At 52.0% G+C, this 66,520-nt stretch overlaps 1 protein-coding gene across 1 annotated transcript; it reads right to left on the minus strand.

Moving 5' to 3' along the window:
- Nucleotides 1-20,825: 20,825 nt before the first annotated feature.
- TEKT5 (tektin 5) lies at nt 20,826-60,062 on the minus strand. The gene is made up of 7 exons (XM_030301655.1): nt 59,487-60,062; nt 56,737-56,820; nt 55,755-55,825; nt 50,985-51,128; nt 46,776-46,998; nt 24,957-25,111; nt 20,826-21,042 (listed from the first exon to the last, which is right to left on the minus strand). Exons 1-7 carry the CDS (start codon nt 60,060-60,062, stop codon nt 20,826-20,828), a joined length of 1,470 nt encoding a protein of 489 aa, XP_030157515.1.
- Nucleotides 60,063-66,520: the final 6,458 nt, after the last annotated feature.

A 66,520-nucleotide genomic window follows, 5' to 3' on the forward strand; every position in this document is an offset into this window, starting at 1 on the left:
AAGTCCCCAGCTCTGTCATCCTACGCCTTCCCCACTCCCCCGCCATGCATCCTCAACCTGAAGTGCTCTTAGGATGGGGAACTCACTACCAACAAAGCATTCGATCCCACTGGCGCAGAGTCCTAAATCAACGTTGTCCGACAGAAATATGTGAGCACACTGATGGTGTTTCCAAAAGTAAAACGAAATAAGTGCAACTCATTGTAAAAATGCATTTTCTTGAACCCAACATATGCAAAATGTGATCAGCGTCTCACCAACATTTAAAAAAAGGTAGTGGCATGTTTTACATTCTATTTTTTGCACTGGTGTTTTATTTTACACTTATGCACTTCTCCGTGGGGTTAGCTCTTCTGGCGTTCCACGGTCACTCGGGGCTGGTGGCTATACTGCCGGACAGCACAGCTCTCCGTCCTGGACTTTTTCCTCATGCTGAATTAAAATCTAACACCCTGCCATTTTTACACGTTGGCTTTCTTTTCATTCACGGTGCTTACAGATGGACCAGCTATTTGATAATCACTAGGAACGACAAATACACTGTTATGCTCTTAACTCTGTGCCAGCCGGTGAGCCCGGATGCCTTATGTGAGTTCCATTTAAAACCCACACAGCCCAATAGCGCCATTTTTCAAAGCATTAAAAAGGTCGCATGGTTAGCCAGTGAGAAAGCCAGGACATGGCCCCAGGTCTGTGATCTATTCACTTAGTCTCTAACACCACAATGTCCAGCATGGTCGCTGCCACCATCTGTTACTGCCGAGCATTCGAAACGTGGCTGGCCTGAATCGAGGCATGCCATAAGTGTAAAATACACACCAGATTTCCAAGACATGGTATCAAAAACCAATAAATAATTTTTGTGTTGACAACATGCTGAAATATTAAGGAAAATGTGGTCTTAAAATTGATTTCACCTGTTGCTGTTTTTTTTTTTTTTAGAGTGGCTATTGGAAAATTTAAAGTTTCCTATGCATCTGGCATTGTATTTCATTGGATAGCACTGCTCTAACCTGTTTCCTTCAGAGCTAAATATTTTCCTTTCCTTTAATGGTTCATGCATGATATCATTTCTGATCCCTTCCCTGAGGTGCTCCTTTGGATCAGTGCTTCTTGCAGTGAACAATGGTTCAGCTGACTATTCTCCTGTGATCTGCCTGTTCATATCTTTTGCCCAGTTTGGGTTTGAGTGGTCTTTCCTTTTTTTTTTTTTCCTGTTGATGATCAGACTTCTTTGTAATTAGAGGCGTTTACGTGTATGTGTCCATTGCCATGTTGCAAATATTTCCCCCCAATCATTATCAGGCTTTCAATTTTTTCTGTGGTATCTTTGGCTATGTACGTTTCTGTCTTTATGCAGCCAATTTTCAAATAGTTTCCTTTGGGGGCTTCTGGATTTCGTGTCATGCAAATCCAGGGCAATCTAAGATTTTGCCCACCCCCAAATTATCAAAAAGTATTATCTGCATTTCCCTCTGCTACATTCACTTTTTAATCCTTTTTGCTTTCATCCAACTGGAACCATTTCTGTTTGTGATATGAGGAAGGGATCTGACTTAATTTTCCACCAAATGTGTAGCCAATTGTCCTATTTAGTGAATAATTCATTCTTTTCTTTATGAAATGCCATTTTAAAAAATCATCTTTAGGCTCTGTTTTCCCTCTGTTGGCAGGCAAGTCAGCCACCAGCAGCTCCAAATTTACATTTCACCAGCTCAACAAGCTCAGCAAATAAAAGTTTTCTCTAGGTAGTCCCAGCATAAGTCCCAGGGCTGACTCTCAGCAGACATCTTGCACCAACATGATGGCTGTGGATGGATGTTGCTGACTGGCCAAGTCTGACCTATCTGTCTCCTGGAGTAGAAGGGTGAGGACACTTGAAAAAATGGAGAGGGTGGTTCCCCAAAGGGAAATTGGGATGCTGGTGAGACAAAAACATGCCCAGCACAGTGTGCATTCTCCTAACTGGTCACTGGGTGCCCCAGAGCCCCAGCTCCATAGACATTTTGAGAGGAGGTCCTTAGATCCCCAGTGTTCTGGCCAGGCTTCCCCTTCAAACATCAGCGAGGGTGGTGTCTGCCCCAGGAATTCAGATCTGACTCCAGATGCTCTCTTTGCAGGGGGATCCCTGTCAGTCTGGAAAATCAGCCCAGTGGGGTTGGGGTGGACTGTCTTGCCCACTCCTGCCCCAGGACCCTTGGTCAGGTTCCTTCTCCCTGCCAAAAGGGGTGGGGCTCCGGGAGGGCTGGAAGAAGGAAGGGTGACAGCAGGGCACGGTCAGTGTCTACAAACAGAAAGTGGCTCTTTCCTGCCTGTCCCTGAAAATGGTACTGTCTGGGCTGGCTCAGGAAGTTGAGCTTCTGCAGGGAAGGTCCCCAGAATGCCTCTCTGGCCTCCGTCCAAGGGCAATCCCGGGGCCACTAGGGAAGAGCCTGAGGATCCAGAGATCAGGCTCTTCTGCAGAGACGTTTTACAACACAGGCCAGAGTGTTGATCTTGGGGAGCAGAAGCCTGTGTTTCTACATAGGATGACCCAGCCCTCAGAGCATCATGCCACTGAGGTGGGCATGGCAAGCCCCACCCTCTAAGCCTACACGGGAGCAGGGCGTCAGTGGGTGAGGCCAAAACCAAAATTCTTTTGGTAGCTCCCTGTCTCCACTGAGCTCTCCAAAGCACCCCCCCTAAATAATAATCATACACTAAGCAGAACAACAGTAGCTGAAAACACTATATAAAATGAGAATAAAAGTCTCTTTAGAAAACTTTGCTCCATCGGGTGACATAAAACACATCAATTAAACAAAAGCAGGCTGCTTGAGATGCAGGGTGAGGACACCCAGGTTCAAAGCTCAGCATTGCCACTTGCTGGCTGTGGCCTGGGCAGCTTGTTAAACACTTCATGCTTTTGCTGGTTGCTCTTCAAAATGAGGCTGAGGACAGCCCTGTCTCATAAGATTGTTTGAGGGGGCGCCTGAGTGGCTCAGTTGATTAAGCATCCGACTTGGGCTCAGGTCATGATCTCACGGTCCTTGGGTTCGAGCCCTGCGTCGGGCTCTGTGCTGGCAGCTCAGAGCCTGGAGCCTGCTTTGGATTCTGTGTGTCTCCCTCTCTCTCTGCCCCTACCCTGCTTGTGCTCTGTCTCTCTCTGTCTCTCAAAAATAAATAAAGATTTTTAAAAAAAGATCGTTTGAGGGGCGCCTGGGTGGCGCAGTCGGTTAAGCGTCCGACTTCAGCCAGGTCACGATCTCGCGGTCCGTGAGTTCGAACCCCGCGTCGGGCTCTGGGCTGATGGCTCAGAGCCTGGAGCCTGTTTCCGATTCTGTGTCTCCCTCTCTCTCTGCCCCTCCCCCGTTCATGCTCTGTCTCTCTCTGTCCCAAAAATAAATAAATGTTGAAAAAAAAATTAAAAAAAAAAAAAAAAAAGATCGTTTGAGGATCCACAAAACGAATGACTGCAATACATGACCAACACCAGCAGCAATGTGTTGGGTGACTGTAGCACATGGGAAGGGAGATGGATGGTAGCCATGTTGTAAGGGAGGGAAGGGAGAGTGTGGGAAGACTCTGGGAAGCCATGGGAAGTGGATTTCGATTAGATGTAAATGTATCTTGCAAAACCTCTAGGACAGCCACTAAGCAATTTTTTAAAGAAGAATAACTGATAGGCAAGGAGAGGAAGAAAAAATAGAATCATATAAAACAATTAAAAATGCTCAGCACAGGGGCGCCTGGGTGGCGCAGTCGGTTAAGCGTCCGACTTCAGCCAGGTCATGATCTCGTGCTCCGTGAGTTCGAGCCCCGCGTCAGGCTCTGGGCTGATGGCTCAGAGCCTGGAGCCTGTTTCCGATTCTGTGTCTCCCTCTCTCTCTGCCCCTCCCCCGTTCATGCTCTGTCTCTCCCTGTCCCAAAAATAAATAAACATTCAAAAAAAAGAAAATAAAAAAAAAATGCTCAGCACAGAGCTTGATGCAGGACTCAATCCCATGACCCTGGAATCATGACTCGAGTTGATATCAAGTAGCTCAAATGACTAAGCCACCAAGTGCCCCAGGATGGGAAGCTTTTTTTTTTTTAAAGGAAGAAAAAGGGCACTGAGCATTGATTTTAATCCAACTGCACCATTATATTAAATGTAAATGGGCTAAATACACCAATGAGGAAACAGAGACTGGCAGAGCAGATAAAAAATAAGACTTGTCAACCAGGGGCACCTGGGTGGCTCAGTTGGTTAAGAATCCGACTTTGGCTCAGATCATGATCTCATGGTTTGTGAGTTTGAGCCCTGCATTGGGCTCTGTGCTGACAGTTTGGAGCCTGGAGCCTGCTTCAGATTCTGTGTCTTCCCCTCTATCTCTGCCCCTCTGCCACCCATGTTCTGTCTTTCTCTCTCTCAAAAATAAACATTAAAAAAAAACCACCCAAGACTCAACCATATGTTGTTTACAAGAAACCCACTCTAAACACCAATAAATGGGAATGGAAGGCAAAGGACTACAGAGCCAAATTGCCCAGGACTGACCCAGCTACCTCCTCAACCTCACTGAGACTGTTTCCTCTGTTGTAAAACGGGGATAGTAGTTCTGATCTCATAGAGGTGTCATGAGGATTAAATGGGCTAATTCATAGGAAGCATTTAGAATGAGGACTGGCACACAGTAAGCACTGTAAGACGATAAGGTTTTCAGCATCACCATTCTTATTATCCACGAGCAGGTTCACGACTTGTCCAGCTCTCACTTCCAACCAGCCTTTCACCGAAAAGCTTCCCCTAAATAGAAACTCTAGAGCTACCATTGTTTCCTTGAGTTTTAAGACCAGGATCAGCTACATAATTTTCAGGGCCCAGTGGAAAATGAAAATGCAGGGTCCCTGGCTCTAAATTACTAAGAATTACAAGATCGTGCGCAGGCAGAACATTAAATCAAGTGCAGGGCCCTTGTGAACTTAGGGCCTAGTGAGATTGCACAAACCAAAAGGACAAAGTCAGAATCTAGGATGCCAAACACCCCCCCCTTCCCCCTCCCCTGGCCCAGCCTGCTCCTCCCCATCCAGATCAGGAATACGGTGACCTCCTGACTCTGAACACACCTCGCCCCTTCAGACCTATGGACCCTCAGCCCAGATGTAACCCCTGCACCCATTCTGAAGCAATGCTTTGCTGCCTCCTTTCTTTTCATATCCTGGATCGACCCACGATTTCCAGGGGGCTTCCTTTCTGGACCCACCCAAGCTGGGGGGCCAGGTTTGGTAAGGGGAAGGACAGAGAACTAAGAGTTTTTCTGGGATCCTTACTTAGTGCTTGGCTGAGAATCCCTGGTCCATACAGTGCCCACCCTCAGTCACCCAGTTGGCCACTCACAGCCCCTACTCCAAGGAGTTAGGGCTGGCCGGAGACTCCCAAGGTTTTGGGTTGTGTTGTTTTGTTTTGACCTCTGGGAGCCTTGTTTACCAGGCCTGGCAAAGTCCAGGGGCTCAGCTCACTCTGGTCCCTCCCTGCCCTGTCCCAAAGGTCACCACCCAGGGGCCCTTGGCCTTCGCGGCACTCTCAGGGCTGCCCTCGGGGATGCGGGATGCAGGCGTGGAAGAGGGGTGCCTACTGGCACAGGCACTGGCATAGGCAGCCCCGAGTGCCCAGCCTAAGGCGAGTCCCAGCAAGTGTGGGCAGGAAGCAAACAAGCCTTTAGTGTCAGGCGGCCCGCCAGGCTCTGAACGCGCCCCCTCGGTCCTGGGCGGTGGGGTCTGATAGCAACCCCTCGGGGGACTGCAGGGCAACCCGCCCCCACAGCCTGTCCCCCTCCGAGCCTGACCCCCTACACCCGCCCCTGTTTTGCACACCCATCCCTCCCAGGCTGCGTCACGGGGGAGGGACTCCCTGCAGGCCTGGGTGCCGGCCAGCTGGGTTTTGATCTGGAAGATACCACCCATCCCAGCCTGGGCAGGGCACTGGGAAAGCCTCTTGCTCCTCCGCCTCTTTCCATTCTCTGCCCCCTCAGAAATGAACCTCCCAGGCGTCCTGCCAAGCTCAAAATCCTGAAATGCAGGCAGCTGCCTTGTGGGGGCTGGCTGCAGGGTGGGAAGCCAGGAAGGGGGAGAGCTGGGGTGGGGCGGGCTCCCTCTGATGCACCGTGATCCCTCCCCCTTACCCCTCCACTGCTGCATAGATAGAGGGGCCCCCGTTCCGGGGCGGTGGCGATGTTTTCAGAACCCCAAATCCAGAGCTCGGTGCTTGCAGGAACACTGGTGGGCAGAGAGGGCTGTTTGAAATCCGGGACCCAGCAGGGTGGAAGGCAGGAAAGAGCTGTTCGGATAGGGAGCTTGACACTTGGCAGAGGTAAGGAGGGAGGGAAGGGAGAGGAAGCGAGTGCAGGGCACCAAATCAAGGGACTGTCTCTGCCCAGCAGCTACTGGATTGCAAGAGCGGACTTGTGTAATCCCAGAACAGGGCCTAGCATCATAGGGGTGCCAAAAATGCGGACCTTAATGATTGTTACTATTCTAATTGTTGTTACCCTGGCCTCGTTCCTCGGTTCCCCACAGGTGTGAACGGTTCGTTGGCCTCCACCTGCGTTGGGGGTACGATGCCTTCCCAGGGAAGGGGGAGGGTTTAGCCTCAGGATGGTCTCGAGGACACTTCTGTCCTCTACCGGGGCCTCAACGGCAGAGGCCGGCTCCCGCTGCCTCTATCTCAGACTCCAGCGTGGGTGTGTCAATGTCCACTCTCTCTCAGCTCACGTCCCCAGGGGTCTGTCAATCTCTGTGGGCTTCTCCGGGTGAGCTAGTCTTGTGTAGACAGGGCAACAAGTACACTTGGAATTGAATTAAAGTTGGTCACCGGAACTAATTCCATTCATTCTGCAGTCATCCATTCATCTGACAAATATTTCCCAAGGCCTGTCACCTGCCAGACGTAGCACAGGAGGTACGGTGGTTAAGAATTGGAGAAAAACATGGTGCCCATCTCCTGGCACAGAGTCGACCAGGGGTGCAGGCAGCGACCTCCCACGGTGATGGACCAAACCACCCGAGGGGCGCAAAAAACAGCACCCTGTTGGGTTCTGATGCCAGGGCTGGGGATGGGCCCAGGAAGCTGCATTTTTAAAAGTACTTCACGATTCTCCTTATTGAGATAGTTTGGAAACACTGCCCCAAAAGAACAGGGATTCTTTTTTTATTTTCCTTAGGGAGAGAGAGGATGCGCGCTGGGGAGCAGGGCAGAGAGAGAGAGAGAGAGAGAGAGAGAGAGAGAATCCTAAGCAGGCTCCACTCTCCGCAAGGAGCCTGATGACACAAAGCTCGATCCCACGACCCGGGATCATGATCTGAGCCAAAATCAAGAGTCAGGCACTCTACTGACAGACACCCAGTCGCCCCGAAACAAGAATTCTCAACAGAGCTAAGCACTGGGAAGGAAGGGAAGCTGAGAGAGCCCTGCGGGGGGCTCCTGCTGTCCTGGTGAGCTGACAGAGCTGGCCACTGAGGCAAAAGGCTGGTATCTGGCTGAAGGAGGGAACAGGATGTGCAAAGGCCCTGGGGGGAAAGCGGGAGGCCAGTGTGGCTTGAGCTCAGGAGGAAGGCGGAGCTGGAGAGGTGGAGCAGAGTGAGGGTTGGGGTTGGGGGCACCCTAGGCGCACTGGGGAGCCCTGAAAGGTTTTGGGCAAGAGATGCCAACATGATTGGTGTTCGAAGGATTTTTCCTTCAGCTGATATGCACGCTGAGCCTTACAGGCAGATTGGCCAAATCAGGCTTCTCTCGAAATTCCCTTCTCCTGTGGGGCGCTCTAGAGGGAGGAGGGGGAGCCCAGGTAGCCTGGAGGCCAGCCTTGGCAGACAGGAAGCTTTGGACTTGGTTTTTGCTCCCACCTTCGGAACCCACCCCCAGGGGGGAGGCTCTGGAGGGAGGAGTTTGTTTTCCAGTCCCACTGCCAAGATCCACCCCCTGGCTCCCTAGGCCCTCAGAAGCCGGTGCCAGGACCAGCCAGCACCCCATTCCACCCACCTCCTCTGCCCCCCCCCCCGGGATCTCCTGCCAAGATGCTAACAGAGCACAAGGGGAACACAGAAAACCAGACCCTCAGCCCCGCAGGACACGCTTTTCCTCATCCACGTACCTACCTGACTGAGCCCCTTCTCCCACCGCCTCGGGGCCTGCGGTGTGGCTGGCAGCCAGGAGCTGGGGGGTCCCAGCCCCTCCTCAGCCCTGCAGAAGCCAGTGGGTAGGGAGGAGGCACTCGGGGAAGGTGGGCAGTGCCCACGAGGAGTGGGCTGCCAAGGGTGGTTGGCACTGAGCTGGCCTGCACCCTGTGTCCATTCAGGGACTCCGCGGAGGGGGGCGTGGCGTGGCTCATGGGGCGGGGCTACAGGCTGGGCCTTATTTGCATACAACCATGAGGGGTGGGGCCAAGGCTCAATTGTCTTCATCTGCGATCTCCCTACCTGCACAGTAGCCACACCCACGTCTCCACTGTCTGTCCAGCATCTTTGCTTCTCTGGACCAGTTAAACGTGGTGGGAGAGCAGGAATGACCCCCCCCATCCAGTGAACTGATGGAAACGCTCCGGGGCCATTTGTGGGCAAAGCCAAGTCCCCTGAGATTTGTGAGAAACCAGGATGTGGAGGCAAGGTGGGGACGCACCAGCGTTTTCTGCTCCTTCCATCCCAAGGGTGATTCACCCCCTCCAATCCCTTCCTGGGGGCTTCAAACCCGCTCCCTCTCCTCTTGTCCCAGGGGCAGCAATGAGGACCCCCTCACCAAACTTACTGTGTCCCGTATGCTAGCTAGCAAGTCCTTTGAAGGTCCCATCCCCCCGGCCCCTCCCCCCTTTCCAGCCCCAGAGCTCTCTGGGTGGTGGCAGGAGGTCCCTGACCGACAGTGGACAAGCAGGGCCAGCTAGCCAGCCCCTGCTGTGTGCCAGTCTCTGCGGCCTGCAATTCATGTACCTTATCTCACATAACCCTGGCTGAGCCCCTTGTGAGTAGAAACCATGAGAACATTGTCCCCATTTTACAGATGAGGAAATCAAGTCCCGGGGCACTGACGACACTTGCCCACAGTCACCCAGACAGTGAGCTGGAGAGCGCAGATTTAAACCCAGGCAAAGGGGCTTTGGACCCCTTGCAGGGAGTGCTTTTAACCCTCATGCTGACTCCACCTGGCCTGTGGGGAAAGGGGAAGAGGGTGACAGGAGACAGAAGCCCAGAGCACCTGGCGAGGTGACTGGGGGCAGGGCGAGGGCCAGGTAAGGCAAGCCAGGAGCAAAGGGTCAGGAGGCCCTTGGTTCCGGCACGCGTGGACCTCGTCCTGGCAGGCCCCTGAGCCCAAAGGGCCTCCTTACACTCATGTGCGTGTATCAGTTTATTATGTAAAATGTCAAGATATTTTCCAATTTTTCCATCCACACGTTTTCTTACATCTAATGGAAATGTTCCAGAGTCCACACAGACATTTACTTAGGGAGGAAAATGAGGCTGGAAGGAAGGAAAGGCCACAACTCCTTCTCCTTCTCCGTCTTGGCTAAAACCGAGGTGAAATTCACACACCATAAAATTCACCGCCTCAAAGTGCACCACTCAGGGGTCTCTCCCACCTCCACCGGGTTATGCCGCCACCACCTCTGCGGGCTCCACATGTCACCGGCTCCAAAGGAGGCCTGTGTGCCCATCGAGCCGTCCCCCCCCACCCCACCCCCTTCTCCCCAGATCCCTGAGAGTGAGGCGCACCTGAGAGGGAGCCCCTGCTTGCAGTCCTGCCCTGCTAGGGCGTGAGGGTTCCCTGCCTGCTTCTCAGTGCCCTATCAGGATGACCCCTTATTGGGACAGCAGGCCACACACCCCTTGGGAAGGCCAGTTCTCGGACTCACAACCTCGGCTGATGGGTCTCCTTTATCTTCTGAGACCACCAACAGCCTGCGGCACTCACTCCCGCCCTCCAACCCTACACACCCTGCGGGGCCTAAACCCGCCAGCCATGTGGTGGTGGGGGGGGGGGGGAAGGAGTGGGGGTGCCAGCCTGGATGCCCCCCACTCAGGCTATCCTGGCCTCCGCTCCCCACGGGTGCCCACACCCCTGCCTGCTCCCACAGGAGCGCCAGGAATCCCAAGCAGCTTAGTTGGGTGGGGAGGAGGGAAGGACCAGCTGTCTTTGGGACACAGAATTCCTCCCTGGAGCCTGGCTGCAGTCAGTCACATGGCACCGGAGAAGGTACAGCAAGAGGCTTACAGTCCAGCCCCCAGCCCAATAGAGAGATCAAGAATGTTCTGTGTGTTTTTAGGGGAGGAATAGAAGGACTTCACATAGTTCCTTCGGAATTTTAATTGTGTGCTTTGAACCTGCCTCCCATTCCTTCCCCTCCGCCCTCAGCCTTCGTGAGGGGGACACTTGTCAAGAGTGCCCCGGGAACGACGGGAGCAAACAGCCAGGACTTTGTGTGATGGTGACGCACTGGCATTTCTGGGCAAGACAAACACGCAGCCGCCTCCCTCCCAGCGCCTTGTGGCCTGACGCTGGCTGCTGTGTGTGTGGAGGGGGGAGCGTCAGCGGGGAGCCCCCTGGGGGTTGGGTAGGGCCAGCTCGTCCTGTGTCACTGCAGGCGAGTGACCTAGCCTCTCCGTGCCTCAGTTTCCTTGTCTGCAGGAACTCTAAAAGATGAGAGTGGAATGACTTGGGCCAGAGGGGGAGACACCTGGCATCTCACGAGCATCAAAAGGTGATGTTCGATTATTATTACCGACGTATGTTAGCCAAGGAGGAGAAATGCTGTTCCCCGGGCAGCCGCTGGGTGAGTAAGGCTGTGGGGGCCTCTCTTCCTGCGGGACTGGCCTTTGCCAGTAGCCTTGCCAGACCCCTCCGGGACTCTCGGTCCCCCTCATTAATACCTGGCCTTTACGTGGGAGGCTGTGGTCAGCGGTTCAGACCCTGAAGTCACACAGCAGGGCTGAAGTCCCGTCTCGGCACTTCACTACTGTCTGTGTGACCATGAGCAAGTTTCTTAACGTCTCTGTGCCTCTATTTCCGCTTCCATAAAATGACATAAATAGAACCCATGTTTCAGGGCTGAGCAATGACTAAATGGGACAGCACTTGGAGAAACTGTCTGGGCCAGAGCAGTACTCAATATATGCAAGCTGCCATTTCTTTTCTTTCTTTCTTTCTTTTCTTTCTTCCTTTCCTTTCCCTTTCTTTCTTCCCTCCTTCCTTCCTCCTTTTCTTTCTTTCTTCCTTTCCTTTCCCTTTCTTCCCTCCTTCCTTCCTCCTTTTCTTTCTTTCTTCCTTTCCTTTCCCTTTCTTCCCTCCTTCCTTCCTCCTTTTCTTTCTTTCTTCCTTTCCTTTCCCTTTCTTTCTTCCCTCCTTCCTTCTTCCTTTTCTTTCTTCCTTCCTACCTTCCTTCCTTTCCTTTCCTTTTCTTTTCCTTCCTCCTTCCTCCTTTTCTCTTTCTTTCTTTCTTTCTTTCTAAGAGGAGTGCTTAGTGGGAAATTTATATTTATATTTATTTTTAAATGTTTATTTATTTTGAGAGAGAGAGAGCGAGCACCAGAGGGGAAGAAAGAGAGAGAGGGAGAGAGAGAGAATCTGAAGCAGGCTCCATGATGTCAGCGGTCAGCCCAGAGCCCGACACAGGGCTTGAATGCACGAACCCTGAGATCACGGCCTGAGCCGAAACCAAGAGTCAGACACTTCACCAACTGAGCCACCCAGAGGCCCTATCTGAAGTACTAGTTTAAACACTGTTTGAGATGTATGATGTATGTTTTCTGCCCATGTCTTGATGCTCGTGTGGGCTCAAGGAACTCCTCCTGGCAATGCTGAGGCTTCCCTGGGGTCCTCACAGAGGGCAGGCTTATTTTTGCTGGGGGCACTGAGGAACGGAGAGGTTGGAATGGCCTGGGCTTGGTGTGAGGAGAGAGGAGGGGCCGAGGCTGTGGAGGGAGGTGGGGGCGATCACGCAGGCGTGTGGAGCGCAGTCGGAGGCCTGGGTTTCACTAAAACCGCAGGGGGAGGGACAGCAGACTACTCAGCAATGACAAGCAACCAGCTATGGATGTGCACAAACGGACGAATCTCAAAAGAGTGATGCTGAGCGCAAGAAAGCAAAAAAGAGGGAGAGTACACAGCATACGATTCCACTTGCATAAAATCCTAGAAACCACAAGCTAGTCTACAGTGATAGAAAGCAAATCTGTGCCCCGCCGGTTGAGGGGGAAGGATGACGGTGGGGGGCGGGGGGGCAGCACTTGTCAGGGTGACGGGTTCATTCACTATCTTGGCCGTGGCTGTGGTTTCTTGGGTAAATACGTGTGTTAAAACTGATCGCGTCGAATTCCCTAAATACAGGCAGGCTGCAACTGCTCACACCCTTCCCTGAGGCTGGGGGAGGCCTCTGGGGGGGACTCAGGGGAGAAGGGAAGAGGTATGGGATGGCTGAACGGACCTGGGGAGGGGTCTGGGTTGGAGCAGCACTTGGAGGAGCTGCCCAGGCCGAGCTAAGGGCGGCTGATCCCCGTAGAGCAGGCGGAGCTCAGCTTGAGGGAACAGGAGTGAGAGAAAACCCCGCAAATTCACTTTTTCAAGAGACGGGTGCACACTTGAAGCCCATTTTTTAAAAAAATCTCACTGGACTCCTCAGGGAGACAGTATGGTCTCCCCCTGGGATGCTGACAGCCAGCTGAGGATCTGAGTCCCATGAAGGCAGGACTTGGCCTGGTGTGGTCCCTACTGGGGCTGCAAGGCCCCGGACAAGTGTTGGCATGACCCAGGTGCTCGGGGAGTAGGTCAAATGAAGATGTGAATGAATGAGTGAATGAATGAATGAATGAATGAAGACAACCTCCTATGGAGTAAGGCAGCTTCCAAGGGTGGCCCTCCTGTGCATCCTAACTCCCAGCCAACTTCATTCCCAGACCAGATGGTGGTGCAACTCTTGGAGCCTTCAAGGTCACCCTCGGCAAAGACAGACACAGTCTGACCCCTCCACTGTCCTACGGGGGCAAGAGACACCCTGTGGTTCTAAAGCCTTTGGGATCACCTTTGTTAACCAGAAAATGAAAAATCCCCAGGACTCTTGCATTGCTACTGAGGTTTTACTATACTTTTCCCGGACTCGGCTTTGCCGAAATAGTGAAACAGGACTGGGAAAGAGAATACGCGAGAGCGTTCAAGTTCGTAAGCGTCTGGCCTCCTGCAGCTCTAGCCTTTGTGTCTTAGACCCCATGCTCCTTTTAATGCACCCTGAGTGGGAAGCAGACCGCAAGGCTAGTCGCTTTGGGTGTCTGGCCCAATGATAAATGATAAAACGAGGCACACAGGGGCAAGCGAGGTGTCGCAGGAAGTCAACAGGACAGGAGCCAAGCCCCGTGGTCCCCACTCCAAATTGGCTTCCTCTGCAGTCGTGTGACCCTACGTGAGGTCCCTTTTCTTCTCTAGCCCCTGGGTCTCGGTTTTGTAGGTTGGATCAAAGGGTTTTTCAGGGAGCGTCAACAACCAAGAAGTAGCAAATCAGCTCCCTAAGTGGTCAGCAGGCAAGATATGGGGTGGGGGTCGGGTGGGGAGCAGGACCAGTATGTGGCAATAGGGAGCAGTGGAGATTGTGTGCTCCCAGCTCGGAATATCAGCCACACAGGGGAATGTGGGTGTGGGGTAGTCAGATAAGCCTGCCTTTAAGTGAAGCCCCCAAAATACATTTTAATGCAGAATTTATTATTTAAATGTTCGTAATGAGTTCAATACAGTTTTGAAGGCTTCCTACAAATCGAGACTTAGGTCCACGCCCATCAGCCTTGTCATCCCCTACATCTGCAATCCTGTCTCCTCTCTTGTGGCCTCTCGCTTTGTCTCCAAAGTCTGCTGAATTTCTAGCACAAGCCTGGTCTTCTGAAAGATGCTAAAATGCTGGATTAGTCCACAGGGGCAGGAGAAGGCCTCGATGGTGGGCACACACATGTGCACACACACACACACACACACACACACACACACACCCCGTTCAGGGAGTGGTATGTCCCCTGGAGCCAGGAGGGATGGGGAAAACAAGTCGATCGGGAACCCCCCCCCCCCCGATCTCCCAATTTGTCCCCAGGCCTGGCAGGGAGCCAGCACTGGGGGTTGTCTCTGGGATTTCCCACCCGGGCTCCCGTGGGGAGACACCCTGCGAGGCTGCGGTCGGCGTGCCAGCTTCTGAGGGCCACACCGGGACCTCACGTCACGGGGCTCTGGTGCTGCAAACAGAAGATGGGCTGGAAGGCTTACCTCCCCCCCCACCCCCGGTCCAAACGCAACTACCCTTTCTCCTAAAACTCAGCCACAGGCCACAGTCCAAGACGGATATATATACATTTGCATGTGCTTTTTGGCCATCTACGACTCTCTCAAGAAAGCGTTTATGGGACACACGCTATGTGTGGGGACTGAGGGTACAGAGGTGGCTAAAATCTCAGGGTGTCGCTGTTCCTCCAGTACACCTCACGCCCTGTCACTCTGCCAAAACCAATTCTGACAGTTCATCCAAAGCCTCCTGGCACCAAGTCTGACAGTCTGTCTTTTTTTCTTATTAAAATTTTTTTTTAGTAGAATCCGAAGCAGGCTCCAGGCTCCGAGCTGTCAGCACAGAGCCCGATGTGGGGCTCGAACCCATGAGCCGTGAGATCATGACCTGAGCTCAAGATGGACGTCTAATGGACTGAGCCACCCAGGCACCCCAAAATGTTCTTTTTAAAAAAAATGTTTATATATTTATTTTAACAGAGAGAGAGGGAGAGGCAGTGAGCAAGCACACAAGCAGGGAAGGGGCAGAGAGAGAGAGAGAGAGAGAGGATCCCAAAGAGGTTCTGTGCAGTCAACATGGAGCCAGACTCGGGGCTTGAACTCACGAACCATGACATCAAGACCTGAGCTGAAATCAAGAGAGGATGTTCGATGGACTAAGCCACCCAGGAGCCCCTTATTAAAAAAATTTCATGGGGAGGGTTGATGGGGGGTGGGAGGGAGGGGAGGGTGGGTGATGGGTACTGAGGAGGGCACCTTTTGGGATGAGCACTGGGTGTTGTATGGAAGAAACCAATTTGACAATAAATTTCATATATTGAAAAAAATTTTTAAAAATTAAAAAAATAATAAAATCATACCTTCTTATGACGTTAAAAAAATAAAATAAAAAATAAACGTGTTCTTTGCAAAAAAAAAAAAATTTCATGGGGCGCCTGGTGGCTCAGTCGGTTGAGCGTCCGACTTCGGCTCAGGTCACGATCTCACGGTTCACTGAGTTCGAGCCCCACATCAGACTTTCCACTGGCAACACAGAGCCTGCTTCGGATCCTCTGTCCCCCTCTCTCTTTGCCCTTCCCTTGCTTGTTCTCTCTCTCTCTCTCTCTCTCTCTCTCAAAATAAATAAAGTTAAACAAACAAATACATAAAATTTAAACATTTCTGAACAACGAGCACACCCAACATCACTCATCAGCAGGGAAATCAAAACCACAGGGAGGTACAACCTCACCCCCATGAGGATGGGTACCATCAAAACCCCAGAAAATAACAAGTGTTAACCAGGATGTGGAGACATGTGAACCCTTGGGATGGGATTGGTGGTTCCTCAAAAGACTAAAACTAGAATTACCATATGACCTAGTAATCCCTCTCCTGGGCACATATATACCCCCAAACAAGTGAAAGCAGGGTCTCAAAGAGATAGTAGTACACCCACCCACGTTCATTGCTGCGTTACTTATGGCAGCTAAAACACGGAAGCAACCTGAGCCTTCATCGACAGATGGACGCATAAGCAAAATGCGGTCTATACATACAACGGACTGCCATCCGGCCTTTAAGAAGGAGGAAAGTCGAGGGGCGCCTGGGTGGCGCAGTCGGTTAAGCGTCCGACTTCAGCCAGGTCACGATCTCGCGGTCCGTGAGTTCGAGCCCCGCGTCAGGCTCTGGGCTGATGGCTCAGAGCCTGGAGCCTGTTTCCGATTCTGTGTCTCCCTCTCTCTCTGCCCCTCCCCCGTTCATGCTCTGTCTCTCTCTGTCCCAAAAATAAATAAAAAACGTTGAAAAAAAAAATTAAAAAAAAAAGGAGGAAAGTCTACAATGTGCTTCAACACAGATGAACCTCGAGGATATTATAGTAACTGAAAGAAGCCAGTCACAAAAAGACAAATAATGTACAATTCCGCATGTATGAAGTAGACTCGTCAAAATCATAGAGACAGAGAAGCACTTGGGTGACTGAGTCAGTGAAGCGTCCGACTTTGGCTCGGTCATGATCTCACGGTCCGTGAGTTCAAGCCCCACGTCGGGCTCTGTGCTGATGGCTCAGATTCGGATTCTGGGTCTCCCTCTCTCTCTCTGCTCCTTCCCCATTCGTGCTCTGTCTCTCTCTCTCAAAAATAAACATTAAAAAAAAATCATAAAGACCGAAAGTAAAATGGTGGCTGTTGGGGGCTGGGGGGGTGGCTGGTGAGTTAGTGTTTGACGGCTATGGAGTTTCAGTTTCACAAACACAAAACCAAAGCACGACTCTTCGGAGAACTGGATGATTCTAGGTATAGAGCAGGAAAAAAAAAATCAAGATGAGCCTAAAACATCTTGTAGGGCCAGAAAGTAAGGAAGTGCTCAAAGATCGGAAGGCGGTGGGGGATGACAAAGGCTCACAAGAACCAACCTGAACGAGCTCCCAGTGGCCAAGGCAGGAACAATTGGAGCGGCACAGTAAATGACGTATTATTAGGTCATAAGCCAAAGCATAAAACCAACATCCCTGAGTGCATGGACCCAAATAAACGATAGGATAAATAAGGGTGAAAGGGCATACTGAGGAAAGAATTACGAATGATGCGTGTAGATACTCTCCCTCCAAGATGGCGGCCTTAGTCCCCCTGCCCTCCAGTGTGGGCTGGGCTTAGAGACTTCTAGAGCATGGGAAGGAAAACGCAGTAACACATGGTGGAGACACCTGGCGGGCACCACCTTCTGCGAGGAACGGAGTCACCATCACGGAGTCGTCACCCACCACGTGGATGTCACAAAAGCCCCGATGTGAGGGGACGAGACAGGCACTCAACCTCAGTGGTCTCTCCCCGCCCCCCAAAACCTGTAATGCCAGACTCGTCGTGAGAAAAACATCAGACAAACCCCAATTCAGGGACATTTGACAAACACCTTCAAATCCCCACAAACACGAGTACTCTTCAAAATCGTCAAGGTTACAAGAAACAGGGACCACCTGAGAAACTGTCACAGAGGGAATTTTAACAACTAAGTGCAATGTGCTCGGGGCGCCTGGGTGATTTTGGTTCAGGTCATGATCTCACAGTCCGCGAGTTCAAGCCCTGCGTCGGGCTCTGTGCTGACAGCTCGGAGCCTGGAGCCTGTTTCCGATTCTGTGTCTTCCTCTGTCTCTGCCCCTTCCCACCCCGCCCCCCCCCCTCAAAAATAAACATTAAAAAATTTTTTTTTTCAAATGCAAAGTGGTACCCTGGGTCGGATCTAAGGACAACAAAAGTCTGAACCGCAGAAACAAATTCTGGAGTTTAGTTAACAGTAACACACTAATGTTAATTTTTCTAGTTTGGGCAAACGCACCTTAAGGACAGTTAGGTAAGATGTCGCCATCAGGGCAAGGCAGGTGAGGGGTACACAGGAACTCCCTCGGTCCTCTTAGAGACTTTTCTATAAATCCAAAGCTAGCGCAAAGGAAAGTCTATTTATAAAAGCACTTCCTCCTGATTAATAAAGGAACACATGTTCACTGCGGATAATTGTTCATACAAACAAATAAGAAACCAGCGCTTGCTTAGCATTGACTGCGAACATTCCGGTGCGTTTCAATAGTCTTTTTTCCTGTGCACTTTTGGCACAATTGAGGATAGGTTAACACCACCATCTTGTGCTCTGGGCTTTCAGCCTTAGAAGCACATTCCCTCCGTATTCAAGCGTTTTGCATTTGCCGTTGTTTACGTAGCTACACCATATTCCACGCCTTGGCTGTGCCTGCTTGGCTGCTCTCTCTGCCGCTAGATAGAACAATTTTCAGAGGTCTCTTAGAGCAAATTAGCTGTGACGCGTACATCTGGGTCTGCATTTGGGATAGCTTTCTAAAGAGAGTCTTAACAAAGACGTTCGTGAGTGGAAGGGCGTAGGTATTTTTAAGGCTCTTGACATTTGTTGCCAATTTGCTTTCCAAAAGCATGACACTCAAGGGTATCCGGGCCAGCGGGATACTTAGAACACCTGCTTCTAAAGGGCTTTCTTTACCCCCACGCTTGCCCGTCCATCTGCAAGTCCCTGGACACCGTTTCCCCTGGATGTTGTTTGCCCCTCTCGGTGCTCCCTGTGCCCCTGTGTCCTCTCACCACCGCAGCCTTGAATTCCAGCAGTGCGTCTCTGTCTCACTCTCAGGACCTCCCTACCCCGGCCCGTCTCTTCCGGAGGCTTTGGGTATCTCCCCGGTCCCCGGACGCAGCCTCGGTTAACCTCTCTGTTGAGCTCCGAGACCACATTCCCAACTTCCCTCCCCTCCTGACTCCTCGGCACCAAGGAATTATTTCTAAAACACCAACCTGCTCACTTCACATCCCCACATTAAAGATCCTACGGCCTCCTGCCTGCAGGAGGGCCTCCTTAGATCCATGCATTCAAGGCCTTAAACAGCATCGAAACTCATTAGTAGAAAAAGGGACTCTGTCCTCTTTCAAGCAAGCTTACCTCAAGGACAGTCTCCACAGGATGGTAGGTCGTCTTTAACACCTCTTTAGGACTTGCTGATCTCCTTTCTAGAACAAAAGGAGAGACACCTTGAGACAACATCACCTTGGGCGGACAATACTTCCTGAGCCAACATCATTAGCAATATTTTGTTTTGTTCGACCCTGGGCACAGGCTCCTGTCTGCAGTCATGCCACAAATTTGCCTTTGAAACAAATCTAAGTTGGTTTTTTTCTTTTAAGTGTAACAATCTAAAAGATGGAGTGAATAGGGGCGTCTGGGTGGCTCAGTCGATTGAGCAATCGACTCTTGGTTTTGGCCCGGGTCATGATCTCATGGTCGTGGGATCGAGCCTTGTCGGGCTCCACGCTGAGCAAGGAGCCTGCTTGGGATGCTCTCTCTCCCTCTCCCTCTCCCTCTGCCCCTCTCCCCCACTCCCTCTGTCTCTGAAATTTAAACAAATTAAAAAAAAAATTTTTTAAAAGATGGAGTAACAGTAAGGGTGGTGCTTGGTCACGGCAGACTGAGCAGGTGTTACTTTTACTCCAAGGGTGGTCCTTGGACTATCAACCCCACGCGGCTGTTTGTCAGAACCTCAGGACTCGGGTTCTGCCTCAGACCCACGGCCTCCGAGCCTGCACTTAGCAAGGTCTGCAGGTGATCCGTGCACGCGCACCAAACTCTGGGAAGCACCGACGTGAATAACAAAGCTTGGGAAACACTGGCCCCAGGAAAAAAAGTTGAAACTCTTTCGAGATGATTCCCGCGCCTCTCCAAGGGCTTCTGCGCCTGGGACCATAGCTGCCTGCCTTTATTCAGGCCGTTCGTCTCACCAAAAATCCCACTCTCTAACAGGACTGGTTTTTTTTCCCATTTAATTGAGGTGAATTTCACGTGACATAAAATTAACCACTTAACGCGAGCAATTCTATGGCATTTAGCACATCTGCAATTTGTGCCACCCCGGTATGTAGTCCCCAAACATTGCCATCACTCCCAAATAAAACCCTGTAGCCACGGAGCATCGCTACCCATTCCCCTCTCCCGGGCAACCACCAATTGGCTGTTTTAGGGATTTGCCCATTCTGGACGTCTGCTATCAATGGAATCACACGATACGTGGCCTTTTGTGTCTGGTTTCTTTCACTTACCATGATGTCCCCAAGGCTCATCCGTATTCTAGCAGAGGTCAGCGTTTTATGTGTCTTATTTTATGCAGAACAAAATTCTATTGCTTGGACAGGGTACCTCTTGTCTATTTATGGACATTTGGGTTGCTTTCACTGTTTAGTTATTGCGATTAACCTACTATGAGTATCCGTGTACCAGTGTTTCTTTGAGTACCTGTTTCCAACGATCCTAGATATATACTTAGGAGTACAACAGCTGGGTTATACGCCAGTTCTCCGTTTAACTCTTCAAAGCGATGTGACTTCTGCCTAGAGCTCTCTCTCAACCCTCACCTGCCTCTTCCTGCCCCTCCCCCACCAGAACTGATTTTACCTCCTTTTTCTCCCATAGCGATTTCCAAAACACCCCACATAGCAACGCTGGGATTCACACCCAGGACTTGTGGCTCCAAATCCTGGCTTTTTGCCCGGCCCCACACAGCAGATAGCGGCCTCCACCTTGGACTGACCTCATTTTGTACATGAGGGTGCTCCGGCTGGGAGCCCGTTCAAGGCCACCCAGCTCCTAAGTGACAGCTGGGTTCTGGCCAATCTCGGCTCCGGTATCCAGTCTTCAGATCCTGTGGTCTACACACTGTGCTCCTAAAGGGACAAATGGGTTGGTCTGTTTGTTTTTTAAATGTGGTCTGTTCCATTCCCAGGGGTGCCGAGACCCTCTCAGTGCTCCGTCCCCAAGAAATCAGTCTGTCTCCTCCCGGGATCCGCTACGGGGCCGGTTTCTGCAGCAAACAATGACCTCCAACATCTTTGGTTTGGGCACATTTATTTGGGCTCTTCATACATTTATATATATATATATATATATATATATATAGTTCGGGGTCTTTCCCATGATAGGAGGAAAGGGAGGAAGCGACACTTTATTTTATTTTTCTGCCTTTTCCATTTTCACCCTGCGCAGGGAATGGGCGCAGAGCAGGATGCCAGGGGCCGGGGGCGGCCCCTCAGGTGTAGCCCACCAGGCGCGGGGTGCAGGGGAAGGTCTTGCGCATGCTCATGCACTTTTCCTTGTCGATGCACAGCGTGTTGGCCTTGACGGCCAGCTCGTGCTCCAGCCGGCACTTGGTCATTACCAGCAGCTGCAGCGTGTCCTGGGTCTCCCGCAGCCTCAGCCTCAGGGTCTGCAAGGTGTCGTCGATGGTGAATACCTCGTTCACGAGCCTGGGGCGAGAGCAGAGAAGGCACAGTTGGCACCTGCCAGGGGTCGGGAACTGTGCCAGGTGCGGGGAGGCAGCCCTGAGAGAGACGGACGAGGCTCGGCCGTCAGGGAAGACAAAGGTGGGACAGGGAGACAAGGCGGTTCGTGACAGGCGCTGCTGAGGTCGAAAAGCGCAATGGAAGACACGGAATGTTTGGGGCAACAATCTGGTGGGTCCTCATTGAGTTCAGTGTCGACTTACCACATGACCCAGCAATGCCGCGCCTTGGTATATACCCACGAGAACTGCAAGAGACCCTTGAACAGATATTTGGACGAATACCTGTGTGGCACTAATCGCAAGAGTCAAAAGGTGAAAACAGCCCCACTGTCCTCCGACCGGAGGAATGGCCAACCGAAAGGTGGTCCATCCATATGATGGGATATTATTCAGCCCTAACACGGAGGAACAAAACCCTGCCACCTGCTATGGAGGGAGGACCCTTGAAGGCTCATGCTGAGTGAAAAGAAAGCAGACACAAAAGGTTATGTATTATGTGAATTACATGAAACTTCCAGAACAGGCAAATCCACAGAGACAGAAAGATGAGTGGTTGCCCGGGGCTGGAGGGAGGGTTTGTGGGGTGTCCTTTTGGGTGGAATGAATGAAAATGTTCTGGAGCTAGATAGTGCATGTATCTGCACAACACTTTGAATGTTGTTGGTAGATTTTATGTTGTATGTATTCTGTTCCATTAAAAAAAACCAAAAAACTCTACTAGCTTGGCTAGCCCCATGTGGATAAAAGATGGTCAGGTGGGGTGTCCCTTCTTGGCGCCCTGCTTGGGTCCCCATTACTGGCTGGGGCACCCGTCCTCCCAGCTGCCGTGTGCACTGGCCGTACATATTGACGTTCATAGGTCCACGCTTCTCCAGAGAAGCCAACGGCTCACCCACATAGGGGTACAAAAGCCTGTCCCCTGCCTCCAGGTGGGACCACCTCCATGGTGCAATTCATGATGCAGAGACTCCGATGGGATCAGGACGAAGCCGGGCTCCCCTATCCTGCCTCCCCCCACTCCCTTTCTCCCGAAGCTCTGCTTCTGGGGAAACTTCCAAAGGCATCAGGAAAGGCCCTTCTGGGGAGGGAGCTTGTGACCCGAGAATTAAAGATGAGAACCAGCTGGCTGCATGAAGCCCAAGAGGGAACGTATTCTACAGGACAGGACTTCCCAACGCCGGAGATGTTCTATACCTGCACCGTGCTCTCTGGGCGCCACTGGCCGCGTGGGGTCCGTGGGCACTTGCAATGCAGGCAAAGCAAGGGAGAAACTTGTTTTTGTTAATGGTATTTCATTTTAACTCACTGAAATGTAAATGGAGAAGCCACATGTGCAGCTGGTGGCTACCCAACTGGACAGAGGGCAGGGCTAGAGCATAGAGCACAGCAAAATCCAAAATCGAGGGGCCTGGGTTGTCCTCAGGACCGTGGGAGGCCCCTGGGGGGTTAAATGGTGTGCGAGTGTTGGAGGGGATTTGAGTCGCTGACTCAAATTTTGGGAAAATCTCCGGGCCACCGCCTAAAGATGAGATCGGAAGGGGCAAGAACAGGGGCGGGAGAGGCGTTACGAGGTTGTCACAACATCCACATGGAGTGGGTTGAAGGGTGGACCCCAAAGATGCGTCCAAGTCCAAAACCGCAGGGCCTGTGAAGGTGATACCATTTGGAAATAGGGTCTTTGTAGGTGTAGGGGATCCTGAGGTGAGGTCAACCTGCATTCAGGATGGATCCTAAGCGCAAAGACGGGGCCCCTTATCCCAGGAAGGAGGGGGAGATGCGAGGCACAGAGAGACACGTGGGAAGAAGGCCGTGAAGACAGAGGCAGTGGCGGTGATGTGGCTCACGCCGAGGCCATCACACATGCCCGGCAACACCAGAGGCCAAGAGGAGTCACGGTGCACACTCTCCCTCCCAGCCTCCAGGGGAGCCTGCCCTGCCACCGCGTCGTTTCACACATCTGGCCTCCGGAAGTGTGAGCGAATACAGAAGCGTTGTTCAAGCCACCCGGTGTGCGGTGACTTGTGACAGCAGCTGTAGGGACCTGAGATAGCAGCCCAGTCTCGGGGGCTGTGCCGTGGGTCCCGCCTCTGTGCTCAGGCCCAGAGGACATGCTACCCAAAGGGCTTGAGTTGGATATCAGGGTGGGCTTCCCTGTGGCGGCCCTGGGCTAGGGACAGGTCACATAGAAGCCTGGAAACTCTTGGCTCCCTGGGCCTCTAGCCCAGCGCTGTCCAACAGAACTTTCTGCAGCCGCGGAAATGTTCTGCGCTGTCCAATATGGTAGCCTCTGGCCACCCATTTGGACTGTGGCTCGTGGACTTCAGGAGCTGAGTTTTAGGATTTGTTTCATGTTCATTAATTTAAATGTAAATATAAACGGGTGTCCGTTCTCGGGAATGGGCATGGAAGGGACCTGAGCCAGGAGAGGGGGCCATAGGGGGAGGGGCTACCTATAGAAGAAACAGGAAAGAAGGCCCAGAGGTGGAGAAGGAGGGATGGGGGCAGGCGGCGAGGAGAGTAATGCATAGACGGGGACACTTCAGCTGCAGGAGAAGGCAGACGGCTTGGATCCTATTATCTGCTGAGCTCCCAAAGCCCTCGTGCACACACATACATATGTACACACGGACACACACAGACACACGTGTGAGTGCACGCACGCACACTGCCCGGGGCTCCTGAGCCAAACATGGCCCACCCACGCTCCCCGTCTACCCCCTTCGGGGACACAGCTGGTGGACACAGAGGCAGGGAGCTTGTCCCCGAGTAATGGGCCTTCCAGGACAACATCTGGTCCCTGAAAGCCCTGTTCCGTGAAAGTCCCCTGGGGGTGGGTTATCAGACACCCCTTGGCCCCAGAGGGTGCCGGAACCAACCTGAACATCTAAGAAGCGGGAACTTGTACAAGAGGGATCGGGAGAGCTTCCCCCGAGCCCTCACCCGGGACCTGGACCCCTGCCAGCCCAGCTGCAGGGCGACCCCGGGCACGGCACCCACTCCCAGGGTGAAGAACTTCCAGTCATTTCCAGGCCAGCAGCAGGCTGGGGACAGGCAGCCAGGTCTTCAAGTTCAAAGCCTGGGGCCACTTTCCCTGTCCACTCCCGGCCAACAAACACGCCCAGCTTTTCTGTTTCCTGAACGATTATCTCAGGCTGTGCCCACATCAAACACCGTCACCTGGAGCCACCCAGTGTTTTCTCTCAGAATGTTCTTCCTCCTTCCTCCCCGGCTCTCTTCTCCACATCTCGGCCCATCTAGCTCAGGAGGGGGACAAGCCACAGAGCCCTGGGGCTTTTGTCACGCAGCAGCAGCTAGCTAAGCCAGCGTCCCTAGCACACAGGGCACACACAACCAAGGGGCCTGCCGCTGGTCACACAAATTTCCGTGTCTGACGGCCTGTTCCTGCTTTGCCCGGCCGTCATCCCATTCCAGACCCCAGCCCTGCGCTCCCAAACCCCCGTTTTGGGGCCTGCATGAGCTTTGCAACCCCTCTCCAAGGAGAAGGGCCTCTCCTTCACAAAGCGGGATGGGCGGGATTAAGCTATTCCAGGGTTCGTGGGTGACAACTTTACAAAGAGGGAGACGGAGACGGAGGGAGGTGTGCTGGAGCCCCTCCCAGGGGCTGGCAGGGGCACGGGGATCTCCGGCCTGGGAGGCTCCCTCTGCTGAGCTCTCAGGGGAAAGCTGGAGGGTTCCCAAAGCACAAGGTGGCAGAGACTATCCAGGGGACCACAGAACTCTAGCCCCCCGCCCAGTGTCCTGCTGAGTAGTGGGGCCACACATCCTGACTGGTGGGAGGGGGGTCCATTTTTCAGACCCAGGTTTCCTGGGAGCTCGCGGGACCCACCCCTCTGCGTCCTGGCCTCCCCCACTCACTTGAACTGTGGGATGTCCCTGCACAGCTCCACGTTGGGGCGCCAGGTCCGGCACTCCAGCCTCGTCTGCGCCACCTTCAGTGGGCACTCCTTGGCCATGATGGACCTTTCCAGAAGCATGATGGTATTCTCAGCCTGGAAGATCTCCTGCAGCGTCTGCGGGGAACACGTGGGGTGTCAGGGAAGGAGCAGCCCTGGGCGGCAGAATGCCTCAATGGCTCTTTCCCAACCATGAGGGCTGTGGGGTCAGGGACTGTGCTCCTCGAAGGCAACCTCAGGATAACAGCTGGGGCACTTCTGGTCACTCAGGACGCTGTGGACACTGGGGAGGGGCAGGTGCCAAGGCTGGTTGTGTTTTCAACCTCCAATACCCACTGGAGTTAGCCAATTAGTGTTCAGGCAAAAAAGGGACAGAGAGGGAGAAAAGCCTTTAAGCACAGTAAGGCGCACCAGGGTGGCTCAGTGATTAAGCATCCGACTTCGGCTCAGGTCATGATCTCATAGTCCATGAGTTCGAGCCCCAAGTCGGGCTCTGTGCTGACAGCTCAGAGCCTAGAGCCTGCTTTGGATTCTGTGTCTCCCTCTCTCTCTGCCCCTCCCCTGCTCATGCTCTGTCTCAAAAATAAACAAACATTAAAAAAAATTTTTTTAAAGACTAACACAATAATCCAAAACAATAGCTAATCTCTGAACCGCTTTAATCCGAATTTATCTAGGTTGTTCTAGATCTTTTTATAATCCAAAATTCACCTTTCTAGTAACTAGATCAGTAAATAAACTAGAAAGGAAGAAAAGAAAGGGAGAAGAGGGGAAAGAGGCTCAAAATTTTCTATTTATGTGTAGAAATATTTTCCCCACTCTAATGCCCTGTAGAGAAGACATCAGCTGTAGCTGGTGAAGTACAGATCCCAGGAAGGGACAGGAGAGAGGCTCCTGGGGGCCCGGAATGTTCTATATCTTAACCTGAGTGGAGTTCCATAGCTGTAAACACGGGCGGAAGACCCTTGTCAAAATTAATCAAGCTGTGCACTTTACTGGAAGACTGTCATACTTCAGTAGAAAACAAAGCTAAAATTGGAAAAAGGTCATTTGCAGGAAAAGATTGGCAAGGCGTCGACATTCGTGTTGGGGGACTTTTATAGGATTCTCTCGACGTCTGTGTGTTGGAAATTTTCCATAATAAAAAGTAACAGCATGAGAGGATGAATAAAGAACGGGCACCAGAAGGAACCTGATCCTGCCCTTGGCCGACATAAGCACACCAGAACTGAGAGTACTCAGCAGATGTCACCTCACTGCGGCTGACATGTCCACTCTCCTCCCTATCATCACCGTCAGTGGCTCCCGTTTCCCTGGGGACCCCTCCTTCCAGAAGATTCTTTGTGGGTGGGCTGCACTAACACCCCTTCCAGACTTGGCAGGGCCGGATGGCGCCCCGTTCTGACAAGCCTGCCTTCCGCTGTCTGTTTGTCTGTCTCCCCCGCTAGCACATACGCTCCAAGAGGTTGGGGGCTTGTCCATGCCGTACCCCCATCGCCAGGAACAGTGCTTGGTGCAGAGCGAGGGCTAGCAGATAAAAGCCAGCACACCCAGTTACAGGTGAATTTCAGATCGACAATAAAGCACCTTTTTAGTATATGTGTCAGCTACCACGCCAGATATACCTGCGCTAAAAAAAATGATTTGTTGTTTCTCCAATATTCCTGTTCAACTGGGACAGGCTGCTTTTTATTTGCTAAATCTACAAACTCTCCTCACGGCAGGAACTCAATAAACAGTCACTTAATGAATGAATGAGTGAGTGAGTGACTGAGTGAGTGAGTGAGTTACAGGGAGCACTGGAAGCCTAGATGTTTAGCCAGCTCTCCCCCATCGTCCTTGTCCACCCTGAGGCTTGGGAACAGTGTACCCTAAACTTTATATGGGTCCGGTCCATCTCAGATTTCAGTATCGGAAAACACCACTGGCACATGAGTGTGCCTGCCTCCTGAATGGAGCAGGGATCACAAGCGTGAGACCCAGTCCCCGCCTTCGAGGACATTACATTCATATTGTTTTCCCTCTTTTTGTGAGCTAGGAAACGCTCACAAGTCATAACCTACTGACTATAACCCGATGACATAACCTGATGACTATTGTAGCTGGGCTGAGCCCGTATTCTACGGGCACAAGAAATTAAAAGGCAATTTTTTTCCAAACAATTAAAGTCCTGACTTCCCTATCAGCTTAGGGAAAAAGCCCGGAAAGAGCGTGTTTTGCTATTTCAAGGTAACAAAAGGACGTCCTTTTCCTATTGGGGTGGAGATGGGTGGCAGGGCTATGGGGGGTCAAGGGGGCCACTGACCCTCCTTCAAAGCCCATGAGGAGGAAGGCTGGCCTCTCACCGGGTCCTCACGGAGCCACCCAGAACCAGAGTGCCACTGACCACATGTTGGTTAAACATTATCCCGTATGTTCTGCGCTCGGCACATGAGCACATGTAAACACTCAAGTGCAGAGACAGCTGTTAGAACTTGTGGGGATTTTCCTTAAAAACCTGCCCCTTTGTGTGTGTGTTGGGGGGCGGGGGAGAGGGCTGGCACAGACGTGTAAATCTCCAAAAGCACCACCCCAGCCTGGTACAGAAGAAAATCAAGCCTTCTAGAGCTGAAAAATGCTTCTTGGCATCACGTTACCCCATGCAGAAAACAGCCCCTCCCTCTCAGATCTACGCGTCTGTGGCCTGTTGGCAAGGTGGGGTAAGGAGGACATCACTGAGGGTTTGGCTGCTGGGGTGGCTGCCAGCCGTGCCCCCTGCCTGAGCCCATGAGGACAGCTCCCAGGATGCTTTGCTTCCTCTTTGCTGCTGCTAAGACACCCTTGAGCTGCTCCCAGGCTGTGTTTATGTTGGTTTCTCCCGTTGGGTCTCTTTGTCCCCTGGTCCCCAGCTCAGGGCTCGGCCAGCCTCCCTGGGGGCCTGCAACTTTACAAGAGGCCTGACTCTTGAGTCGAAGGGTGGTGCTCACACTCATTCATGTGCTCAATCATTTCTTCATTCACTCATTCTTCTACAGTCTCGCCGATCCACTCGTCGACTTACCAAATGTTCACTGAGCACCTATTAGGTGCAAAGCACTTGTAGGAATCAGACACAGCACTGAACACAACAGACAGAAAACCCATCCCGGTGGAGTTTACATTCTAGTGCAGAATTCACTCATTCGTGTGTTCCTTTATGCGATAAATATTTATTATACGCAACACACACCGCTTGTGAAGCACCGACAAGGCTTTGCAACAACTGTAAGTGCTCCCTTGAGCATGGCAGAAATTCAAGTTCCTTCCACCCTCTCTCTGTTAGGAAAATATGCATTGGATGTGGTTAGTGTGCAGGACATTGGTGGGGGACGGGGCCACCCAAGGGGCCTCCACTCCATGTTCTCCAGGAACTCTCTCGCCAGCACAGCGGAGGGACAGGGACGCAGCAGCCGCACCATGAACTGAAATTCATCGATTCTCTTTCAAGCCTGCCAACCACTTCCAGGGGGTCACGCGAGCAGAGGTGGAATCCAGAGGCTTCCGCAGGCAACAGGCTGCAGCAACATTTTAACAAGTTTGCTCTACTTGCCTTATATGTATTCTTGTAGCTCCTGTCCAGTTATGGCAAGCGCCGCCAGTTTTCCATTTACACAAGGGACGGAAATACGTTTTAAATGAATGTGTTTTTAAGCCCCTTTCAGGGACTGGATTTAAACTGAAACATAAATAATAGCCCAGGTGGCCGGTGGATCTGGTGACATCAAGAAGGTGGCCCAGGAGCGACTGGATTTGGGAAACCCTGTATCACACTGTCTCCCAGGCACACGGATGCAGCAGGTGGAGCGGGGCTGGGGAGCTGGGCGGGTGGTCACAGCCGAAGTCCCCTGCCTCCCTCTGCTGGCGTTGTGGGGGTGCTGGGTGCTGAGTGTTGTTTGTATCTCCAGGCCACCACCTCCCGTCTCCCCTTTGAATTTCTTGAGCAGACCTGCTGGTGCATTTTCCAGAATAGTAGGGGTTTTCCAGAATCGGCCCCTCTAGAATCCATCAATGACTCACACCCAAAGCAAATCTGCCCAAACTGTTCCCCATAACCTGGTGTCCAGCCTCTGTCACTCACAGCCAGGGTCCTAGAAGGGAGGAAAAAGCCACACACACACACACACACACACACACACACACACACACACTCTCTCTCTCTCTCTCTCTCTCTCTCTCTCTCTCTCTCTCTCTCTCATTCTGTCTTGGGGACAGCCCCTGTCGCCCACCCCAGTCTTACCCATGTGGGCAATGACTCAGCCTCCACAAGTTTGAGGAATGTGACCTCCAAGGGCCAGGAGCCAGAGACCAAGTGGACTGACCAGGGGCAGGAGCCTGAGACACAGTGGCCTTGACCTTCATGCCCAAGAGGAAGCTAAGAAGTTGCCCGGTGCTCATGTAGGCACCAAATGCCAGCCTGGCCCACCAAGCTCCAGGTCAGCCGCGTCCTTGGACCCCAAATTCCCTAACATCCCGTGGGAGAAGAGCCCTGGGTCTAAGAGGATGACCCACATATCCCAGTATATCCCCTCCTGGGTATATACTGTGGGAACCCGAGACTGTCAGGAATAAATGTATCAAGGAGGTTCCATGCGGTATCACTCGTAGTGGGCAGGAAGCTGGCAATGGATGCCATTGACCATGGAGAAGGACGAGTAAGAGATAGCAGACGGGCACTGCAGACGATTTTGGTGGCCATTAGGTGTAGACTAGGTACGGGTAGGACCAGGGGTGGGTCTTTAAAACTACGCAAGGGGAGAAAAGAAGGCAAACGAGTGAACTCTATTACACAATCCCTTTGGAGAAAATTAAAAATCCCTGAACCTACAACGGCCATGCACATTTTGTAAGAATACATCTCGACCAAGAGGTCCACGTTCAACAGTTAAAACGGTCATCGATGGGAAAGTCGTCTATGTGAGAAAAGGAGGAAGCAGGAAGGACAGGATAAAAGGAGGGAAAAAGAAATAAGCAAGGGGCTTTTTATAAACAGGATGCACCAAGAAGTGAGGAGTATGATAAAGTCATCTCTCTTCCCTGGGGTCAGAAAGGAAAAAATTCCCACAACCCTACCAGATTTAAAGTTTCCTTTTAAAATAACTTCTGTAGTTTAGGTTTTTTTTTTTTAATGGGAGAAAGCCAATTAAAAAAAAATACCATCTGATAGTAAAGGGTACTGATTCTGGACTTTGGCTGCATGTTAGAATCACTGGGAGGGTTTTAATTTTTTTTTAATATTTATTCTTGAGAGAGACAGAGATAGAGAACATTAGTGGGGAAGGGGCAGAGAGAGAGAGAGAGAGAGACCCAGAATCTGAAGCAGGCTCCAGGCTCTGAGCTGTCAGTACAGAGCCTGATGCAGGGCTCGAACTCATGAACCAGAAGATCGTGGCCTGAGCCAAAGTCAGACGCTTAAACAACTGAGCCACCCAGGTTCCCTGCTGCGATGGTTTTAAAAAATACAGATGCTTGGGGTGTCTGGGTGGCTCAGCTGGTTGAACGTCTGATTCTTGGTTTCAGCTCAGATCATGATCTCACGGTTCATGGGATCAAGCCCCATGTGCGGCTCTGTGCTGACGGTGTGTAGCCTGCTTGGGATTCTCTCCCTCTCTCTCTGTCCCACTCACTCTCTCTCTCTCTCTCTCTCTCTCTCTCTCTCAGTCAAAATAAATAAACAAACTTTACAAATATAGATAGATAGATAGATAGATAGATAGATAGACAGACAGACGGACGGATGGATGGGCCCCTCTGCCAGCAGTTCTGATTTCATGGGTCTGGGTATCAGGATGTTTCAGGAGCTCTCTGAGTAATTCAAAAGTGCAGCCACAGTCAAGCCCCATTGGTTCAAGCGGTACAGAGACACATGAACATTATGTCTCCAAGGGAAGGAAGCAGGTTAATGACCACAGTCATGGACTTGGTGTTGTCAATCAAGGCTGTCTGTCTTGGCAGGAAGCCCCAAGTGAAGTCAAGTGATCAAGTTCATCCCCAACACTGACCGAGCAGGTCGAAGGTACTGTTTGAGATGTGCACGTGGGCTTGGGCTTCCAGAAAGGGGCCTGGGGAAGGAGTAGTAGCCTCATCACAAGGCTGAATCCGAAGCCAACCACTTTAAAAGCCTGACACTCCAAGCCCCAGCCCAGAGCTGTGCCCTTCTTCCACCGTGGTCCGGGTAATCCAGACCCCGGCCCAGGCAGGGAGGAAGCCCAGTGCTCGGGCAGTCTTTCAAGGTGGGAAGGTCTGGGCAAACCCAATACCCTGATCCCAAGGTCAGGATCCCTCAGACTCAAGGCACCTGTTACATTCATACGTGTGTGTATGTGTGCGTGTGTGCACACACACCCTCATACCCACCCCCACACACAGAATGAGTGTCCCAGATACCGACACCTCCCTTTACACACCGTCCCCTCTGCCTGGATGTTCCTTCCCCAGACACCCACATCGCTCGTTCGCCTCCTTCAGGTTGTGGCTAGAACGCGCAGAAGAATGCAACCCCCCACCCTGGCCGGCACTCCCAACCACCCAAACCCCTACTGTATTTCTCTCCAGTCCTTACACCTGCTGACATAATACATGTTTTATTCATTAATGTTAGTCCTCTCCCCCGACCAGGAAGCAAACTCTGGGGCGCCTGGGTGGCTCAGCCAGTTAAGCGTCCGACTCTTGATTTTGGCTCACGTCATGATCTCACGGTTCCCAGGATCGAGCCCCGTGTCAGGCTCTGTGCTGCCAGCGTGGAGCCTGCTTGGGGGTTCCCTCTCTCCCTCTCTGCCCCTTCCACGCTCACACACTCTCTCTCAAAAAAAAATAAATAAATAAAAATTAAACAAAAAGAGGACAGACGTTGGCAGTAGCCTGCCTGACAATATCCAAATCCTAGCCCACGCTGGGTGACCTCAGCAAGTGTCCAAGGATCTCGGAACCTTTCCGGTAAACTGGGGATGGTAATACTCCCACTGCACAGAGTGGAGGTGAGGGCACGGGGTGGCCAGCCCGGGAGGAGCTCCCGGAAACCCCAGCAGGTGTGTGAGCCCCCTCCACTGCCCGGCACACGGAGCCGTAAGACACACACACACCCATCTCCGGAGCCACGTGAACAACAGGGGGTCGTGACCTGCTCTTCCAAAAGCAAGCATGTGCGTGCATGTGTGTGTGTTTCTCCCACAAATATTCCTGGAAAGGACCACAAGAAAGTCATCACACCCTTTCCCCATCTTTCCTTGGCCAGGTAGAGGCATCTCTCTCTCTCTCTCTCTCTCTCTCTCTCTCCTTCCCTCTTTTTCTCTCTCCCCAGTCCCTGAGCTCTGAGGGCTTCCCAGAAGCACCTCCTCTCCTGCAGGCCTTAGGGGTGTTAACCTTTCTGCTCCCACAGAGCCCAAGAATCGGGGGGTGGGGGGGGGGGAGGAGCTCGCGGGGCAGGGCGCAGCCTGGCTCAGAGGCTGGGCGGGCCGCCGTGCGATTGGCCCAGGGGGGTCACCCCATGGGAGGAGTCTCAGCGGCCGGGGCCCAGAAGCTGGCACACGGTTGGGAAGGAGGTGGCGACGGTGCAGGGCTCACCTCACTCTGCTCCCTAGGCCCCAGCTCTGTGCCCTGTGAGCTGCAGGCCGCCTGCCAGTGGGGGCTGTAAGGCTGAGGGTCGCGCAGCGCACGGAGGGTGGGGAGGGGCAGGTCACTTGGTGCCACCGCGCCCCTGTGCGGTCACACAGAGCCACGTTCAAATTCCAGACCCTGACGGGGAACGGGTCACTCGATCCCCCTGTGCCTCGTGCCAGAAAGTCCCCCACGTCCCCTGAGCCCCTTCTCACTGAGCCAGACGCCGGCAGGGGCGGGGGGGGGGGGGCTCCTGTTCTCACCTGCAAACCAGCACGACACTAGCTCACCCCCAACGTTGCTGTGGGCATTAAATGAGATAAGGTGGGTCAAGTGGTCAAGATAAGGTGGGATAAGGCACTGGTCAAGTCCAGTGCCTGGCACTTGCACAACCCCCACCCTGCAATGTTCAGTCTGTTAGATTTGTCCTTTGGGATCTTTGGTCTTTTTCTTTTTCTTCTTTTTTTTTTAATATAAGACAATAGGAAACTGAGATTCACTTGACAGAATTTGGCTTTGCAGGCAACTCAGACTCCCTCAGACCTCCAGTCCAGGGCTCACACTTAACCTCCATTAACCCACTTATTTGGGCGTAAGGGGTCAAGGCAGGGGTCGCCAGTGCAAGGGAGGAGGAACGTCCTCTTTCTCAGCTTCCGGAATGTGGCTCAGAGAGGGAGCCGGTGGGAGGCAGATGGTGGGCCACACGCCCTCAACCCTCCTCCCCCAACCGAAGTCCTTTCTGTTAACCGACCCCCCTCCAGGCAGATCCCCAGCCACCAGGGTCTCCGTGCAGGGGGTCTCAGAGGTGGGAGCCCCACGCGGGAAGTCAGGAGACCCAGATTCCCGTCCAAACCCTAACACAAACCAGCTGTGGAACCAACACCCCCACTCAGCCACTGGGCTGCACTGGCGATTTCCTTATCCGGCAAATGGGGACCGGGGCCTACGCTCCTTCACCGGCTAGGATGCTACAAGGCTCCTGGACCAGGTGATGTGCGCTATACCTCAAAGCATCATGGGTCTGCCCCGTGCGCCTGGACCCACTTCCCTGAGACCCAGCCTGAGACCTGTTAGCTGCAGGTATGGCCCTCTGTGTTTTTTTTTTTTTTTTAACGTTTATTTATTTTTGAGAGAGAGAGAGAGAGAGAGAGCACGAGCAGGGGAGGAGCAAAGAGAGAGGGAGACACAGACCTCGAAGCAGGCTCCAGGCTCTGAGCTGTCAGCACAGAGCGCAACGCGGGGCTTGAACTCACAAATCGTGAGATCGTGACCTGAGGTGAAGTCGGACGTCCAACTGACTGAGCCACCCAGGCGCCCCTTGATTTGGTTTTTAAGTCTTCAAGTCAAGTTTTAAGTCTTCAAGCCTTCAAGTCAAGCCCCTTCAGACGTCAGGGAGTCCCAGTACACAGCCTTCTGGAGCTTCTTGAGGATGCTCTAGATAGTGGACAGATGTTTCCGGAAAGGTCTATGGGGTAGGTATTTCAGGTTTTAGGAGCCACACGGTCTCTGTCACAACTACTCAACTTGGTCACGGCAGTGCAAAAGTAGCCACGGACAACACGTAAATGTATGGGGTGGGGGGGTCCTGTGTTTCAATAAAACTTTATCTACAAAAACAGGCCAAGAGGGGGCAGAGTTGGCCCCGGAGCCAGAAGTTTGAGACCCCTGCCTGTAGCCCATCACAGAGGGAGCCCCAGTCATCAGAAACGGCCCATCTCATACAAGGCTAATGCTCCTCTGAGGTTTCCTGCATTTAGAGAATAATTTCTCTACTGCTCTGCTACTCAAAGTGTGGTCTGTGTACCAGCATGACTGGGTTCTGAGTGCTTGTTAGAAATGCTGGGGCACCTGGGTGGCTCAGACATCCGACTCTTGATTTCAGCTCAGGTCATGATCTCACGGTTTGCGGGTCTGAGCCCTGAGTCGGGCTCTGCGCTGAGAGTGCAGAGCCCGCTTGGGCTTGTCTCTCTCCCTCTCTCCCTGCCCCTCCCCCACCAAGATAAGTAAATAAACTTAAAAAGAAATGCAGGGTATAGGCCCTACCCCTGACCTACCAAGGGAATCTGCATTTTAACAAAACCCTCAAGTAATCCCATGCACATTAAAGTTTTAAGATGGCAGGACAGCGCCGGATTCGTAGCTGGAGGCAGATCTCTCTGGCCGCCATTTGCAGGGTGGACAGAGGGGACCAAGATGGCCAGTGGGCAATGGAGAGGCAGAGGACCCACATCAAGGCGGGATGGAGAGACACGGAAGTCACAAGGTCACGGGACTACTGAGAAAGCAAAGCAGGGGGCACTGGTAACGGATGGGAGCACGCCAAGGGAGCAGAGGCCAGATTTCACACACCTCAGCCTGCCCAGCCCCTTAAAATCAGTAGGAACCGCCTAGAAGACAGGTGGGGGCACCACCAGCCTGTGTTCGAATGCCAACAGCACCCTGCTGAGCATGTGGCCTTAGCAAATCGCCAAGAGAAGGAGACAAAGAATCCCAAGGAGGCTCTGCGCTGTCAGTGTAGAGTTCAACCCGGGACTCGACCTCACCAACAGGGAGCCGAAATCAAGAGTCAGATGCTTAACAGACTGAGCCACCCAGGCGCCCTGACCAGAGCACTTTCTGTCTGTTCATCTGTCCCTCCATGTATTCGTCTATCTACTTAATTATTTACTGCCCTTTTTTTTTTTTTTTTTTTTTTGCCAAGCCTTAAGCCAGGAGACCAGGGCTCCTCAGCCTTTGCACTACTGACATTTGAGGAAGGGGAGTTAACACAAGAAAAGCCATGAGAACCCTGGCTACACACAGGAAGCTTAGTCTTTAGAGTTACGGTTAATCTTCTCTTTTTCCCTCTTGCACCCTGATGGCCAAGCAGACCGTGATCAGCCACCCTCAGCCCTTGCAGGGGAGCAGCTGAGGGCAAACCTCCCCCCCTACCCCATCCCTCCGTGTGCGCAACTGCCAGGTCCGCCTAGGCCAAAACCAACCTCGAGGCTCAGCGGAAAAGTGCCCTGATATTCCTGGCTGGAACAGAAATCCATCCAAAGGCTTTGAAAGTCGGGGGGAGGAGGGGAAGGGGTCCAACGAGGTTGTTGGCCATGTAAAACTATCTGTCGGCGTCTTGTCTTGTGACAGCAGAGAAAGCATCTAAGGCCAGGAAATTATTTTTGATGTGGAGGAAAAAAAAATTGCATTGAGCAGTTCCAGCCGGCCTGAGGCTTCTGGATGCTTTGTGCAACCTTGCAAATTCATTGTTTTCCAAATTGCGCGAAGCCAAGGGGTTTCCAAGGAGATGCCTGGCTCAAAGGCAGCTTTCTCCCCTCAGGAAGGGAGAAGGCCACTAGGAATCCTTTTGCTGGTCAAATGGTGGAAGGTTTTCAAGTGCAGCCAAGGCCAGGGGCAAGGAGAGTGAGGACAGGAGTGTTCTGGAGCGACCACACCAGAAACTCAGGTCGTGAAGGCTCCGGAGCAAACTCGGCACCTTGACACGCGGAGACAGATATGTCTTTGTTGTGGGGGCCTGTCCTGCGCCTTGTGGAGCGTTTATCGTTATCCTTAGGTTCTACCCATTATCTGTCAGCCCCACGCCTGCCTCCCAAAACCTCTCCAGACACTGGTAAATACCACTGGGGAGGAAATTCACCCCAGGTGAAGAGCAGGATAGATGTTGACTAAGCCCTGCTCCCGGTGAGGGCTGTCCAGAGGTGGCCAGCTGCCTTCAGGCAATACAAACACCAGCTGCTGAGAGGCTGTCTGAGGTCAGGGGTCCGGCAAGTCCTGGAGGGGTTTAGACACTGGTGGAGTCTCCCTGCTGGAGAGGACACTTGTGTGAGTAGGAAAATTCATGGCAATCCACTAGCGCAGGCCTTCAAGCGTCTCCTTAACATTTATCACAATTTCTAATTAATTGTTTATTTTTTTAAAAACCAGTCTCCCCCAGTAGAACGGAAGCCCCCTTCCGGGCAGGGATCTCACCCGGTTCGCATTATATCCTCAACACCTAAAGAGTCTAGTACATAAGATGTGCTAAGTAAACAGCTGCAAAGGGAGGGGATTAACACCCATCCGTTCCACGTCTATGCCTGGGATACACCTGGAGAACTTGTTAAAACTCAGATGGATGGGCCCCAGAGTTTCTAATTCAGAAGGGCTGGAAGGGAGCCCAATAATTTGCATTTCAAATACATTATTGGGTGAGGCTGATGCCTCTGGTCCAAGGACCACACTCTGAGAAAACACCGGTCTGAACTCAGAACCTCTGGTTCTCCATCTTGGCTGGGGGTAGCTCACAAGGTTGGATGCCTGGGGCCACACCCCAACCACTTAAATCAAAATCCCTAGAGGTGAGACCCAGGCATGTGGGTGGTTCCAGTGTGCAGCCAAGCACAAGAACTGCTCACCTGCCCCTTCCCCTCTGATCTCACAGCTGGCAGGATTACTCCTGTCGCATACATCGAGACACGGAGATTCAGAGGAGTTAGTTACTTTCCCAAGATCCCTTAGCTGCACCAAAATTCATCCCTGGTCTTCTGACTCCAGATGCCATGTTCTTTCTGCCACCATGCCGTTCCTCCCTCCGGATCGGAGACCAGACTATGGTTTGTTTGTTTTTTTTACCATCTTTCCAGCTGATACTCACGGGGCACCAATACGGTCACCGACACAGCTGTTTTTTGTTTTTTTTTGTTTTTCTCCCAAACGTCTGCCAAACATTACTGCTCCCATTCGAGAGATGGGGAAACCGAGGCACAGAGTGGTGAAGCAATCCGGCCTTGGCCATTTAGCCAGAAAGCGCTAGAGCCAGAACTCAACGCAGCCATTCACACTGCACCGTGGGGCTGACACACGGGGGGGATGAAGGATGTCGAGATGCAAGAAAATTCTGGACCTGGACAAGGCAAGCAGATGCAACAGCTAGGAGCATACAAGAGGCTGGGCGGTGGCTCCCAAGCAGACAAACAGCCAAGGACCCAAGAGTGGACAAGTCACACCTTGGAAGAAATTAGGAAACCGCTAGGTGCTCTCTGCCTGGGCCAGGCTGCCTCTTACAGGCTTCCTGTCTCCGCAGAAACCAATCCCAGCGACTGCCCCACCCCCGGCTTCCAGTCGAAGCGTGTGATTGGCTGACACCAACTAAAGCTCTGGCGGTGGGAGGAGGGAAGGAATAGCTTCCCTGAGCCTTGGCGGGGCTCGCAGAGTGACCTCAAGACAGCTTCCTTTGTATGGTTCCCCCCAACGGACCCTTGCTGGTTCTGTCCCATTCTCTCCCCACCTCTCCTGTCCCATCCCTCCAACTTCCTGCGTTTGTTGGACACCTTCCCAGCTCCAGACCTCTGCTCTGTCTTCCTGATGCCAGCAGCTTCTCTCCCATTTGTTCAGTGTCAGTGCGGACAGATAATGGGTGATACGGTACCCCCACCCCCAACCATCACCTCGCCATTTGGCACAGGCCTCAGAACCGCCCATACCTGAGCTCTCAGGGGGAGGGGGGGTGCCCCTCACGCTGAGTGTCCCCAGGCACACGTGGCCCAGGTACAGCAAGGAGACCTTGGATCCCTTCTGGGGCAAAGCAGAGCATCAGGCAGAGACCTACCGCATGCCGCCCCGAGGCTTCTCCTGAGTTAACCTGCCACAACCCACATACCATCTTCACAATTATTTCCGATTTTTCTTCAAATCAACTCCCTTGACAAGCGTTACTTGAAACGGGATCTTTATTTTATTGCCACAAGTGGAAAACGAATCTCCCTGGCCATTAACAGAGGCTACCATAACAAGAGAGAAAATGGAAAAAAGCAGCGAAGTCTCACTCAGTTCTGTTGCCTTTAAAGGTTCAAAGCCTGCCCGAGACTGGATGGCTGTCAGATAGAAAGACGGTCAAGGCAAATCAGTATCACGCCAAGGCCTGATGCCCTCGGCAGGCCTGATGGAGAGACCCCGCAAAGGGAACTTTCTCACCGAGCTGCAGTGGTGTTCAAGGCCTGGCCCTTGCCCCCCCACACCAGACTGCCCTCTAAACTGGGCCAGTTTTAGAAAGAGCCGTCAGTAGCTTGGCTGTGGGTACCCGTGCTGGACAGGATCCGGCTGCTTGCAAACCACCAAAGTATTTCCCACTCCACAATGGGTTCCAGACCTCCTTGGACAAACAGAGGGGCTGGCAGAGGGGTGAGGCCCTCACCCCTCAGACGCTGTGCCTTCCTGCCCTGGCCCGGCCTCCCAGGGAAAGCGTGTTCTGCTGGTGTTAATGACCCCTTGGAAAGCAAAACTCCACAGACACCCCAGAATGAAAGCAAAGGCTTTCAAGGTTAAAACTCACAGTCCCTCTGCATTCTGTTAAACTCTTTCCGTGCCCGGCTGCTTTATTCATCTGCTTTCCGGCATTTCCTCCCACGCACTGAGCAAAACAGGCCAATGCACGAGCCTACTGGAACCCGGGGAGGGGCCCAGATGAGCGAAGTGGGCAGTGATGGGATGCGGTAGGGACCAGGAAAATTGCAGGGCCCGGGCCCTGTCCGAAAAGGTGGCGGCCACGCAAGTCCTGCCCGCTGTTCCCCTGTGGAAACCTGAGCTCAGAGTTGCTAGAGGTACCTGTTTTTCAATGGAACCTGAACTTGAACTCACGAACCGCGAGATCACAACCAGAGCCAAAAACAAAGAGTCGGACGCTTAGCCGACTGAGCTGCCCAGGCGACCCTACCAAAATACTAAAAGCAAAAAAGCCAAAAAACAACTCTAGCAGAGTATGTAAAAACATAGGGACATGAATGTCCGTAGCACCTTTATAGGTTGCAGCCCGAACTGGAAACAACTTCACGTCCTTCAACAGGTCAACGGATAACTGCTGAACAATAAGGAGTAAACTAGGACCCTCCCTTGTGCTGAGTGAAAAAGCCAAATTAAAAAAAAAAAAAGTGTACAGGATAGGTGTCCCTTTATAATGTGGTCTACAAAATGCAAATTCGTCTGTACTGACAGAAAGCAGATCAGTGGTTGTGGGGGGTGGGGAAGAGATGACAGGCACAAGAAAGCCTTTCATACATTGACTACCTTGACTCAGGTGATGGCCTCGTGACATTTATTTGTCAAAACCACTCACATTGTACGCTTGAAATATGTGTGGCTAATTACGCATCAGGGATAAATAAAGCTGTTAAAAGAAAAATGTGAGGGGCCAAAGAGCAGGCCCAAGACTCCTAGTGTTTGTCCTTGGACTTAAACCACCCAGCCAGCCTTTACTTGATGTGCCGGGCGCCATGCATTTCGCGAGGTGCTACATTGCAAAGGGGAGGGGCTGCTGAGAAGTTCTCAGGACCACAGTGGGGCAGAGCAGCCTGCTCAGGGTGAACATGGGGATCCACGGACACTGGCAGTTTCTATCCAGACAGAGGCTGCACTCTCGGGCCAAACTCCCAAGGTTTTCGGAAGAATCCAAAGCGGTTGAACTTTTTTTCAAGGTAAACCAAATGCCCTCTTAACTAGCTGCCAGCTAGTCCATGGAAAGTACCAAAGGCAAACAGGGCAGCAGGGAGGCCACAGCAGTAATCCAGGCAAGACATGGTGGAGGCTGGGCCAGGGTGGAGGCAGAGGGGGCAGAGAGAAGCAATGAGATTCTGAAAATAGAACCAACCGGATTTGCTGATGGAGCGGACGTGGGGTGGGAGAGGAAGAGAGGCATCCAAGTGGTCTCCAAGGTTTGGGATGGAGCACCTGGAAGCACCTGGAAGCACCTGGAAGCACCTGGAAGCATCTGGAAGCATCTGGAAGCATCTGGAAGCATCTGGAAGCATCTGGAAGCCGGAGCCACAGAGGGAGATGGGAGGGCTCCAGGTGCAGCAGGGAGCAGGGTGGAAGTCCTCAGGGTGAAGCTTGCTCCTGTTTGCTGCCCTTGATGACAAGAAAGCCCACCACACATGCAGGGAGACAGCTGTCCACGGCAAGTCGAGAAATCCGACTTCTCTCTTTGACAGCCTGACAGAGGCTGCGCTTCTGGCTTATCCTGGTCCCCCAGCTCCTGGCGTCCTCATTTGCTCCGACCACACCAACGCTCAAGATGGGAAAATGGGATTTTGACTCGTCAAAATCATGACCCACCGAGGGGTGGCAGAAACCCCAGGAAGGGTGTTTGCCTCTGCACGAAGCAGGCTGACCCGCAGGAGGGGGTAAGCAGGCCCCATCCGTGAAGGGAGGGCTGACAGGGCTCGGCTCGGAAGCTTGGAAAGCAGATGCCATCAGGGCAAATCTGATTAGACTGGAGGGCCGAGGTTTGCCTTTTAGAAGGGTTTGGTTCCCCCTAGTATTGAGTCTGGAAGGGAGGAGGACAGGGAGGACGAAGAGGGAGGGAGAGAAGGGGAGGTGACGGCTGCATACCCAGAGGTCTGTTGAAGCCAACTCGCTCTATCACCTCCAGTCCAGCTATTTCCTCCTGGCAGCACTCACACCCTCGTCCCCCGCCCGCCCCAGCCTGTTCAAACCACAGACCCTCAGGCCCCTGACCTGCTCAGCCAGAATCTGCCTTTCAACAAAATACCCCGGGTACTACCGGCCATTAGCGCACATGCAGAGATATTTGACACGCAGGGGTCTACACTGCTGTTTTCACCTTCCCCCTCCCACCACTCGTCACACAACTAACAATTCTTTCTTCAAATAAACTCAATTGTTAAAAAAAAAAAACACAAAACTTAAATGCATTGATTCGAGTATAAAATTTTACATCACTATCGTCAGGGGAAAATCAGCATCATCTGCCGTAAGTGCAAGTAACCATAAAAATGGACGAAACCATGGAAAACCATGTTGTTCACACGGGCCAGGGGTACCGGCCACAGTGTGAGCCACAGTCAGTTAAGCGTCTGACTCTTGATTTCAGTTTAGGTCATGATCGAACGGTTTTTGAGTTCGAGCCCCACATCGGGCTCTGTGCGGACAGTGCGGAACCTACTTAGGATTCTCTCTCTCTGCCCCTACCCAGCTCATGCATGCATGCTCGCTCTCTCTCTCTCTCTCTCTCTCTCTCTCTCTCTCTCTCAAAATAAAGAAATAAAATACACTTAAAAAAAAACTGGCCAGACATTGCTGCCTGCCCCCAAGTTCTCAGCCGGAGGCTGGCGCTCTCTGTTTAAAACAGGCGAAGAAGGCATTCTAGCATCCGATCAGGACTTCCCTCTTGAGATCACTTAAAGGACTGAGAAAAGATGGAAGGAGGAATCACTTTCTTGCTCGTAACACACACAGCATCACCTCCCCTGCCAGGGCCTGCCTCCCATACTTCAGGATCAGTACTGTTCTCTGGCAGTGTCCCCATACCTCCCCCAGCCCTGCGCCTTTCCCCCATATTGAGGGTCCGCCTCCTATGAGGCATGTTCAACTCCGTCACTGGATGCCGGTGAGGACTTATGCTGATCTGGAGCCCCCGGGGGCCCCAGCTCTCAACAGCAGCAGCTTGTTCCCAGGCCATCAAGTGCTTCAGCCCGGAGAAGTCACCAGCCTCTCTCCTAGCAGAGGTCAACAGGACTGAGGCCCATCACAGGCCCGAAAGTGCAAGGGGGAAATTCAAGGACGGGGCCCAGAATGAGTTACAAGGTTTGGGCTGTGGCCTTGAGGACGGAACCCTAGGATCATGGTACACAGCTAAGGCTGTCTTCTAAACCCCTGCTGGACTCAAAGTCTGCATGGGGAACTGTGTAGACCTGGCCGTTCTAAGTGGATTCCTAGGACCACTTGGGCAAATACTTGCTCTGTAGCACAGGTACGGATGGGGCCCTAGAATTCTCCGGAAATGCTTCTTGCCAAAAGGAATCAGGCTGAGCTCAACAATGAACAGTTAAAACTTTGTTTTTTTAAGTTTATTTGAGAGAGTGAGCAAGCACGTAAGGGGGGGGGGGGAGAGAGAGAGAGAGAGAGAGAGAGAGAGAGAGAGAGAGAATATCCCAAGCAGGTTCTGAGCTGTCAGCGAAGAGCCAACACGGGGCTTGAACCCACGAACTGTGAGATCACGACCTGAGTCAAAACCAAGAGGCAGACGCTTAACCAATTGAGCTGCCCAGGTACCCCAGAACAGTTATAACTTTAAAGGGAGCACCCTCAGGGGCGCCGGAGAAGCTCAGTTGGTTAAGCGTCTGCCTCTTGGTTTTGGCTCAGGTCATGATCTCACAGTATGTGGGTTCAAGCCCACGTTGGGCTGTGTGCTGACTGCTCAGAGCCTGGAGCTTGCCTCGGATTCTGTGTCTCCCTCTCTCTCTGCCCTCCCCTGCTTGCACTCGCTCTCTCTTTCAAAAGTAAATAAACATAAAAAAAATTTTTTTAACGACTATTAATAAAATTCCACATGATTGCAAAAAGTCTCTGATCAGCAGGGATGAGACTGTTAGTAATAATCCCAAACTTGCCCGGAGAAATTTAGGGAAAAGGCTGTGCTCCCCACCTCCACCCAAAAGACAGTTTTCCTTCTCCATTGATAATATAAATACTTCGAGTCAGCTTCTATCGAATGTTTACCACACGCCAAGCACTGCACACAAGACTCCACACCTTAATCCACTTTGAGTAATGTCCTCAAGGAGGAATTCTCGTTCCCGGTTTCACGGGTGAGAAACCAGCCCCTGAAACCAACCAAAGGAGCTTCCCGCGTCACCTCCAGGCCTCAGACTTTGTGCCACGAAACATGCCAACGTGCGGCATTTGACCCACAATAAAAAATGTCTCATTAAAAGAAAATGCTTGTGCAATAACCGAAAGGTGGAAGCGATCCCCAGGTCCCCCTGGAGAAATGGATCCACGGTATACACATCTGATGAGATACTGTCCAGGCTTATGACAGAAGGACATTCTGACATGATCTGCACGGAGGGACCTCGGAGACACTGTACCCAGTGAAATAACCCCGTCACAAAAGAACAAAGGGTGTATGATTCTACAGGTGCAAAATACCCAGAGCGGTCAATTCATAACAGACGGGAAGTAGGATGGCAGCTGCCAGGGACACAGGGGACGGGGGAGTGGCCTCGTGGGCAGGGAGTTCATTAAACACGGGAGTTCTTTTCAGTTGGGGAAGACGCAAAAACGTTCCGGAGACAGACGGTGGTGGTGGTCGCACAACAACGAGCGGGAGCTTTGCACGAGTGAACTCTACACGTAATAATGATTGTTACGGACTGAACAGTTTGTGTCTCCCAAAATTCACGGCAAAACCTAATCCCCACCGTGACAGTAAAAAGACGTGGGGGTCTATGAGAAGTGATTAGGTCATCAGGACGCTCACGAATGGGATGGGTGTGCCCTGATTAGAGAGACCTCAGAGAGCTGCCTCAAAAATCCCTTCTGCCGGGACACCACGAGAAGACGATGTCTGTGGCCCAAGAACCGGCCCGCCACCAGACAACGAATCGGCCAGTGCCTTGATACTGATGCTTAGGATCATGAGGGATAAATGTCTGTTGTTTCTAAGTCTATGGTATTTTTGTTAGAGCAGCCTGAACAGACTAAAACAATTGTACATTTTTTGTTATGTTTGTTTTACCACAATAACAGGACAGTTCTTCCCGGAAGAAGGAAGGAAGGAAGGAAGGAAGGAAGGAAGGAAGGAAGGAAGGAAGGAAGGATTGAAGGAAGGAAGGAAGGAAGGAAGGAAGGAAGGAAGAAAGAAGGAAGGATGAAGGAAGGAGAAAGAAGGAAGGAAGGATGGAAGGAAGGAAGGAAGAAGGAAGAGGAAGGAAGGAAGGAAGGAAGGAAGGATGAAGGAAGGAGAAAGAAGGAAGGAAGGAAGGAAGGGAGGAGGGAGGGAGGGAGAGAGGGAGGGAGGAAGGAAGGAAGGAGGGAGGAAGTGAGAGAAGAAAGAAGGGAGGAAGGAAGGAAGGAAGGAAGGAAGGAAGGAAGAAGGGAGGAGGGAGGGAGGGAGAGAGGGAGGGAGGAAGGAAGGAAGGAGGGAGGAAGTGAGAGAAGAAAAGCGAGGAAGGGAGGAAGGGAGAAGGGAGGAGGGAGGGAGGAAGGAAGGAAAGAAGGGAGAAAGGAGGAAGGAAGGAGAAAGGGAGAAGGAAGGAAGAAGGAAGGAAGGAAGGAAGGAGGGAGGAAGGGAGAAGGGAGGGAGGGAGGAAGGAAGGAGAGGGAAAGAAAATTGAAATTAAAAGCATTATTCATGGATCATTTTTTTTTTTAAAAAAACAACAGAAAATTCAACCTCGTAGGTTCCTCTCCATCACACAAAGATCGAAGGGGTGTCTACTATGTGCTGAGAGGTACATTAAGCAGGGGGGCTTCCTTGCTGAAACGGGGGTGATGCCCTGAAGAGACGCAGACAGACAAGTGAACCAACCAATACAGGAAAATCACGGCCACTGACACAGCGCTTACTATGTTCCAAGCACCGGTTCAGCGGGTTTATATAATCCTTCTGGCAGCTCGGAGGTCAGAACCATTATCATCTCTATTCTAGAGAAGGAAACTGAGACACAGAGAGGTTAAGGAACCTGTCCAGGATTGCAGAGATGGTGAAGCCAGGATTCACACCCAGGCATTCCATGCTTCTAACCCCACACTGTGGGCTGGAAGGAGCGATGATAAACTACATAAAATGCCGTTTGTAGTCAGCAAGCTACAACCTGCGGTCCACATCCGGCCCGCTGCCTCGTTTTGTAAATAAAGTTTTATTGGAACGCGGCCGTGCTCGTTTGTGTACCTACTGTCTGTGGCCCATCTACATGAACAGAACTGAGTCTGTGACAGAAACTGTACGGTCTGCAGAGCTGAAAATAGAATCGGGCCCTTAACAGAAAAAGTTCCTCAACCCTGTTCTGGAAAGATTAACAGAAAAATGTCCAGTAAAGGGGGGAGGGAAGGCATGGACGCCAACTCTGTCTTCTGAAGGTATCTCACATCTCTTCCCTCCCCTACCCGTCTGAGGCTCCCACCCTGGCACAGGCAGCCATCCCCTCGCCCCAGACGCCTTCCAGAGCCTCTTAACCATTTCCCCTTGAGCACTCTTCTCCTCTGCAGCCCTTTTTCCATCCAGGAAGGAAAGAGATCCACCTGGGGATAAGATTGGAGCCCAGTGCCTTTTGCTTAAAACCCTTCGAAGGCTCGCTACTGTTCTCAGAGCAAAATCCGGACCCCTCACCAGCACCTGCCAGGACCGTATGACCCGAGCCTGCTCCGTGCTCCAAGTTCATCCTCCACACATCCTTTGCACTCACTGCCGCTCTTGGGAATGAATAATCTTCCCAACATCCTTGGCTGCCTAACTCCCTAGTGACCTGCTCTTGATGAAACTGTCACCTGCTACCGGAGCTATAGAGTGGTGTATGCGGAGGGCTTACACCGCCCAGCAATTTCCATTGAACCTTGCCTGCAGGCCCCTCACTGCCCCCCAAATATACATACAACGTACCTTTGTGGCTGTAACTATTTTATGAATGCAGGTTCAAGGCTAGTCCCCTGCCCTCCCCCCCACCACACCCTGCGATCGGTCATCCCTAAGTCCTTCCTGGGTGCACATTTCACACCGCTCTCTTCCAGAATGCAAGCGCCAGGGGGATCAGGGCATTGTTTGCATGGCCCCTCCTTTCATTCCTAGCCAGCGGCCAGCATCTGGCTCCCCAGGAGGCTCACCAAGTGTGTGCAGAGCAGGAAGCATAAAATCCAAGCAGGGAGAACCCCCCCCCCCCCCAGAGGTGAGGGGCGGCCTGTTGCATTCGCACAGGAGCAGTGGAGAGGGCAGTACGGGGGAAGCAGGAAGACAGTAACAACATTAGCCGACCCTTCACCCCTGACGCTGGGGAAGCCTTTGAGGTAAAAGGTTACATTTGCAAAGATGCTGATGTGGGCGGAGATCTGCTCGGGCCCATTTTCTGGGCCTCTGATAACCGCACCCACTCTCACCGGTCACGTTCAGCTGCAAGGCCCCGAGATGGAGTGAAGGACCCCAGGGGCTGTCGGCAGCTTCTTGGGTGCTGTGGTGACAGCCGGGCCAAGCTCATCACCAGGGTCACAAGGAAAAGATTTATCCCAGATGCTTGAATGCCCCTGGGACGCTCAGGGACCCTCACCTTTACTGGTGGACAAGTTGGTCGACCCGGGACGGTGGGACGGGGCAGGAGGGCAGGTTGGCCAGATGCTGCTGCCGCCCTCGGGAGGAGGTGAGGATTCGGAAGCGTGGACGGTGGCCCTGGGGCGTCTCGCTTACCTTAGCCAGCTGTGTCTGGAGCTTATTCTTCACGTCTGTCACCTCGGAGATGCGGGCGCTGAAGGCCAGGTTGGTGTTAGTAAACTGCTTCCACATCTGGTCTGACAAGGTCTCCAAGAGGTTCTCAGCCTCCTCCCGCAGCCGGATGGAGTTGGCCCGCATGTTCTGTGAGTGCCTGATGTTGTCGTTACTGAACTTGGCCCAGGTCTCGGGCACGGAGACCCTGCAGGGGGCACAAAGACGAACTGAACACAGGAGAGGAATCGGGGGGCTGAAGACAGGCCTTGGGGAACCCCCGATCTGGAGAGTCTCACCTTGGGCACCCCTGACATCTGGGTCGGGACCATTCTCTGTTGGGGGGTGGTTCACCCTGAGCCCCTCTCTACCCACTAAATGCCAGCAGTAGCTCCCCTCCAGTCGCGACAACTAAAAATGGCTCCAGACATTGCCAAGTGCCCCTTGGGGAGGGGACAACTGTCCCCTCACCCCGGTTGAGAACCACAGGGCTAATCCAAACCCCCCACTTCACAGAGGAGGCGGCTGCAGCCTAGCAAGAGCGGATCTCCCAAAGGGCATTTGGTGCCTTGTCACAGAGCAGAGATTCCTTCGAGAAGCTCCTTGTCAACTACTCTCCCCGAAGTCACAGACACAGGCCGCGAAGCAGGCCTCAGGGGCACATGCTGACTGCAGGGCTGCTTCCGTTCCGCATCGATCACTGCACAGACTCATTCATTTGACCAGAGTTCTCTGAATGCCCACCACATGCCATGATCGTTCTAGGCACTTGGGACAGAGCCATACACGAGAACATCAACCTCCCTGTCCTCAGGGTGCGAAGTTGCCAGTAGAGGAAGAAGGACATTAAATAAAGATCTGTACACACGGAAGGACTGTAGACAGAGAGGGACTGATGGAGGTGGTCATTACGTGCCCGTCAGGGTCATAAAAGGAAATAAAAAGGACGCTCAGAGGGCATTGAGGCGCCCTTGGATGAGCAAGCTCACAAAACCGTCACCACCCAAGTCGGGAAGGGCAAGGGGAGAGGGCGAGGAAGGGGTTGGGGAGCCCTGGAGGAGCACACACCCTGGCGGGGGAGGGGTGCTGGAAGAATAAACCCCCAACATCCTTCTCTCCCTGCCCTCAGCCTCCCGCTGGTGCCCCCCCTACTGGCCGAGCCCGAGTGGGAACCCCATGGAAAGACGGTCTGCAGCAGGCAGTCTCCACTTTGGGACCGCCCGCAGGGCGGCTGAAGGATGGATCTCAAGGCAGTCCCGGAAGGCTTCTCAGAGGCGGTGAAGCCTAAGCGATTCAGTTTCGACAACAGAAGGTACTTCCTGCCTGCGTACGGAAATCCTTGCAACATACAACCAATGTGTTGCATGGGGGTCCTCTCTGGGAAGCCCATGAGAAGGAGGGACACGCACTTCTCTGAGCGGACTCCAGGTCTGGGGTCAACCAGACTCAGTACCTTTTTTTTTTTTTTTTTTAAAGTTGATTCATCTTTGAGAGAGAGAGACACAGAGCTCGAGTGGGGGAGGGGCAGAGAGAGAGAGAGAGGGAGACGCAGAAGCCAAAGCAGGCTCCAGGCTCCGAGCAGTCAGCACAGAGCCGGACGTGGGGCTCGAACCCAGGAATCGTGAGATCATGACCTGAGCTGAAGTCGCATGCTTAACCCACTGAGCCACCCAGGCACCCCCACTAGGTACATTTGTAAGGTCTTTTCTAGCTGGGAAGCCTCCAGTTCTTAAATAAATCATCTTTATTTTCAGGCAGTAGAGAAAAAAGAGACTCAGTTTTCTGAAAGAGCAGTCTCTTTTCAGACATTTTAAAGCACGCTTAGATTGCATGGTGAAGAGAAATTAAAAAGCAAACATATAATATGTGATTGTCTTGTCTGTCCTTTGCAGGAGTTAAAAATCAAGCCGTAAAGGAGGTCTAAGCCTTCTGGAGATGGGAGAGGGTGCTGTGTCTGAGGCTGACCTTTCATCCAACAAAGACTTGAGGCTCAGAGAGGTAAAGTGCCTTTGCCAAGGTCACACAGCTACTCACCATCAGTCCAGGAAGAGGGAGGCACCAGGGACAGCAGAGAGAGACTGCAGATTGACTCTGTCTCCTGCTGCTGAACGGGGCACTGTTCAAGGTCAGGAGCAGCAACCTCTAAGCCCTTGCCCTCCCCTGGAGCAGACAGCTGTGCTTCTGAGAGAAAATAACCAAATACCCTGCTCAATCACACTCTCCCTGGGGGGGATGCGCCAGAGGCAGCTTGTCGGCTGGTGTGCCTCCGTAGGGGGGACGTGGTTCCTGGAGCCTGTGTCCTCTAGATGCAGGAGGCGGCAGGCTTTGCCAGGAGGCAGGAAGGTGCCCAGGTAAAACACACAGGCTTGGTGCCCAAGGTGGGCTCAGATTATCGCTCCTCGGCCTTTTGCCTAAGATCAAGTGCAACGTGGGCTCAGATGGGTCCAGTCACTTCAACTCTCTGAGCCTTAGCCTCCTCATTGTAAAAAGGGGATAATAATGGTGCCTACCGCCTCCCCGCCCCCGCCCCGGGGTTGTTGAATGACTAAATGTGAAACCCCTATCTTGGCCACCGGCAACAGCAAGCCCTTGATAAGCGTTTATCGTTCACAAGATGCTGTTTGTAAAGTGCAGTGCCCAGCAGGCTCCGAGTCTCGGCCGTGAGCTTTCAGGAAGGCATCCATTTGGGAAGGGAATCCTCCAGACTCCAGCTGCGGCTGAGGGGGCCGAGGCCCCCGAAGTCCTGCTCGCATGGCCAGCCAGCCCCACAGGGGAGTCGAGTCGCCTTGTCAGGAAGAGGAGGAGGGTCCCCAGAAGCTGCTACTGCCGGCAACCCCAAAGGGTCATTTCAACCCTTGGGTATTTACTAAGGTCCAGGAGGTGGCCCCGGGCTCCAGCCAAGGAGACGACCAAGAAATTCCTCTCCTTTCTTCCCTCCCTCCCTTTCCCCTTCCATTCATTCATTCATTCAGGTGAATGCACACCTACTAAGTGCCAAGCACAATTTCATGTGCTAGAAGTTTTTTGCTGGTTTTTTTTTTTTTTAAGAGACCAAAATAGGGGCACCTGGGTGGCTCAGGTGGTTAAGCATCCGACTCTTGATTTCGGCTCAAGTCATGATCTCATGGTTTGGTTCATGAGATCGAGCCCCGAATAGGGATTCTCTCTCTCCCTCTCTCTGCCCTTCCCCCACTCCACACATCCACTCTCTGGTGCGCGCCCTCTCTCAAAATAAATAAACTTAAAAAAAAAATGAAACCAAGATAGATACCACCCCCCCCCCACCTGTACCCAGAACACCTCTCTGTCCAGCCATCATGACCCTGACCTCGGACTGCCAATCTGAAAAGCAGGCCCTAGTTCTGCATGAAATTCCATCAACAGTGACATGCCCATGACGTTGTCAGGCACATGGAGGCACCTAGCCCAGAGCTGCTGTGACAAGTAAATGGGGTCACGCAGCAAGCACTCAATAAATATTAGCTGCTGTCACTCCCCCACACCAGGCTCTGTGCTCCGCGCTCCCCACACCCACCTTTTTATTCTCATAGCAACTCTGGGAGGTGGGCACTGTTTCTATTCCAGTATAGATGAGGAGATCGGAGCCCAGAGAGATTAAGTACTTTGCCCCAAGCACTAGTGGGGAGGCTGAATCTGAAGCCAGGCATTCACCGGAGGGCATCAGTTACTCTCCCAGCTGAGCTTGAATGCCTCCTCCTTCTGGTTACACCCGTTCTGTTTCGGAATTTATTTGGTGGAATTGCCAGTCAGGGTGCCCGGCACGCCCTGGCCCAACGGCAGTGGCTGTGGGACCCTCACTAAGCCAATCCCTTGCACCCTCTCGCTGGAATTTGAATCTTGGGTAAAAGGGGGCAAGAACAAAGAGACAGTAGTGCGCTGACAACACAGCTGATGAGCTCCCACTTCCTGGCTCGTTCAAGCTGCCAGGACCTTCCCTTCCAGCCTTCTCCTGGAGTCTGTGGCTCCCCCACAGCCTTCCAGTAAATTCCATCTTGTCTGAAGTTAGCCAGATTTGGATTCTGTGGCTTGCAACTGAGGATCCCCGCTCAACCACTTTGCCTCTTACTTTACTGGTGCACAATGACCTTTTGTGGTTCTTGGCAGGAGCAGACCCAGAAGCCCTCAGTTCCACCAAGCTTGGCCAGAGAGGGGGACCAAGAACCCAGGACTTACGTGCCATCGACTTTCTCCATGCCGTGGAAGAAAGTGATGCAGTCTGACGTGTTCCTCAGGTTATAGCACTTCTCATCGATAAACTGGGCCGAGCTTTTGTCCTCAAGGTCCCTCTCGAGAGCGTGCTGAGCATCTCGGTTATCCCTGTGGGGGGCAGGGATTTGTCCGTAAACTGTGTACTTGCCCAGAGTCCCTCACGCGAGGTCAGCCAGGAGGGTGGTGCAAAGTGGTGCAAGCCAAGTCCCTGGACTCCCAGGAGGGTGCTTGATCTACCCTCAAATGGCTTCTCCGCCTTTTTCCCCCCTTAATGCCCCCACCGCATACCCAGCGCCTCCCTGTACTTCTTCCTTCGCCCCAATCCAAGCAGATCCGTTGTCATTTAGAACAGGGTGGGCAAACGTTTACTGTAAAGGGCCAAATACGAAATATCTTAGGCTTCGTGGGTCGTATGGTCTCCGTTGCAACTACTCAACTATGCAGGAAAACAGTCTTAGGTCATAGGTAAATGAATGGGTGTGGCTGTGCCCCAATAAAACTTTACAGAAACAGGCTACGGGCCAGATTTGGCCCTCCCAGCTGTATACTTTGCTGACCTGACTTACAAGATACGAATTCACACTTTGGAAAAAGCCTGGAGTCAATTTAAATCCCTTCGCAGATCATGGTGTCTGACCTTCTGCCAGGCACAGAGGGAAGAGACATGATTAAGACCCAGTCCCTACCTTCAAGGTGCTCACAGATTTGTGTAAATTCAGTACAAATGAATAAAGAATGAGAAGGGCAACAGTAAAGGTTTGAAAAGGGTACAGAGTAACACAGAGAAGGAAGCCACCAACTCAGGGTGAGGAAGTTTCTGAGTTGGGTTTCCTAACAACAGCAGACAGGTGAACCGAGTTGGGTTGAGGGGATGAGAATTCCAAGCTCAGGGCACCACGTGTGTAAAAAGCAAAGCAGGTAGAGACATCCAGGTGTTTGGAGACCTGTAAGCAGCGTATGAAGGCTGGCAGAATCAGGGACAGGGCGGAGTCAAGGATTTTTGCCGCACCAGGAGCTAGGCGGAGTCAGGAACTAACTGGACAGTCAAAAAAGGGTGGAATCTAGAGACTGGGGAGAAGTCAGGGACTGGGCAGAGTTGGTGACTAGGTGCAGCCAGGGATTGGGCAGCCAGGGATGGGCGGAGTCAGGGTCTGGGTTGAGTCCGTGGTGGGTGGAGCCAAGGAGTGGACAGTCAGGTATGGGTGGAATCGGAGAGTGGGTGGAGTCAGGGACTGGGCGGAGCCAGGGATGAGACCGTCAAGGAAGGTTGGAATCAGGGACTGGGCGGAGTCAGGGACAGAGCAGAGGTGAGGAGAGGACAGTTGGCAGGCCGAGTACTTGCACCTGCAGGGTTAGTATCTTGGCCAAGAAGCTTCGATTTAAAGGCCACCGTGTGCCAAACTCCAGACCCTGGAGAACCACTTCCGTGATTCTTGCCGTATTCTCAAAGTACCTGCACTATTATTTACTTGTTACTTTTCTTTTTTAAAATATAAGTAAATGTGTTTTAAAGGGAAAATCTACCTCACTGTCTTTAAAGGAACACCAGTAGCCCTATTAATGGGTCACCTCCAACATAAATACTAAGTAAACACGAACAGAATCCTAGACAGAATCTGTTGTCTCCAGAAGGTTCTAAGCCCGAACCTTTTTGTTTCTCTCTTGACTGAAATAAGATTAGTCTGTGTTAAAGACACACAAGCATCGACTAGGACTTTTGCCTTGAAGTGACGGGGAATAAAGAAGGGAATAACCTTCCCTAAGCCAGGCGATGTCTACACCACCTAAAGTGAGTGTGTATGTGTCCGTCTGTCTGTCTCTCTCTGATCTTTACCTCTTTCTGCCTCATCTTTCTTGGTTTCTCTCTGTCTTGGGGACTTTGTGTCTTTCTTTGCCCCTCTCCCCTGTCTGTCTCTGTTCATCTTTTTTACATTTTCTTTTTCTGCTATGGATCCCGATGCTGGTGAGGGGTTTCAAAGAGGCCAGAAGCAAGGACAGTAAATCCTGGCGGTGCGCTCCCACCTATCAAAATGCTCAGGAAGTCATGCTGGGACAGGAGGAACCATCCTGAGGTCCCTGGGGCCTTCTGAATTAGCAAAGCCATGGAGAAAGGGGGCCCTGTCCTGCCTAATGAACTGGAACATGAAGACCAGAATGCTAGAAAACATCTATGCCAGAGCATCGGAGGGGACCCAGGGCCTCAGAATCCCTGGTCAGCTGGTCCAGCTTCCTAGCCCATGCTAATAAGCCTAGAGAAAAGGGGGCCACCTCTGTCTCCCCTCCTTGGCCCATGACATAGAGCCCACCCAGTGCCACGGCTCACCCTGATGGCGACCTATGAGGAAAAGCTCGAATATGGCCTCTGCCCCGCCAGGAAGTGCCTTTTGTGCTTTGCCACGGAGCATCTGGTGAGGTAAGGACATAGTTCTGCCCAGATGCAGGCCTGAGGCCCCACCTACAAAACCCTGAGTCAGCAGCCCAGTGCCAGGGCGGCCGCCACCTGAGCAGGTCAACGATGGAGCCTCCCCACAGGGGCAAGGCCACACTGAGTTCTACCCCATCAGTGAGGCTGTGGCCAGTTCTAGATTCATTAGGGTGCCCCGGAAGCCATCCTCTGACAAACGGGCCACTGCCCGAGGTCAAACAGCCTCTATGGAGGGTGGCTGGTCCTCAGTCCCAGCAAAGGGGAGGGACGCCTCTCTACCTGCTCTGGTTCTCTCCTCCCACCCTCCCTGCCTGGGCTGCCTTCACCTCTCTGCGTCTGTCCCCAGTCGCCATCTATTTTCCTCTTTCTGTGTCCATTCCTCTCCATTTCTCTGGCTGTCCTTACTCTCCCACATCCTGTTCATTGCTGGGGTCACACCGCAGTCCCCTCCCACCCCCAGTCCTGTCTTAGGATTTCCCTTCTGGGGCCCAGCCCCCCAATTCCAAGTTTCTGGGCTTTTCTTCCCCCTGCTGGCTCGAACTCCAGCCCTCTATCACCACAACACCACGGTCTGCCATCGCTCTATGTCGACCACAAATGGAAAACCACTCTTTCTTGTCCAGAATGGGTGATCGTAAAAACAAGGGCAAGAAAAATACAATCAAGACATGTGCCTGCCCAAAGCGCTCCCGTTGTTAAAATGTTCCCTTTAAAATCCAAGTATGGGGGCACCTGGGTGGCTCAATCGGTTAAGCATCCGACTTCGGCTCAGCTCATGATCTCACGGTCCGTGAGTTCGAGCCCCGCGTCAGGCTCTGTGCTGACAGCTCGGAGCCTGGAGCCTGTTTCGGATTCTGTGTCTCCCTCTCTCTCTGACCCTCCCCCATTCATGCTCTGTCTCTCCCTATCTCAAAAATAAATAAATATTAAAAAAAATTTTTTTTAAAATAATAAAATGCAAGTATGTAGGGGTGCTGGGTGGCTCAGTCAGTTGAGTATCCCACTTTGGCTCAGGTCATGGTCTCATGTTTCGTGCGTTCGAGCTCCGCGTCGGGCTCTGGGCGGACAGCTCAGAGCCTGGTGCCTGCTTCCGATTCTGTGTCTCCCCCTCTCTCTCTCTCTGCCCTTACCCTCACGTGCTCTGTCTCTCTCTCTCTCAACAAAAATAAACATTACATAAAAAATTTAATGAAAATAAATAAATAAATAAATAAATAAAATAGAAGTATGTAAGCGTTATTTTTTTTTAAGCAAATTAATTTACAGACAAACATGCGGCAAACGAGAGTGGAACATGGGAGTGGAAATGTCAGAAATCAGGACCCAGGCAAACAAATGACAGAACTCGACTCTGCTTTCGTCCACCCACCTGTGCCTGCAGCCACTGCTGTATTTGCATCTCATTTCGGACCCCACCACCTCTGACGGCGGCCCTGACCGCACCCTCAGGTCACCGCCCCGGGTGCTCTCTTACCCCCGGTGATTGTCTCCTGTCACAGCAAGCCAGAGCAGCAACCCCCAGGGCTCATGCGCAAGCTGCCCGGCACCCCTCAGCATCCCAGCCAGGCTACCCACATGCCCCACGCAGCTGCAGGGGAGGCTCGGGCTCTCTTGCTCTCGGTGTCTGAGTAAATGACAAGGAGAAACCAGTAGAGCAGCGTGGGCTGTTAAGGGTTAAAGGCAGTGCCCAGCTCCTGTGTCAGGAGTCCGGAGGGAAGGCTGCCTCCAGGGGACCCGGGGGCCAGGGGCTCAGCTATGGGCCCCAAGCCCTGTAAAACTCGGGCCTCCTTTTAATTAAGAGGGGAGCCTCCTGGCCTGTCAGGATACTGGCTATGTCATCTTCCAGGAACAAAAAGCCGATTTCTTTTGAAGACTCCTGGCTCCAGGCGTCCACCAGATCCCTTCCAGAGATGCCCTGGCCACTCACCTTGGTGCCTGATGCCACGCTGCTCTGCCATTTCCCACAGTTCAGAACTCACACGCAGAAGCCACAGGCTAAGAGGGGCCTCCGCGAGGCCGTTTCTTTTGTCACGACCCCAAGGGCAAAATCAGAGCAACCAGGCGGGGCACAGCTGCCCACTGAAATTAGCCACGGGGAGGGGGGCGGGGCAGGCATTTACAGCCCCGAAATTGGCAAATGCTGCGAATCCGAATTCTACTTTCTTTCCCAGAGAGCCTGTTGTCAAACTCTCACCAGCACACGCTGGCCGAAAGAACCATCTAGAGACCGAGAGCCGGTCCGCTTGCCCTCGGAACCCCGGGGAGACCCAAAATAGATTCCAAGAAGGGAGAGAGAAGGCAGCTCTTACCGCATCTGGATATCAATTCTTTGAGCTAGTTTTCTCATGTGTTCTTGGCAACATTTTAGCAAATCCACTTCCTGCAATGAAAAATGTCAAAAGGTCAGGGCACTCTGCCTCCCCCCCCCCCAAGTGGCCCCACCCTCCTACCCCTCCCTGCCCACCTTTGACCCCACAGGTGAAAGTTCAGGGTGGGATCCATTTCCTGCCTCATCGCATGCACGTGATCCCTGGGCCAGTGGGCTAAGGGTCAGCTGTGGAGGCTCCACATTCTTTTTTTTTTCTTTTTTTTTTTCAACGTTTTTTTTTTTTATTTATTTTTGGGACAGAGAGAGACAGAGCATGAACGGGGGAGGGGCAGAGAGAGAGGGAGACACAGAATCGGAAACAGGCTCCAGGCTCTGAGCCATCAGCCCAGAGCCCGACGCGGGGCTCGAACTCACGGACCGCGAGATCGTGACCTGGCTGAAGTCGGACGCTTAACCGACTGCGCCACCCAGGCGCCCGTCCACATTCTTTAACTTACTTGCTTCCTTTGTTATATAATTCCAGATGAAAAGAAAATTTAGCACCTGCTATGTGCCAAATGCTCATCGCTAGATTACTTTATCATTAAGTTAAATAATGCATATGATATGGTACAGCGTGTGACAAATAGTGGCTCAGGAAACGCTGGCTTTTTTAAAAAATTTAAATCCAAGTTAGTTAACATATGGCGTAATCATGGTTTCAACAAACGCTAGCTTTTATTATTGTTATTTATTGGTATTATTATCATGATGCCCATTTGGAAGGGTCCAATGGCCTCATTTCTCCCTGTTCTACCCCCCCATCCCCTGCAACCTCGGCCCCCACCAAAGCTTTCTGAGCCCTGACTTTGCTTGGGGTGACGTGTGACTTCTCCTGACAGGCAGATCAGAGACCTCTCTGACCAGCGGGGGGCCCCCTCCTCCCCCCGGGGGGTGCTGGGCAGACCCAGGAGGCACCTTACCTGGATAAGGTTTTTCTCCACGTTGTCGTGGACCAAGTCAATCCCTATCCTTTTCTCTCGATGGTACAGACACTCCAGGGCCACCTGTAGGGAGCAGCAGGAAATAGTGTTTTCCCCGCACCTGTATATAGACCCTGAACGGAGGTGACTCACAAATACATTTGCCATGATCTGTCTTATCCCCAGGAAACCCGGATGCTTCATCACTGTGCATGTGGGTACGCTCCCTGCATGGCTGCGCGTGTGGGTAAGCTTCCACACCCCCCACTTGTCTCTCGGTGGGGACCGTGAGATGCCATGACGGAGGATAGGTATGATACTGCTGCATCTCTCACAGATTAGCTGTTTGGGTGAAGTCAGCTCGACGAATGTAAAGCCCTAAAAGTACGGTCGATCGGTATTACCTATGCATATACGTGAAAACCCCTTTGTGAAGATCTGTCAGCGGGGGGAGAGCTTTGGAAAGCGATCAGGCCCAAGGGAGACACAGGCAACCCTGTCGCACAGCCGCACACCTGGAGGCTCATGTCGTGGGGACAAGGGCAGAGAGGAACAGAAGACGGGCCTCCGAAGGGGCTGCTCAGGGGAGCTTCCGCAACAGGGGGCTGAGAAAGGGTGGTGATTGGGCCGCCGGCCTGTGATGTCACAAAGAGTAGCAGAAGTGTGAAGGAAGCAGATGAGCACCGCATCTTGGTGCTGGGTGGCAAACACACCTGCGAACTCTGAAAGGAGAGGGGTTCACTGATTTCACAAGGATTTACTGAGCCCCTCTTCTGACCACACCCGATCAAGGTGCTGGGGATACCACAATCAACCGATCAGATGGTCCCTGCCGTAACAGAGAGGAGACAACACGCACAAGTAAACACACAGAGACACAATCCTGTGATTAGGGCTTGGATGAGAACAGTCAGGGTGATGTGAGCGCGTGGGAGGAACGGGTGGGGGGTTAGCCAGGAAGGACTTCTCTAAGGTGGTGACAGACCAAGACCTGAATTAGCAGCAGCAGCAGCAGAGAAGAATGGAAACAATGTGCCCGGAAGAGGGAACAGCAGATGCAAAGGTCCTGAGGTAGGAGGGGAGCACACAAGAAGCCACTAGAACCGGAGACGTGGAGGCTAGTGCGGTGAGCACGGGCTGGGCTGCGCAGGCTCTAGAGCTGGTGACAGAGGGGGTTTTTGTGAGAGAGTGTGGAGATCCAGTTTAATATTTAAAATCGCCTCTCTGGCTGGAAAATGGGAGGGAGGGCAGGAGTGGGGAGGACAAGAAGGAGGCAGTCACCGTTGTCCAGGGAGGTGGAACTGAAAGGTCTCCGGAGCAGCAGAACATCATCCTATGTGACCGCAATTAGCCCCCAGGGCACGAGGCAGATAATGCCAGTTCCTTACCCAATGTCCACTCCAGGACCCAGTGAAAACCACTCACTTACCCAGACTCCTCTGCAGCCACGGAACCCATGAGAGTTCTGGCACATGGGCCAGAAATGGAAACGCACGGTGCTTCCTTCCAGAAAACTCTCATTCCCTGACACGGTTGCACCTTTGCTCTTTGCCCTACCCCTATCTTTCTGCCTCAGACGAGAACATCAAAATGCTCCCTGAAGCAGCAGCAAGCACTACGAGATGTGAAATCTCCTTGCGAGCAGTAGGACAAAAGCCACATGCTAAGGATAGCAGAGCAGAAAGACGGGCACCTGGGTCCCTTCCGGCATCACGCGGAAGCTGCAGCAGCCCGCTTTGTTTCCCTCTAGAATTCTCATTATGGCAGAACAATAAATTCCTTCTTGGCCGAGCCGCAGGCCAGTACCCATTACACGCAGCCAAAAGCAATCCCAACCGATCTGGGATACGGTTGGAGCACAAGAAGTGTTCAGAACGCCCACATTCAGGTATTTATTCGTCTAGTCAACAAATATTTGCTGAGCACCTACTGTGTGCCATGCACTGTGCTATGTTGGGGAGACGTTCAAAACATTGGCCCAGACCACGGGCAATCAGCACAGACACTGTTCACTAAGGACCAGCACAGACACGCTGCCCTGCCCGTCACAGCCGGGTATCAGTCTGGAACACACCGGTGACAAGGCAGACAGAAATCCCTGCCCAGGGAAAAAAAACAATCAGTAAATATATGTGCGGGGCGCCTGGGTGGCTCGGTCGGTTGAGCGTCCGACTTCGGCTCAGGTCATGATCTCACGGCTGGTGGGTTCGAGCCCCGCATCAGGCTCTGTGCTGACATCTCAGAGCCTGGAGCCTGCTTCGGATTCTGTGTCTCCCTCTCTCTCTCTGCCCCTTCCCCACTCACATTCTGTCTCTCCGTCTCTTAAACATAAACATTTAAAAAAAATAGAAAAATAAATAAGTATATGTGTAAGTTACAGAGTATGTTAGAAAGTGTTAAGGGCTTTGGAGAAAAACACGGCAGTTAGTTTAAGTGTATCTTCTAAAGACCAGCACGTGCGTGCACACACACGCACACACACACACACACACGCGCGCGCGCGTAGAATGTCTCGATAAAACCTCGGCAGTTCTGATGTAAGCCCAAGGAGCAAAGGAAATCCGGTTCAGTCACAGGAACCCTGATTTGACTGGAATAATCCTGCGCCGTAGGAACTGATCACAGACGATCACGCAGCTGGAACTCACCTGCAAGGTGCCTGTTGCCTTGACCTTCACTCGGGAGGAGCAGAAAGCCGGGGCTGCGTCTCAGCGGCGGCCTCACCCCCCCCCCTCCTTACCCACACTCACCTGCAGTGGACAATTGAGTTCGTCGGCCGCGCACTCCAGCCGCCTCTTGACCGTCTGCATGCCGTGGGTCTCGTTCAGAAGCCTCTCCAGCTCGTAGCCCAGCTCGGACTTCCAGAAGCCAATGTCCGACAGCCGCTGGCCCAGGTTCCGGCAGGTCCCCTCCTGCATCTGGCGTGTCAGCTCGTCCTTGTCCTGCATGAGCCGCATGGAGTCGCCCGTCAGCCGGCTGGCCAACAGCCGTGAGGCCTCGGCCCCTCGCATCTGCAGGTCGTTGGACTTGTCCCAGTCGCGTGGGCTGTAGCGGCAGAAGAGCGCCGAGCGGAGCGCCGGCAGGATGGTGGGGGGCCTCAGGGGGCTGCGGCTCGTGGCTCTCTCGTCCACGCAGGTCTGGGCGTTGGAGACCTTGTAGAAGAGGCTGGGTCTCCATGACTTCAGGTAGCGGTAGCCAGGCAGGGAATAGGGCTGGTAACATTCCTGGGTCTCCGGGGCGGGCCCAGCGGGGGGCAGTGCCCTGAAGGCACAGGCTTTCTTGGGGCCACAGTAACTGGCAGTCTGAGAGGTTCCCAGAAACTCCATCCTCCCCCATCAGCTGCGCTTGGGCAAAACTCTGCGGGGCCACCGCACCACAGGAAGGGGAAGGCTCTTCCCTTAGGGATGGGCAGGACCTCTGTGACTCGGGACTGTTGTCATAAAGCCTGGGGGAGCGGGGCGTTGCTGGGACGCTTGCTCATTTCAGGCCAGCTAGGCCCTTATTGTCCCCATCAAAGCACATGCAAAAAAAAAATAATAATAATAAAATAAAGTGAATTGAGTTTCTCAATCCACACAGAGGTGCAAAAATAGCCTTTGTCTATTTTTCCATAACAATCGAATGTGCCTGTCCCACCTAACTGCCTATGGGAGCAAACGTGATGTAATCCACTCTGGCAAAGTCTTAAGGGCTTAGGGCCAGTCTGGTCCAGGTGAGTCGTCTTCCTGTCCTCTTTGTCCCCAAGACGGCACCAAAGTGGTGCGTCCATGGCGTGGCATAGTACTCAGCAATAAAAAGGAACCTCAAATGTATTAAGCTAAGTGGAAACAGGCTCAAAAGACCACGTCCTGTGTGATCCTGTGTAGATGGCATTCTGGAAGGACCGATGCATAGGGCCAGCAGACAGATCAGGGATTGCCAGGGGCTGGGGGAGGGGATAAGACTGACCACAAAGGATCAAAGGAGCGTGAGAAAACGAGAGGGTGGGGACAGCAGGTCGTGTTCTATACCTTGACTGTGGTGGGGGCTATACAATTGTCAGTATTTGTCAAAGCCCACAGAGCTGTCCTCCAAAAAGGGTGACTTTTACTGTACATAAATTATACTTCAGCAAACCTTAACTTCATAAAGGGGGCTGGGGATGGATTGCAAGGCAGAGACCCTGTCTGTCCGGCTCCCCCCTAAGTCCCAGCACCCAGCACGCCGCTGCCTGAATGAATAGGCATCTAGAACCGAGAGGTTGTTGTGCCGGAAAGAGGCTTCAACCTTCTGTTCCCCACCAATATTTTGATCCATCAAGAAACTTGCCCCCTTCCTCGGCTGGCGGGAGCGGCAATGAGAGGTCAAGGTACAGAACAAGAGGGGAGCTTGATTTGTGGGGGCCTCTTCCACTCCTGAAACGGGAAAGAAACTAACCCTCAAATAAACGGTCCTTGTCAGTGAAGTGTGACGGTCCATGGGAGGTTTCCCCGACTTGTCTAAAATTCCTACAGATGATGGTGGCTAGGAGAGACCTAAGGCAGAGAGGAATAACATTAAGCAACTTCTGTACAGCTGATGCTTTACATATACTCATTTATTCTCTGCAGCGAACCTAGAAAGAAAGGCTTAACACCCACCCCTATCTTGTATGGTGGGCTGTCTACCCCCTCCATACTGACCATGCTTGCTTTGTAGCAAACTTTGTACGATCTTTAAGATGAACTCTCATGGGGCACGTGGGTGGCTCAGTCGGTTAAGCGGCCGACTTCAGCTCAGGTTATGATCTCACGGTTCGTGAGTTCGAGCCCCGCGTCAGGGTCTGTGCTGACAGCTCAGAGCCTGGAGCCTGCTTTGGCTTCTGTGTCTCCCTCTCTCTCTGCGCCTCCCTTGGTTGCTCTCTGTCTCTCTCTCTGTCTCAAAAATAATAAACATTAAAAAAAAGAAGAAGAAGAGATACCCCACACAGGAAGGTCCTACACATTGAAGGCAGGCAAGAAACAGACCAAAAAGATTCAGGGTGTTTTGTGAGCTCTAAACATTCATGTTCAAAAATAATAATGTGAGCAGTATCTACGATGGGTATAAAGCAAAATTTAGATTCTTCTCATCACCCCTCGCTACTTCCAGCTTTCCCAGATAGAATTACCATTATCAGTTTTTTCTATCTTTCCCGAGATCCACTATGCATGTACAAGCACACACACGCAGATTCTGGTTGAGTTGGGCTGGGGTGGGGCCAGAGATGCTGTGTTTCTTACAGGTTCCCAGCTGAGGCTGGTCCGGGGACCACACTTGGAGTAAGGAGGCTCTGAAGGAAGTTTTACAAGGGAAATGACCTTGTTTTCGTGTTCCTTGTCATTGTATCCCCCGTGCTTAGTAAAATACCTGGAACGCAGTAGGTGCACGATTTGGGCTGGTTGAATGAATTTAGAAAAATGGATGGATGAGGGGGTGGATGGAGAGACGGACAGATGGATGGATGGATGAGCGAAAAGAACTTCAGAAGCCATTAAGTGAGAAAGAGAAATTGAGGACAGTTGGCCACAGCTCAAGTAAAAAGGAATGGTAAATGTGATAACCCAGTCCTAAAGACTCAGGGAATCAACTTCCAAAAATTTAGCAAGTGAAAATACTAAAAGTCAGGCCTTTTGAGAATAACTTTCAGGGGACTTCTAAGCAGCCTCAGGTCAAGGGTGGGGCAGTGGCGTTTTCAAGGTCCATCCATGTTGTAGCAGATATGAGTATTTTATTCCCTTTTTAAAAACATTTATTTTTGAAAGAGAGAGAGAGCAGGGGAGGGGCAGAGAGAGAGAGAGAGGAGAGAGACTCCGAAGCAAGCTCAATGCTGTCAGCGCAGAGCCCAATGCAGGGGTCGAACTCACGAACCGTGAGACCATGACCTGAGCTGAAATCAAGAGTTGGACGCTTAACCGACTGAGCCACCCAGGTGCCCCTTTTATTACTTTTAAAGCTGAATAACATTCCATGGTGTGGACGGGCCACTCTTGTTTACTCATTCATCTGTCAGTGGACATTTATGTTGTTTCCACTTTTCAGGTATCATGAATAATGCTGTTGTGAACATATGTGTGCGATCCTCTTGATTATATATCAAGGGGGGGAATTGCTGGGTCCTGTGGTAATCCTCTCGAAGTTACTGTTGAGTTTTAATAAGATGTAAGGTTCAAATTCACGCATTTTTATTGCTTCTTCTCTATTAAATATAGTACACGTAGAAGTTCATTCAGGGAACCCCTGACTACCCTGTCTGCCCTCCTACATGCAGACTCCCTGGGTTCTGTTTTGAGAGTAAGTTCCTAACGGTTGGGAATCAGGGCACTCTCTTTGGGTGCGGTTTCCGTCTCCAACCCCCTGGCGTGCTTTGTACACCTTTGTTCAGATAGCAGACCAGAGATACGCGAGGAGAGCCGAGATGGGAAGAAAACAAAACTTGGTTACCTCCATTCTGTCATTCTGTGTGACCACTTGTGCCCACAACGTACAATGGTGAAGCAGAGTGTGACCTTCGAGGTGTAATAATTTTATTTGGAAAGAGGACATTAAAATTTTTTTTAATGTTTTATTATTTATTTTTGAGAGAGAGAGAGAGAGTGTGTGAGTGAGGGAGGGGCAGAGAGAGAGGGAGACCTAGAATCCAAAGAAGGCTCCAGGCTCTGAGATGCCAGCAAAGAGCCCGACGCCGGGCTGGAACTCGAAAACCGCATTATCATGACCTAAGCTGAAGTCAGACGTTTCACCAACTGAACCACCCAGGCACCCTGGAAAGTGGACGTTTTAGTTCACACATGAAATCTTTCCTGAATGCAGAGCCTTTAAAACTGAGATGTAGGGGCGCCTGGGTGGCTCAGTCGGTGAAGCGTCCGACTTCCGCTCAGGTCATGATCTCACAGTTTGTGGGTTCGAGCCCCAAGCGGAGCTCTGTGCTGACAGAGCCTGAAACCTGCTTGGGGTTCTGTATCTCCCTCTCTCTCTGCCCCTTCCCCTCCCTCAGAAATAATAAATGAATAAACTTAAAAAAAAAACAAACAAACCTGAAATGTAATCTTGGTATTTGTCAATCATATCAACAGTAACCAGGAACGAAAGTACTACTGGGAACACTGTGGTTCAGAGGACCAGGGTGTTCAAACAATTACCCACTCCGGGTGTCAAAGATGCTAGGTGGCCACTGAGTAGAGACCGCTTATCCACCTCTTCAAGGTTTTTTTGTTTTTTTTTTCCAATCGTTTTCCAAGCATGCTGATGGGAAACGCATGGAATCTCTGTGGGAGGTAGACGGGGTGGGACTGGGAAGATGATAAGGAGGACACTTGAGAGACACCCCCTTACCCCCAGTGGGGCTCCCAAACTGGAGACACCACATCCAGCACTGACTATTTTAATGCAATCTCTGCCTGCAAACCTGCTATTTTGTGATCGCTGCCTGGCTTCCACGGGCCGTGAAGGGACGGCTTCATGTCCCTGAATTGAATGCGAAACCCAGCCGTCTATCAGACCATCTTACTTAGGTGTTGCTGAAGCAGCACAGTCTGGTTAGAACTTTCTGCAGCGATCGAATCAAATCAGCAAGCATTCCTTGGGCGCCCCCTGTGGGTAAGCAGCAATCCTTCACCTGCGCCGAAATTTGTGACCGGAGGTGGCTGCAAGCAGTGCTGAAAAAACCAGCAAAATGTGGGGAAGATAGAAAATCCGGGAAGAAGCTGTCTTCAAGGCAGCCTCTGTGTGAGACCGTATCTCTCAAAAACAAAAGCGCATTTTACAGTAAGGCATTTTCCCCCCACTTTGAATTTCAAAAGGTATCTTTTTGGTGCTTAGAGCACCAGCCCTGGCTTTCTGGTAATCTTTCTGGGAATCTCCCTGCAGATACATGCCTGCATGCGTGCTAAGTGCGTGCATATATGTATCTGTATTCCCGCTGCATTGACTGTGGCAGTGAGAAAAAAAGCAGAACTGACGTCCATCAGTACAGGATGGCGAAATAAAATACAGAACACTCACTGTAAGAAATACGCTGCAGCATAAAGGGTAGATAGGCCTGTAGGTGCCAGTAGGAAGAGATTTCTAAGATATAAGTGAAGGAAGCAACATACAGGACCGTTTACATGGTACGATACCACTTACAACAGATACATATGTACTTGTACAAGCAGAAACACTTCTGGAAGGATACGCAGGAACCAGTGCTAGAGTGCTTACCCCTAGCATGGGCAAGAATGAAATTGGGGGGTTAGGGGTACAGAGGGAGGCTTTTAATTTTTGATTAAGCTATATATGTATATGTATATATGTATATATATGTATATGTATATATACACACATACATGTACATATACACACATATGTATATGTGTATATATGTGTGTATATGTATATATATATAACTGAAAATAAAACTATAATATATATATAGCTTAATCAGTTAAATTAGATTAGATTGATTAGATTAAGATATATATATATCATAGTTTTATTTTTGTGTATATGTTTTATATATACTAGCATATATGGTATATATTGTCTAGTGCATATTATATATGAGATACTTATAATTTATATTTATACTTATAATTTGCATACTTATAATTTAATAGGACTTCCACATTTGGTCAAGATCACATAATAGAGATTGGCTGTACCCCTCAACTGAAAAAATTCAAAAACACTCAAACTATATAAAGGAATGATTTTTTTTTTTGAGAGAGAGAGAGAGGGCACAAGTGAGAGGCAGAGAGAGAGAAGGAGAGAGAGAGAATCCCAGGAGGGGTGAAGAGACAGAGAGAGAGAGAGAGAGAGAGAGAGTGAGCAATGATTTTTTACAGTTTATTATTTTGAGAGAGAGAGTGATCAGGGGAGGGGCAGAGAGCAAGGGAGAGAGAGAATCCCAAGCAGGCTCCATGCTGTCAGTGCAGAGGCCTACTCAGAACTCGATCTCCGGAACTGTGAGATCATGACCTGAGCCGAAATCAAGAGTCTGATGTTTAACCAACTGAGCCACCCGGGCGCCCAGTGATTTTGACGTCAGTGGACAACAGGCCATGAAGGACAGTCATTCCTGAGGGACGAGAAACACACGAAGTGAGTCCGACAGTTACCCCAGCTCACTGCCTGGACACAGATTCCAAGCCACAGCACAGGTATGGGGAATGCCCTGAATGGAGGGGACAGAGCTGGGAAAGTGGAATGCCAGGGTGGCTGGAGTCTGAAGGACAGAGCTCCAAAGAGGAGAGGGCTACCTAGAGCGAGCTCCGGAGATATGCAGAGGGGGCCCCCTCTATCAGAGCATCATCAGAGCACAGGTGTGCGGACACAGCCCTGGGCTGGGGAGAGACTCATCCGGACAGATTAGAGGGAACAATCCCCAGAGCTGGGAATAGCTCTCCATCCCACCGACCACAGTAGAAAATTTCATAATTTGGGCAGCCTCAAGTCAAATACTCAGAAGGGTTTTGCCTCAGTGTTAGGGCAAAATTAGCCACGGACTTAAATACCTCTCTGGTCCTGTCTAACAAAGCTTAAAAGCAAGATCTCAAATGATAAAAATGTTTCTATGGGGCGCCTGGGTGGCTCAGTTGGTTAGGCATCCAACTTCCGCTCAGGTCATTATCTCACGGTTTGTGAGTTCGGGCCCTGCGGCAGGCTCTGTGCTGATAGCTCCGAGCCTGAAGCCTGCTTCAGATTCTGTGTCTCCCCTCTCTCTCTCTGCCCCTCCCCCGCTTGTGTGCATGCAGTCTCTCTCTTTGTCTCTCCCAAAAATAAATAAATATTACAAAATATACTTTTA

The sequence above is a fragment of the Lynx canadensis genome, chromosome E3, assembly GCF_007474595.2.
Source record: "Lynx canadensis isolate LIC74 chromosome E3, mLynCan4.pri.v2, whole genome shotgun sequence".
NCBI lineage: Eukaryota > Metazoa > Chordata > Mammalia > Carnivora > Felidae > Lynx > Lynx canadensis.

Bases quoted from the DNA above. Each gene is read 5' to 3' on its own strand.
- TEKT5 (XM_030301655.1), bottom strand. From the start codon at position 60,062: ATGGAGTTTCTGGGAACCTCTCAGACTGCCAGTTACTGTGGCCCCAAG. The intron at 55,826-56,736 runs GTAAGGTGCCTC...TTTTCATTGCAG, and splicing joins TGGAGAAAAACCTTATCCAG to GAAGTGGATTTGCTAAAATG. The intron at 51,129-55,754 runs GTAAGAGCTGCC...TGCCCCCCACAG, and splicing joins AGAATTGATATCCAGATGCG to GGATAACCGAGATGCTCAGC.